Here is a 72,089-nt window from a genome sequence, read left to right as displayed (position 1 = left end):
ATCCCGAAGTAACACAACATGAATTAGAAAAGCTTTTAGAACAGTTACCGGAGCCATACTTGATAGTTGGCGATTTTAATGCACACTCCTGTTTCTTGGGTAGTGAGAAAACCGATAGCAGAGGTCAGGTTATTGAGAATTTTATACTATCCAACAATATTTGTTTATTGAACACCGGTAAGCCTACTTATTGCTGGCCTAGTTCAGGAAAATGAGCGTTTTAGATTTCTCTTATAGCTTTTCATCAGTTTTTAGCAATTTTAAATTGGATGTTTTAGACAACCCATTAGAAGCGATCGTCTCCCTGTTGAAATCTGCCTGTCATCCCCACCATCAGTCACCCCGACAAAACCACGGCGTTGGAAGCTCAATTTAGCAGACTGGCAGCTTTTTAGAACAGCAGTTGCGTTAGAAAATATTGCATTAGAAAATATTAATGTAGATGAAATAAATGAAAAGTTCACAAATTTTATTCTTGCTGCCACACACTTGGCTATCCCCCAATCTTCAGGAATAGTACAACGCAACCATAAAGTGTGGTATACATGAGATTGCAAAGAAGCAAAGAAACAACAAAATAAAGCTTGGGGTATAATTCGCCGATACCCAACACAGGAGAACCTTATAATTTTTTAAAAAGCAAGAGCAAAAGTGTGGTACATACGTCGAAATGCCGAAAAATCATCTTATCTTGGCAGTGTTTCATTTCCTCGATAAGAAGCCAAGTCTCATCGAAAAAAATGTGGGAGGCAGTACACAAAACCGGATGGTCGCTACTCTCCGTTCACAGTTCCTCTTCTGACAGCCCCTGGTGTACAGACAAATATCAAAAAGAAGCTGACATATTAGATGAACATTTTTCCGCGGTATCTAGTTCCTCTCACTATGCAGAATTTTTTTTTAAATATAAAAGCACAGCAGAAAAAGAAAGACTGCCGATAAAGGGCAGTGCTCACGAAGCATATAATAGCCCATTTACACTACAAGAAATTAACAGCGTACTTTCTTTCGGTAAACAGACTGCACCAGGACCAGATGAAGTTCATTACGAAATGCTCGCCCACCTGTCCGAACCCGCTGTAAAGTCGCTTCTGAAATTTTTTAGCAAAAATATGGTTATCAGGAGAGATACCGGAGGCTTGGAAAAAAGCCATTATTGTACCGTTGTTGAAGCCGGGAAAGGTACCTACCTCCCCTGACAATTACAGCCCTATAGCCCCAATAAGCGTACTTGCCAAGTCCTTTGAAAACCTCCTTACCATTAGAAATGTTTCTATTACAATCCCGGGATCTTCTTGACTTCAAACAGTGTGGGTTTAAAAAGGCGTGCTCTACAACCGACCATCTAGTCCGCCTAGAGAACATAGTCCGAGAAGCATTTACGCACAAGTAACACTGCCATGCGGTCTTCTTCGATTTAGTGAACGCCCATGACACCACAAAGAGGTTTGGCATACTGCGGGAACTTGGAGACCTCGGCATCCACGGTAGAATGTTGAAATGATTGAGTGCCTTTTTGACCAACTGTTCATATCAAGTAAGCCTGGGTGCCACTCTTTCTATGAATTCCATTCTAGAGAATGGCGTGCCTCCGGGGTGCATTTTAAGCACCACGCTTTTTATAGTAAAAATTAATTCTCTAGACAAATTAATTCCGAACTATATCATGTATTCAGTCTATGTCGACGATCTCCAGATTGCATGCACATCATCTAGCGTTACATCGTGTGAGAGGCAAATACAGCCGACAGTAAATAAACTAACCACCTGGGCAGAAAAAAATGGTTTCAATTTTTCTACGCAAACGTCAGTAGCTGTTCTGTTCTCGCTTAGAAGAGTACTGCACACTGATCTCTCCCTGTATCTAAATGAAGTCGCACTACCAATTAAAGCCGAGCACACATTTCCAGGAATAACGTTATGACAGCGATAACTTTATGACAGCGATAACCCCGCAAGTTGAAACATGCCTGCCTGGTACAGAAAGCGTGCTCCACTAAGCGTACACGATTTGCTGGGAAATTTGGGATTGCGCCGCATAATGTGAACAGAAAGATGTCCCCTTTCACCGTCTTCGGAAACTTGATCCCGTAGTTGTCTATGGGAGTCATCATTAGCATTACTTAGTTCTCGTCGTAAATCGAATGTCAGCGCCTGGTGAGGGCATGTGGCACTAATAGATTTTTTATTTGGCGAAAGATGGTTTAAAACTTTCCCACTGGATGATATTTGTAGTGTCATGGTTTTGTTCTTGTATATGCTTAACGTAAACTGCTTCTTAAAACAAATTTATGAAATAATGCTGAATTCGCATGGGCACATGGAAAGCATTGGCAGTGAAGGGTATATACCTTCATTAAAACAGAACCAGTTCGTTACTTGCACAACAAGAGGGAATATTTGGTGCACACGTCATTCCTTATTTGTCCTTTTACGAGTACTTCTGTACCAGGTAAGTGTGCGCTGCCTTTGCACATCATTAGAAGGTTCACAAGAAGCCGTACGAGTTCTGAGGAGCAACGCAATCAAGAAGGCAGGCGTAACTCTATAGGACATTCCCCTTCCGGGGTGCGAGTCCGCTGGCCCTCTTTGGAGCGAGGAGTACCTGTGCTGCTTTGTGCGGCACACTTCTCTGAGTGGCTGGGCCCCATGCTGCACGGCACCCATGGGAACGCACAAGGAAGCTGTGCTGGATGCACGGCTTAGGTGATGCCCGGCAGAGTCTGAGTGTTTTAAGTTACTGCTCCCTATTCCAGAGGATATCCCACACGTTGATGTCACTCGCGCAGATTGTAGCAAATAACGCTCTGTAATGCATTAAGCAACAATGAATTGTCTGCATAGTCTATCAAAATGCTGCGAGGATACACATGAACATAGGTCGTGCCAAGAGCTGTATAGTAGCGTAATAACTACCAGCACCGTACATCGTCATATTTGCAGGCTAATAAAAAGGCGTGGCCCATATCCCTCAAATTAACCAGGCCTTGTGCAAGCTGCGACCGCCTTATCCCAGCAAACTTCCTTATCTCATCTTGCAATGCCATTGGCCCAATATATCCGTAATTATAGAGAGCACGTAGATATTAATGAATGCATGGAGATATACGGGGCAATTTTTTCAACCTTTGGAGATTTTTATTTTAGGCACTGTGTGAGATGTTTTGGTGCGGCCTGTTGAGCTGGATTGTTTTCGAAGGCGGACATTATGCGTCTCATATATCTCAATAAATAGACAATTAATAAGCTTCAGTAATAAATGTTTTTAGTTTTGATTTTAGTGGGCTAGGTTATATGCCGATATTCAACGCCGTCGGTATCGCAGGTGGGCCCTGTTTTCAAATTTTCTTAATTGGCAATGTGGTTAGAAATATCGGGCGTCCAAAATAAGCATTTTAAAGGTTACATTGCTCAAATATGAAATTGCGTCTCTCGCAGTTCCAATGGTTCAAATACAGACGCAGTTGGTATATTTTATAATGTAGAAGTTAACATAGTTCCAGAGACGATACCACGCGCAGGGACGCCATTTTAGAAGTAGGTAGTGCGGCAAAGCCAACTCAAAGACGTTTCAAAGGCATTATATTTTGACACTACATTTCGAACCACATTAAAAATTAAGAAAATTTGAAAACAGGGCTCACGTTCGACATTGACGGCAAACAATTTAGCAACAAAAACTTGCTTCCTGAAATAAAAAATAATAATAAGGTATTTAGGTAACTTAATTAATCGTGTAATTTTTTATCCACGTGACGTACCTACCCCAGCTCAATAGAAGCCACCAACGCACTTTTCACAGCTTTTTGAAGAAAAATCGCTAAAGGATAAAAGAAATCACCCTTTGTATGCAGTACCACAAACTTTTCTTTTTTTCTTAAATCAAGCATATCTGACATTTTCCACGATCTATCGTTAACACACAGCTCCGTCAAATAATTTGCCAGCACTGACCGCTAGAATCTGTGCGAAACAGGGAAGTCTGAAATTTGGTGTAAAAACGTTAGAATTGAGCACCAGTCGGATAAGGCCCGTTTAACGTATTCCTGCTTGAAGCGTCATCTTCTCCGCGAAAAATACAAAACCAAAGGCAGAAAGGCTATGCATCGAACGCATTGAAAGAACTAAGTATTTTAATCCAAAATTCGAGTGCTTCTCCAAAACACGATAGTGCCACTGTGGTGATTGAGTGGCTATGACATTCGGCGGCTGATCCGATTGTCGAGGGTTAAATCCTGGCCGCGGCTGTCGCATTTCGATGAAGGCGAGTTTCGACGTGTACTGTGCGATGTCAGTGCACGTTTATGGACCCCAGGTGGTCGAAATTAACCGGAGCTCTCCACTACGGCGTCCCCATAGCCTGAGTCGCTTTGAGACGTTAAACCCCAATAAACCAAAACTAAACCACAACGCTATATCAGACAGGCGAAACAATATGATCCATATTTCACAGCGATAAGGATGTGGTCTAATTTTCATTCGCCCCCATTTTTATTTATTTATGATGCAGCCAGCGACTGCGCCGTGAAAATAAAATTGTTTGGAGTGAAACATCGACGCTATGCTTCTGAACTCGCTGTCGAGAAAAGTGGGTACTAGTGAAAAAAAAACACCCTTTGCGCGCCACGAGGCAAGCTAGCGGTGTTTGTTCAAAGTGCAAGGCTTATTTTATTGCGCCGTCACCTTTTGTTGCAAGTGTATGGTATTATAATGGCAATTTATATGTTGAAATGCAGATTATTTTCATGCTTGTCCAGAATGTCATGTCTATTCTGGCCGACTTAGAAGTCTGGGCACGCCGATCCAATTTATTATTTTTTGGCTTAAAGGACACTAACCCAGAAATTTGGGCCGAACTGAACACTTGATCAGAAAGGTATGCAAAGAAAAGCTGGGCGTGACAATCAACCCATCAGTCATTGAAAGAGCTCGCAGACTAGGAAAGTTTGATGCTAACAAAAACAGACCGATTATTGTTAAGTTTGCGAAAAATAAAACAGAAAAAATTCATACCTGTGCTAGCAAACTATAGGAGAGTGGCTACAGTGTTTCTGAAGACTACTCTAGTACTACTCTTTGTAAGGAAGCAGTTACTTGCATTTGGAAAATCGCAAACCAAAAAATACAAACTCCGCTATAATAAGCTCATCATCGCTATCAGCACGGACGCTTATGACTACGTTTCAAACAAAGTCGATCCTCGCACTCCATAGCTACTCCATGACCTGTCCGAAAATCCAAAGCTCCGCCCCTTGACCATTCTTTACACTAACATGCGCAGCCTTCCACTTAAGCTTCTCACCCTCGACTGTCTCGTACGCACGACGGAGAGCGACAGAATTGTACTAATCGCAACATGGCTAAATTCGTCCATAGGAGACCCCGAGATACTTTCCGTATTTCCAGATTTCCTGATTCCCGGTAATTATTAGGCGAGGAGGGGGCGTACTAATAGGTGGTCATCACTCTTGTCGTTGATCCGAGATTAAATTGCATCCCCTCTACAATTGCTTTTCATTCACTGCCATGCTTCGTTCCCTCCAGTTATCATCGGCGTTTGCTATCGACCACCTGATCTAACAGGTTCCTTTGCGGCTCACTTCCACGAAGCACTCCGACCCATAACTACGCCACATCAGCACATTCCCATTGTTCTTTATGGTAAAATTAGTTTCCCTTGTATTACCTGACCCGACCTCTCGGACATTACATCCAAAGACAACATCGAAGGTTACTTTGTTAACATGTGCCTAACCTTTGGCTTGTCTCAGCTCATATCTAACTCTATCAGGAAACGGACACTAATACAAGAAAAACATGCACTCAACGCGCGTACAACATACAGAATAAAAGGAGAGTTCCCCAGGTACTCAGCGTCCCAGGTGAAGCGGGGAAGCCTTGCAGACAGGGCGGAAGCGGGTGGTTGTAGTGTGACGCGTCGCTGGCGATGCGTCGAAGGAAGCGGCGGAAGGACGCCAGGCGGTGGTAGGAAGGGAGAGGAACACAGGGAGACGCCGCTGGTGTCCCGTCAGCAGCCCAAAGAATATGGCAGCAGCAGAAAGAACAAGCGTAGCCGAGAACCGTCAACGGCGGCCCGAAACGCCAGAGGATTAAAGCAGGCTATCCAAGGGTGCCTTTAGGCAGCACTGACCCTTAATCAATAGGCTTCCGCATCCATGCTTGCAAGGAAGGCAGGAGGCTTGCGTCGGTGATCCGAGGGTGGTCCACAACCGCTCGGACCCAACGACCGACGGCTGCCACCTCCACGCTTGAATGACCCGATCTCCACTGCACTGTCTCCCTTTACACCTCGGTCTTCTGACACGTCACCTTTGCTCCTCGTGCTCGCCACGCTCTTCGTCGCCGTCGACTCGCACCCACCCTTCGCACTCGCACACGCGCAACGCTGGGCTGGCACACGCAGCGCTCCGCTGTCCGACGCAGCACTGTCGATGCACCGCGTTCGAAAATAACCCGACGATTTTGTGTGCACATCACAGTATTCCTTCTATGCCACGTACTAATATTAAGAAGTTTAGAAAAAATATTAGCTGTATACGCCACAAACCTATAACATTACACAGCGGTGACATTCCCATACCGGAACATGAAGTCAGTAGCACTCTTATTTCCTTTTTTTGCTCAGTTTTTACTAGAGGTGCTGACGGCGATTTACTATACATCCCTATCTTTGATCACCCAGCTTTGCCAGACTTTTTGTTCGATCCTAGTGGGATTATGAAACAAATCTACTCACTGAAAGTGTGATCTTCATCTGGTATTGATGGCTTAAAGTCTAAAGTCCTAAGAATAACAAGAAAATTTTAGTGTCATCTTATGGCGCCTTTTTCAGAAGTCTTTATCATCAGGTGTGCTTCCCTCAAAACTGGAAATAGGTAAGATTGTCCCCGTCTAAAAAAAAAGGTTCATCTTTTGCATATAAAAACTACCGCCCTATTTCTCTCACTAGTGTTTGTTCAGAAGTAATGGATCATGTTATTTATTCTCACATCATTCAATTCCTAGTCTCAATCAACTTTAGTTACTCTAACCAGCATGGTTTCTTAAAAGGAGATTCCTGTGATTCCTGACTAGCTCTTTTCATCAACAACCTTAGTTCGCATCTTCACTTTAATATCCCTGTTGGCACACTCCTCCTTGACTTTCAAAAAGCCTTCGATAAACTCTCTCGTCTAAAACTTAATCATTTAGTGATGAATTGGCTTCAAAATGTTTTGATTAACATAGAGCAATTTATCTACGCTAACAAATCGTCCTGCCCTCGTTCTCCAGTTGCATCAGGAGTTCCTTAAGGAACAGTACTCGGACCCTTGCTTTTTCTCATTTGTATTAACGAACTTCCTTCCAACGTTACCTCTAGCATCCGACTACTTTACGATGGTTTCGTAATTTACCGGCCGATTTCTACAAGCACTGACGCCGAAACCCTTCAACAAGATCTAACCCGAAATGAAACCTGGTGCAAGCTTCGGTTAATGTCCCTTAAGGGCACAGGGTAAGGTAAAATTAGAAAACAATTGTTGTTTTTTTTGGAATTTTAGAAGTTCAATTCTTTCTACACATGTTCCAAGATCGCACTTTCCTCAGAAAGCCATATTTACGGCTGAAAAACGCTTTTTCCGAAACCAAGTAGTGAGCGGCCACGCCCCCTTTCAGGATTAACGTCAATTTTTTCAACCAAAAAGTCCACCACCTGATTTCAAAACTTGTCTAAAATCAGCTACATATAAAAAATTGTCTGGCAACTATTGTACAGCTCCTCTTTTTTAGCCAAGACAATCCTGAGACGCTTTGCACGTTTTTTCCACGTTTCTGCAACCTTCATGCAGCTGCGTCCGAGTGCTATCCCTTTCGATCAGTATTGTAAATTGTGCCGGTGTTGGTTGCTGCTGATAAGTTGAGATGCCCAGGGCAAAGAAGGCCTTCGTCAGGCGTGAATTTCACGGCAACCGCTACGCTCATCGTGAAAAAGCAAAAGGATATCCACGACCGAATGAGATCCCGAATGCCGAACGCGCCAGCTCCTCGACATCGAAGCTTTCAAGATTTTCTCAGTGCTTCCAGGAAGAGGATGTGCTACAGAGCAGCAGACAATATGCCTTAATGGACATGGGCGGCATTTGTGCCGCAATTACACAGATTTGTGTGTGCAGAGAGTGCGGTGGAAGTGTTGAGCTCATCGAAATTGTGACAAAACGAGTAGGTGTTGCAAGCGTTTACAGTTTGAACTGTGAAGTGCGTAGTGCCGCACAACGATTTGAGACGTCGAAGAAAACTACTTCTGGCCTCTATGAAGCCAACCTCAGGTTAGTGTATGCCTTGAGGTCCATTGGTAAGGGAATGGCTGCAGGAAATATACTCTGTGCTATGCTAAACGTTCCTAAGCCGCCGACAAAGTTTGCGAAATACAATCAAGAGCTTCTAGGTCACATCGAAGCTGCTGCTCAGGAGTCGATGAAAAGGGCAGCTGACGAAGCTGTGCAGCTGAATGAGGGGGATAAAGACATCGCAGTTGCTCTTGATGGAAGCTGGCAGAAGCGAGGCCATACTTCCAATAACGGCATAGTCTCTGCGACCAGTGTAGACTCTGGGAAAGTGCTGGATGTGGAGGTTTTGTCTAAACGTTGTCCAAAGTACAGCATCAAGGGTACAGACAGTGACCCCCTTCATAGAGAGGTGTGCCAAAGCAACTACCAAGGCACCAGCGGTGGAATGGAAGTCGCAGGAGCACTGAAAATTTTCGGCAGGAGTGAGGAGCTTCACGGCGTTCGATACGTCAAATACCTTGGGGATGGTGACAGCAAGGCTTTTATGGCTGCGAAGGCACAAATGCCATATGGTGATTCCGTTGAAATATCCAAGGTTGAGTGCATAGGGCACGTGCAAAAAAGGATGGGCACAAGGTTACGAAGGCTAAAAAAAGGAAACAAAGCAGGAAAACTCTCTGATGGAAAGAGCCTCTCGGGCCGAGGCCGACTGACTGATGCAGTAATTGACAAGCTCCAGACGTACTATGGTTTGGCCATCAGAAGAAATGTAGGAAACCTGGATGAAGTGCGAAAGGCCGTTTGGGCAACCTTCTTCCACTTATCGGCCACAGACGATGACCCATGTTATGAACTTTGCCCAAAGGGACCTGATACGTGGTGTGCCTTCAACAGAAGTCAGTCAGAGGGCAAGCCATTTTTCCACAAGGAGAGTTTGCCTGCATCTGTCTTGGAGGCTATCAAACCCATTTATAGGGAGCTATCGAAGGCTGAGCTCCTAGAGAAGTGCCTGCATGGGCGAACTCAAAATGCAAATGAGTCGTTCAACCATGTTGTTTGGGAACGCGCGCCAAAGAATGTGTTTGTTAGGCTTCGGACCCTACGGATGGCAACACTGGATGCTGTTCTTTCATTTAATGATGGTAGCATCGCACGGGCCAACGTTTTGAAGGCGTGTGGATTGAAACCAGGGAGCAACACCATCAAGTGGCTGAGGGAAGCTGACCATAAGCGCATGTACTTTGCGGACCGAGCAACACGACAGCTTACAAAAGAGGCCCGACAGTCAAAACGACAAGCCGAAAAGCGAAAAAATGACGGCGACAGTGACTACGAAGCAGGGGGCTATTAAACCAATTACTATGGAGGCGTTTCTGCGAATAAAAAATGGTTTTTCACATCTTTTTTCTCTTTACGCTCTATTATCTCAAAACAGTGTTTTTTCTTACAAAGGTACCATTATTTCCAATGCCTTTCAAGACAGACGGCTGATTTTTTTTTTGCAATCATCTACATAAGTGTTGCCAACTACTGAACTAGAATTAAGCAATTTCACTGAGCAGTTATTCTGTTATGAATTTTGAAATGCGCAAAGAAAGGTCAGATTTGTGTACTACCGGAAAAAATTTTATTAAAAATCGAATTTTCAACACATTTCAAATATTCTAATTCAGTAAAAAGAGCACAAAATTTGGCAAACAATGATATGTGTATTATTAGGCTACTGTTAGTGTTAGTGAGAAACATGTACCTCAACATGGCCTAAAATGCATGGGAAGTATAGGGCTTACCCTGTGCCCTTAATATTGCTAAAACATATATGATTTCTTTTTATAGCAGGCAATCCCACATTCCCTCTAAATATGTTTTTTTTGGTTCCGAAGTGTCTTCCGTTCTAAACTAAGTATTTGGCATTAGTTTAACTCATACCCTAACATGGTCTTCCCATATAACGAACATCGCTAATGACGCTTACCGCACCCTCGGCTTTCTACGTGGCAATCTTCGTTTTGCTACCCCTTCCATCAAATTATTAGCTTACCAAACTTTCGTCCGACCAAAATTAGAATTCGCTTCAGCAGTATGGGACACTAGGTGATCAGTTCAACCTCTCACTAACGCTTAAAAAAATAAGAAATCGCGCTATGCTCTTCATTTATTGTGGTTGCTCATATTATACTAGTGCGTCTTCTCTAAAATCCAGAGCTTCCTTGTCTGATCTTGCAATGAGAAGAAAAATATCTCGATTATTCCTGTTCCATACGTTTTACCATTCATATTTAGGAGCATCAATCATATCAGGAGCACATCGTCCCTCCAGCCGCATTCACCACAACAGGACCATGTACCCCCGCAAGAACAACATCTCATATACGATCTTTTTTTGTCAAATCATCTCGGGAAAGGAACGATCTGTCGCCAGAGGCCATACACCTTAACAACCTCATCAATTTAAAAAAAAGGTCGAAACCATCATCTTGTAGTCTGGCATGCCCATCCCTCATGTATTGTCCCATATACGGGGTCTTTGAGGTAATGAATAAATAAATAGCAGTAAATTCGCAAATTGTGTTCTCATCGCAATTCAGGAATATGACAATAACGGCATGCTTTCTGACTTAACCGATTGAAATGAACTTCACGAGTTAGATCTAATTCACAACGAAATAACTTTGGCCAGCGCAACGCCGGTAAGGCGATGGAGCGGGCGCACAGATGGAACTAATGATTCACTGATATATTCACGAATTGTTTTCCTTCCTAATTCCAACTCACATGCTTATCAACCATCAAGCAACTTCAGCACCAGTTACCTCTAACCTCTTCACACATGAAACGACAAGGAAAAACTTCATATGATTCACGCAAAGAAAGGTTCTCGCTCCACTATGAACTGATCTGTCTGCGACACCTAGCTTTCATTTTAATGTATCCGGCTTCCATCTTTTGTGGTGCTGCCATACAGCCACTTTTGCCCGCAATCCTTATTGCATTTATCCTCAGCACAAAGGCGCAAGCTTATATGTTTGTAAACTTCAGGGTGAAAAACGGCAGCGCTCGTGCGTGTGTTGTCTTGCTTTTAATACTCGTCTTTTCTCGCGCTGACTTTTCCAGCATACAGAGCATTGCACACGTGTGTTCAGTTTCATACACCAAGTGGCACGCATATGAGATTGCGGATTTGTTAACCCACGCACTACGCGATCACGAGCCGCTCAGTTTAACTGGTGGTAAAAAAAACGCGCACGTTTTACTTGATCACTTCCTATTTCAATGGCTGACACTGCTCATTGGAAATCTTCACCTACCTCCCGCCACCCCACCCCCAACTTGAGACTCTTTTTTTTTAAATTCATTTTCTTAACCATGGTCTCAGCCTCTGGATGGGCCACAGAGCAAGGATATGCAGCTGAGTGTTATCTCCCAATCTCAATTGTCAGACTTCTCTGGACTAAAGGAGTTTCGATGAACCCGGCAAAAGTGCATCGATTCGTTTTTGTGTGTGTGTGTGTGCTGAAATTTCTTCATCGCGCTCATCCACCTTGAAAAAGGGAGGATTGGGGGGGAGGCAGCGGTCACCATCTGACTTGGTCGGCAACGATTACGTAAACGCTGTCGAGTAAACGAGTTGAATAATCTAGAAGGGAGAGCAAAAAAAAAATGGCCTGTGTGTCAGGCCGTTGCGCCTGCGACGCAGCTCGTTGCGACCTTTGAAGGCGTGTCTGCGCTCTCACAGGGACCAGTGGACGAAACTGAGCCTAAGAAATCGCAGTAGTTTATCCTGTTTTCTTGAACATACTCTATAACCGGAAGATGGGTTCATTAAAACAGTTTTTTCGTCTTTCGCTTTGTGCAGGGTTCTGGGGGGCGTGAAGAACCTACGCGTTGTCGACGCTTCTTCTATGCCTTACCTTCCGTCTGGGAACCTGAACGTTCCACTTATGATGATGGGACACAGCAGCTGCCATGATCATTCCAGTCAAAAAAAACACCAAAACCACAATAAAAAACTAAATATTTCTCTAAATGAAGACAGTGACGGATTTCCTTTTCTTCATTTTCCCCTTATTTAATTGCAGTTGTTTTATTAGGTATGCAAACATGAAAAAAAATACCACACGAAAACGGAATAGGTCCAACTTTTAGCCAAAGTAGCGCACGATCTGCCTGTGTTGGTAGCCAAGAGCTCTGAAAAAAGCAAGTGAAGTGGAACGGAAGAAAGAAGGAATGCGTCCAAATTGAACGGTTTCGAAGCTTATGTAGGAGCTTGTTTTGTGCTCAGTGACTCTGCATACCCTTGATTTCAGCCATGTGACCACTGGTAACAGATTTCATTCATGAATAAATAATTTTGGCAACGTTGTTTATTGACTCACGGCATAAAGGGAGTAGGAAGGGTGGAAAGAAAAAAAAGAGGATGTGATAAATGAATGACGAAAGATAGGCCGATCTAATGAAGGCGAGCAGGTAGCGGCGATGTGGCTCCTGCGTACAAGCGATATACGAGGACGGGCTGTTCGGCGGGAGTGCCGCTGCTGCCAGGTGCCGAATTCTCGTTGGCTTCAGCGCCGGACAAACCACAACAAGTGGCGAATATCAGCCTCAGTATTTTGCGACTTGCAGACAGGACACCCTGGGCGGGGATATAAGTGGCGAAATTGACGCCACGTCCGAGTGACAGCAGGTGTGAGGCCAACCCCGACACTTATCCTTGGAAGCGCAACCTCCTCTGCAAGGGTAAGACCGCTGGAGAGGATTACCGCACACGGATGGACGAGAGCACGTGTGCGGCGCCGGAGGTGTTCCTTTCTTGTGAGGAGGAGGTTAGCATCATCCATACTTAGGAACCGAGGCATTGATGTGTGTAAGGTCGCAAAGCGGGTTGCAGAGTGTAAAGATGTTTGTTAATTCGGGAGGCCATTTGGGACCCACTCATTTAGAATGGCTTGGGGGAAGCGAGCCGCCAGAGGATGTATATTTTGGAAGATTTCTGGACTGTGGCTGACGCGTCGGAGTAGACGTGTTGCTTGAAGAGCGGCGGTGGGAATGGTAATGCGGGCTGTAGGAAGCAAGGTGACGGCGGCTGGAGAGCGAAGCGCGTCTTGGATAGCCACCAGCTCAGCACAGAATGAAAAATGAGGTTCCGCGAATTGAAACCTGGCCGTTTTATTATGTCCAGGCTTACAGGGACAGTAAACTGCACTTGTTGAATGACCCTGCAAGCTTGCACAGTACATATGTAATCTTAGTCGCGGGCCTCACGGGTGGGATTTCATCACATGACACCAGCCAGTGTTAAAAGGTGTGTGTAAGTATAGTTAGCCACTCCTTAAACGAAGTTAGGGTTTGATTTGGTTTAAGGGGGTTTAAGGTCCCAAAGCGACTCAGGCTGTGAGGAACGCCGTAGTGAAGGGCTCCAGGAGTATCAATCACCTGGTGTTCTTTAGCATGCACTGGCATTACACAGTACACGGGCCTCTAGAATTTCGCCTCCATTCCAATGTGACCGCCACGGCGGGAATCGAACCCGAGTCGTTCGGGTCACTTACAGGAAGTGACTGCAGAGAAAGCGAAGCGATATAATTACAAAATCACTTCAAAAATATTTCCTAGCTCACTGCGCCCACTAAAGCATTCGTAATTGAATGGGAAAGAGCGAAGTTGTATATTAAAAGAAAAGACTAGAAATAGGTACTTTACCGTTAGCTTAGATTTAGCAGTAATTGAGCATGGGATATGTTTTGTGAAATGTTCAAAAGATGTCCTTATCTTGCGTGAAGTAAAAATGGTGCGAAATCGCGCAGCCGTAGTGAATTTGGCGTTTCTGAATTTTTGCCGCCTTTTGCAGCAAAATTTATTCGTACCTATATAGGCTGGACTCCTCTAGTCCTGTTACATCAAACTTGGCAGCGGACAAAGCTGGCAGCGGTTTTCTGATAAATCCGCGGAGAGTATGCGAAACCTGAGGTTTCGCAACAACTACAGAACGGGCCGCGGCTGAAAAGATCCCAACCACCGGAGTTGCTACCGTCCGCGGAATGGCGGCCGCAACTACACTCAGTGTCTCCAGTTGCTTTGGCGGACCACGAGCAGGTGCCAGTCAGATTCTCTCTATCCCCCCACCTTCTCCACATCGAGTAACCGAACTCGGGGAAGTTAAAAAGCACTCCCTTATGGCTTGGCAATTATATTACCAATGGATGCTCATAAACTGGTATAGGTTAATGATACCTATGCACGCACCTCGTTACCGTTCACATATATTTTGTAACACGTATATGTTCCTGTGTCGCGCATTACGTGTGGGATTGAAGTATCTACTCTGTTCAATAAACCGCGAAAAAAAGAAAGGACAGGCGTAGATATTGGTACGAGCAGGGATTTATTCAGACCATAACGGGCGACTGAAGCCAGCTGGGTCCGCTTGACTAGCACGAGACCAACCTACAGCATTGTCTTATCTTCTGCGTAGCCGGTGATGTCGACCACGCAGAAGAAGCATCGCCTCGCCATGGGCTCACACTTCGACCTGTGCAGCCGAAGTCCGCAGGGCGAGTTAAAAAGCGCCGCGCGAATGTTAGGGCTTCAAACGGGCAACATGGGTCACTTCAGATAGCGCAGAACGAATGCCGCGTGCCGTGAGGCGCGCCATGCAGTAATTGACTTCCCCACCTTGCTCAATGATTACATTTCGTATATCGTAGAGGCCCAGCACAGGGGGACAATCCTCGCTTTCTGATAGGCCACGAAAAAAAAGACCAAATCACCAGGGCTAAGCGATATAGCGGTCGGCGGCGTAGCGCGCTTTAGATCGATCTTGAGAGACGAGAACACGAAGGCCGCCAATGCGCCAGGCTTTTACGGTGAGGCAGAGTGCCTCGGCTGCGAAGGGCTCTTCATGAGGCTCGGCAGAAAAGGGTATCATAATGCATAGGGTACAGCGTGCGGGGCGATCATAGAATAAGAAGGGGCTGAAACCAGTAATCTCATGGCGCGTGGCATTGATCGCGTAAGTGATGAACGGCAGGACGCTGTCCCAGTTCTTGTGCTTTGAATCAGCGTAAATTGACAACATATTGCGCACGTACAAACCCCTCCACTGACACTGAACCGCTGCAGAACTGTATTAGGGGCACTTGGCACGCCTTGGGAATTCTAGAAGCTAGAGGCTTGTCTGCTTCCTCTCTAGAGCTCCCTGCTATCTTGCACGCCCCAGCACGTTTAAGTAAACCTGCCCTGCGTACGTCAACTGTTTCTCGGTTACATGTTTCGTGGAGTAGCTGGGTAGCGTCACATATACGCTTACTACGAGGACACTCTTGACGCCTATGTTCAATGCGTGGGCTCAACACCCGTCCACAAGGCCAGCCGCTGTCTACGAGACATGCAACAGGAGTTCGGCCAACTGACAGCACCGGTAGGGGCCATGACGTCTACCACGGCTAGCCAGAAAACTCAGCATTCCGGGAATGCCTCGCCATTCGTCCTTCATGTACCTCGGTCGCCCCACCGTTCCACAGTGACAGGTTCGACGACATTGAAGACTGGTTGGCGAGCTTTGACCGAGTGGCGGCCTTCAATGAGTGGGACGGCGAGCCCAAGTTGCGCAACGTCTTCGCGCTGCAGGACTCGGCCAAGACGTGGTTTGAGAACCACGAAGCTTTCTTTCGCCGACAGGTGCTCGCGACATTTAGCACCAGCGAAAGAAAGGAGAAAGCTGAAATCGCCTTGCAATCGCGGTGGCAGCAGCCGAACAAGAACGTCGCCATGTTCATTGAGGACATGACGAGACTGTTCAATCGAGCCGACCCTGCTATTCCCAAGGCCAACAAGGTACGCCACTTATTACCCGGCATGAAACACGAATTTTTGTTGATCTATAACGTGACCCGCCAAGAACGCTGTCCGACTTTACCAAGGAAGCGACGGGTATCGAGCATTCACTGCAGGAACAGGGTGCGCACTACGGTCGCCAGGCTACTGTAGCAGCCGCTTCTCAATACACGCCTGCAATACAATACAATACAATACCCGCCGAGGAGCTTCGGAAGTTTGTGAGAAGCCTTGTGCGCGAGGAACTGGCGGAATTTTGCTTTGAAACTTCACAGGCCAGCGTACGCCACACAATCGGCCGCTCTGTTACCACTGCTGTGAGCCCGGCCACATCCTCCGCCACTGCCCCCACAGCAGAATGACTTTAAGGGGTTTTTTACCTGACACACCTCGACCGCGCTACGGTGAACGGCCACGGAATATCCAGCAGTACGTGGCCGTAAACGCGCAATCCTCAACCTCGCAGCGACGCCAGTCTCGATCGCCATCCCTAGAGCGGTTCTCTTCGCTCAGCCGCCCGTCGTCATCTAGCCAGTTCAGAGGTACGTCCCCACAAAGAAAAAACTAAATAAGGCATCCTCCGGGGGTAACGCTGCCGCTACTGGATCGAGTCAAGAGCCTCCAACCGATGATTCGCCGCGACGATCCGACCTAGGACGACCTGACCCGACGAACTCAACGACGCGCTGCGACCGACTGGTTTCCACCGAAATTCCGGTCCGCCGCTAATCACGACGTTAGCGCAATCGTGGCTACCGGCGCTGATTTTTGTACAATGAGCACTTGGATAGCTACGGCCCTCAGAAAGGTTCTGACCCCTTAATCTGGACCACAGATCCGCACCGCCGGTGGCCATGTGGTAACGCCGATTTGTCTGCACATCGCGAATCCAGATCCGCGTTGCTTGGTTGCTTTGCAGTATTACCCGAGTGCTTCAAGGACCTCACACTCAGTTTGAATATCCTTCGTAAGTACGGTGCCGTTTCAACCTTCCTGAGCTAATCGTGTCATTTTTCACCAAAGGCTCTGTCAACAGCGATATCTAGCCAAGCAGAGCTAAGTTATGCGCCTGTGACGGCCACATTGGTGACGACCACGTATTGGTGGCACCAAGAGTCGGCATGTTTGTTACTTTAGAGTGTGGTAACAGCCCCGGCACTTGTGGCATCGCTGAAGCTAACATGTCGCTGCTTCTGGGCCAACAAGGCTGAGCAGCTCACGGAATTGTTGAATTGAACAATGGGCGAATCGAACTTTTTATGGCCAATTTTGGCTGTGAACCGCAGTGTTTGCCTGGAAAAACAGCTATTACGTATTTCAAAGAACTTAGCGAATTCGCGTGACAGCCCGCGTTGTCCAAAACCCCGGCGTCTTTGGAGGCCCCGACCACTCCCATAAAGCCTACGTGAAACCGAACCTCCCGTCTAATTATAAACGCTGCCTGGAAATCATTATCGAATTTTTTCGCGACTGTTTTGCCTCGACCTCCAAGGTTGGGCAGAATTATAGTTTACGCAAACCAGCGACCGTTATGACAGCCACCTTATCGAATATCTTCAAAATAACGTGATATCATTCACCCACAAGTTCAAGAAATGCTCCAGGGCGACGTGCTACAGCCGTTGAGGAGCCCATGGGCGTCGCCTGTTGTTCTAGAGGCGAAGAAAGATGAAGCCTATAGTTCTTTGTTGATTATAGACGTCTAATCAAAGTCAACAAAATGACGTTTATGCTATGGCACGCACTGATGACTCCCCGGACGGGCTGCGCCAAGCCACGTACTTCTCGTCACTAGATTTACGCAGTGGCTGTTGGCAAACATCACTGGAGCAACGCGACCGGGAAAATAACTTCTTTATTACATCGGAAGGTCTGTACGAATTCCAGATGCTCCCTTTAGGCCTGTTTTAGGCTCCTGCAACCTTCCAGCGGATGATGGACACTGTCCTTGCCGATCTAAAATTAAAGTCCTGCCTCGTGTACCTGAGTGACGTTGTTATGATCTCCTCCACTTTCGAAGAGCACCTGAGGCGCAGGCGCTGTTTGCAGCAATTGTTTCGGCCGGTCTTTCCCTCATGCCCGAAAAGTGTCACTTCGCTTTCCCGGAGTTGAAGTTTCTGGGCCGCATCGTGAGCACTGAGAGAGTTAACCCTGATCCCGATAAGAAAGCGGCTGTCGTTGGCTTTCCCGTGCCAAACCGAGAATCGAAGTGCGCACCGCTTTCTGGGTCTGCGCCTATTGTCGATGTTTTGTGCAGAACTTCTCCCAGATCGATAAGCCCCTCACCCGCCTCACGAAATATGCCGGACCGTTCTTCCGGGGCCAGGACCAACGACAGGCCTTCGAAGACCTCCGCTCTCGTCTCCAAAGTACGGCCATCCTTGGGCACTTAATGAGTCAGCCGGCATTCAACTGCGCACAGACGCCAGCAACATCGCCCTTGGTGCGGTCCTTGCGCAGTGGTATGCTGGTCTCAAACGCGTAATCGCATATGCAAGCCGCACTTTGTCACGATCAGAGATTCTATTCCAGCAATGAAAAAGAATGCCTGGCAATTGTGCGGGCAGTGACCAAATTTTGCCCGTATTTATACTGCCCCCATTTTTTAGTCGTCAGTGATCACCATTCGCAGTGTTGGCTGGCTAACCTCAAAGATCCCTCGGGATGACTTGCACGCTGGAGCCTTCGCATTCAAGAATTAGATGTCACCATCGTCTATGATGACGAACGCAGTGATGACGACAGTCTGTCTTGTGTTCTTACCGAGGACAACCGAGCTGATCCCGACGACGATTCTGTTTTGCTCGGCGCATCTCCGCGTCCTTTCTCACTCAACGCGAAAGAGACGACCGTGAACAGGAAGCGCTCAGTCTCCCCCGCGAATCTTCTCGCACGTACTGTTGTAATTCTGTTTACGCTACGGCGTTCTGTGTAAGAAAAAAACTAGGGGGCACTCTTGCGGGCCTAGATTGCGCCTTACGAAAGCCTTCCTGATTACTGTGTGACCTCTACTGCCTGATGCAATACTGTTGCTAGACAAAACCGTGCGTGCTGCGCGTGCCACAGCTGCCACTGGGGCGAGCGGCGCGATTGACGCCACTGTTGTTATGCCCACATGCGCATGCGCCGCTTGCTGCCATGGGGGTGCGAGGAGGTAGCGCGCCGGTGAGGGAGAGGGTAGCATACGGCAATGCGCCAAGATAAGCTGGATGGACACTGTCACGGCGATTATGAGCGCTTAAAGGGTTTTGCCTTAAATCTACAGCCGGAAGGAAGATGCAAATCTTCTCGTCGTACCTGCGGCCTTTCGCGACGAAGTCTAGCAGGCGTGCCATGATGACCCATCTTCTGGTCACCTGGGTTTTTGCTGCACTTTGGCACGGATACGCAGAAAGTACTACTGGCCCAGGGTTGCTGCAGTTGTCTAGCGTTATGTCAGAACTTGCCGCGAGTGCCAACGTCGCAAGAAGCCACCCGCTAAGCCAGCCGGACTACTCCAGCCTATTTATCCGCCATAAGTCGCCTTCCACCAAGGTGGCATGGGCATACCCGGCGGCCCATTTACAGAGTCCGCGCTGGGTAACCGCTACACTTTGGTTGCCACCGACTACTTCGTCTGGTGCTCTGGAACTAGAGCTCTTCCCCGTGGCACCGCTGAAGAAAATGCTAACTTTTTCATCCAAAAAATTCTGCTTCGTGACGGTGCGCCCACCATCGTTCTAACAGAGGAACGGCAATCACCTCGGCCCATGCGCAGAAGGTTATGCGCCTTAGCGGCACAAGTCACCGGAAAACAACCGCTTACAACCCTTAAACGGCCGGACTCACGGTACGGATCAACAATACGATCGCCGACATGATTTCCATGTATGTTGATACAGACCACCGGAACTGGGACGCCAAATTCCCTTAAATCAGGTTTGCATATAATATTGCTATACAAGAAACGAAGCGCATCGCTCCATTTCGTTTAGTGCACGGCCGCAAAGTCGCAACCATGATGGACGCCATGCTACTTCCGACTAGTACAACCTCCTCTGTAATGGGTGCTGCCCAATTTGTTAGTCACGCCGAGGACGCCCGACAATGACGCTCGCCCCTATAGCCTCCGCAACAGAGACGTTAGTTACAAACCCGGCGAACAAGTGTGGGTTTGGAGCCTAATCTGCATACGAGAGCGCTCTGGAAAGCTTCTGCGCAAATATTTTGGGCCCTACGAAGTGCTCCGCAAGTCAGTGAGGTAAACTGCGAAGTTCTCACCCAAGGGACAGTTCGCTCCTCTAGACGGCCGACTTCCGAAGTCGTCCACGTCGCACGGAAGAATCCTGTACTACGCCCGCAATCGCTTCAGACGTGTCTACACCACACGCCAGACACATATCACGCCCCTTCTCTTACTGCTTCCCATTCCTGTGGCACCGAGTCGGTGCCCATCAGGGAGGGAGAGTAATGCCACAGCACAAACCCCTCCAGTAGCGCCGTACCGCGGCCGAACTGTATCACGTGGCACATAGCACGCCTTGAGGATTCCAGGGGCTAGAGGCTTGTCGTCAGAAATGGGCCCGGGAGGTCTACGCCCACTTGCTCGAATGGTGCTCCAATTGTCACAAGGTGAAGCTGGCCGGATGCAAGGCTAGTAGTTCACTTGTGTCGTTCATACTCAGTACAACTGGCGACATACCATTCAGTCGTGGCTCGCATTTTCGGGCAATTGAAGCATGCCTGGGAATGGTACAGCGCTCATGGCGACCCCAGACCTCTTAATGCTGGGCCGTCGTGCATGACCTGCAGGACGCAGGTGCACAGGTTCTTCGAAAAAACCAGGGGGAAACTGTGGCCCTTAAAGGAAGAGCTTTTCTTCCATAACAGTCAGACTCTGACAAAAAAGTGGTTTGCACATGAGGGATCTCCAGCCGCCGCAAGGAAATGCCGCTGGGTGGAATCTTTCTGTTCCCCGTTGAACATGGTGATACCTGGAAAAACCGGTGACACTGGCGCGACGCTAAGCTCGAAATTATCGATGCCAGAATCCGTCTCAGGAAAGAGAAGCCACGAAAGATAGTCCGCGTCAACGTGCCTGCGACCACTCTTGGAGGCGACTGTATAGTCATACCCTCTAAGCACGAATACGCCTATATGGGAGTAAAAAAGAGGAAACAGTCTTCTAGTGCACTCTCCCTTGCAGTGCGTTGACGGCAGCTTACTCCATTTTTACTCCTTTCTGTTTAGAGTGAACTCTTGTAGCCAGGGAGCCCACTAAATAAGGCACCCGCACGGGTCACGGAGGTTAACAAGCCAGAAGAGGGCATGATGGTCTGGGACGACTGTGGACTAGCGTCAGCATAGATATGGATTGAAACGCTGCATGGTGAAGACAGCGGCGAGGCATTCCTGCTCGATGGCCATATAACTGTGCCCCCCAGCTTAACGACAGAGCAACTCGCGTACGCAACAACATGCTTTCTCAGCGCTGCAGAGAGCATCTCCGGATACAACACCTCTTGCGTCGGTATTAATTCTGTGGGGTCGGATGGATGGATGCGATGAAGCAGAAGGCAAGGCGTGAGAAGGCATTTTAGTTGACGGAAGGCGGAGTAAAACTCAGAGGTCCACTCGAAAGCCACAACTTTCTGAAGGACGCTGGTCACGGTATGCAATGTCCGCAAAGCGATGGATAAAATGGGGAATGTACTAACATAATCCCAAGACACTCCGCTCCTCTTTGGTTTGAAAAACTGAGGTGGGGTGAACAAATCGACAGCTGCACCCTTGAGTGCATCAGGTCTGACGCCGTCTTTGTCAACGAGGTGCCCAAGCACAAACGCTTGACGTCCATCCTGGTGCCAGTTTTTAGAGTTAAGCATAAAGCCAGCTTTACGCATACAGTCGTCCAGGAAAATAACCAAACGGTCGTTGTGCTCACTTGACGCATGTCCGAAAATGACATCATCTGGGTAGCACATGCATACTTCTCATTTCAAAACGTGGAGCAAAGTCTTCATAAATCCCTCGAACGTTGCGGGCGCGTTGCAAAGGCCTAACGGCATCACATTAAATTCAAAGAGGCCGCCAGGTGTCATAAACTAAGTTTTTTCTTTGTCCGTGGGGTGCAAAGGGATTTGTCGAAACCCTGATCGAAGGTGTACAGACGACAAGTAGGAAGCCGAGAAAAGGCAGTCGATGGCATCGTAGATTCGAGGGAGGGGTGATTATCACACTGCACGGTGACAATCAGTATGGCCTTTGTCGGATCAAATGTGAGGAGCCAGCGTGTAAACCCTACGATGGGTCCGAGACGACGGAATCGAAAGTAGGCCGCCGGGTTGTGAAAAATCAAACACTGATGAGTGTCGCGGGAGGATTGCCAACAGAGCACGGCGCTGATGCTTGGAGAGTGAGTAGGCGATCACTGCGAAGTAACGTCGACTAGCCAAGAAACTAGCACATTCGCGTCCAAGGCGTCGGTAACTATAAGGCAACGGATACTTGCGAGTCCTGCCTGCATGACGCGAGCTTCAAGCCTTCAGACACAACTACAGACTCTGTCGAACAATTCACTGTTCATTGCTCAGTGCGACATTTGGTGGTAGCAACCATGACATCAGGAACCAAAACATTTTTCTTCATACGGGTCAAATGGTTCGGCCCACAGTCGCATCAGGCGCGTCGAGACTGGTATCGGAGCAAGAAACCGATGCACCTACAACCGAAGAAGGAGGCACAACGGTATCACGGGTAACACAGAACATACTCTCTCCACTGCACGAGCCTTCCACAAGGCCAGAGATATTTGCCGACGCTGAGTTCTCCGATGTGATATTTCACGTTAGCGCCACAGATCTGCAAAAGGACAAGACTAAGAATCGCATCGTGCGTCGATCGGGCGAGTACCGCCATTTCCGTGCGCAACACTGTACCATCCAATGAAGCCTTAACACTGCACACTCCAATCTTAGCCAACGGTTTTCCACCCACAACTAAAAAATTGGACATTTTTGTCCCACCGAAACCAAACTTTGCGTCCGAGGAAATTCATTACCAAAACAGTACCTCCGGTGTTGACTAAAGCAATCACAGGTACACCATCAACTAGCACATGCACTTTGTTCCGTAACATAACTGCAGGCTGGAGTGTATCTTCCGGCGGCAGACTTCCAGCGACATCACCCCATCGGTGACACCGACTAGTTTTCCGGCGCAGGAGTGTACGAGGGGCGTCGGGGTGATGGAGATAGACAAGCGCGGGATGCTGGAAGCGGTGTAACACTTCTATCTGATCCCGGTGAACGATTCCGCAATTGTGTAGACAAGGCGTCTCCGCAATCGGGCGGGTAGGATGGGCCTTGAGAAGCAACAGGTTGGTAATCCGGCAGCAGAGGATAGGTTGAGGAGGTGTAACGGGATGGTTGGCGACGAGGACAAAATCTCGAAATGTGACCGGGCTGACCCCAGTGGTGACACACAAGAGAGGCACAAGGAGCAGGCTGCATCGGCAAGTATAGTCACTGTACAATGTACAGGGCCGAAAGTTGTCGTATGGGGTAGGCGTTTGTTGTTAATAGCGGGGCCAGTGCTCCGGGGGCGATTGCGGTAAGTTGCTCGGCCGCAGCCTTCGGGGTACTCGGTGCTCTTCAAAGTCCGCTGCGTTAGCGACGGTTGGCGGAAGAGGGCACGTGGGATGGTCATGAGTTTCAAATCAGTCCGAAGGACCTGGTCAGTTCTTCGCGAAAAATCTGGCGGATTGTGAATGCCAGATCAAATAACGATGTTATGTCTACAGCAGCCACCTCCGTCATTCTGGCCAAATGTCCGAATTTGAGTGTAATGCCACGCATTTTAAATGTCTCAAATGTGCTGCACTGCTGGATGACGTTAGAAACGGACTCGAGGCTTGCTTTGCTGGTAAGAAAAACTGTGGATGCCTTCGGCGAATCCTTTAATAAGTTGCCAACTTTGTCCTCTTCTGTCACGCGAGGACAGACGACCTTGCATAATTTAAAGATTTCCTTGATGTAGTACTTCGTACATGTCTCACCGGGAAGGTCAGCCCTTTGCGCACGCACTTCCTCGGCCCGCTTCTTCTTCCCGACAGGGTCACTGAAACACTTCTTGAATTCTTCTGCAAAATGGTCATATGTCGTGAAAGAATTGTCGTGGTCGTCGTATCACGCCAGGGCCGTGTTGGTTAGGGAAAAGACGACGTGGAAAACTGGCTGGAGGAGTCCCCTTAATTGTAGAGGCTTACCTGTTCGTAGTGGGTAAGCCATTCATCTACGTCGTCTCTGGTTGAGCCCGAGAACGAACCTGGCCCCCGGTAATACTGCTACGAACTGCTGCGCACAGACTTTGGAGCGTCCCCGTCCAGGGGCCTCATGGGTACAGAAGACGGCAGACCAGCAAGGCGACAACTCCGGCGGAGTAGCAGCTTGGGATCCGGCTTCAGGGGACGTGTATACCCGGCACCTTCCATCAAGATGTTACGAGCAGGGGTTTATTCAGACAAGGTCGTGCGAATGCAGTCAGGAGGGTCTATTTGCCGAGCATGAGAAGCATGATTCGAAATGACCAGCGCGGAATCCTACTCTATTGCTAAGGCAGGGGACAGTTGCGTAAGCACGCCCTCAATTTCACTGAACGAGAAAGAAATGTGCTTCCTTGACCATGCCTTAATATTCCTGATTTTGCATGTTTGCCTCCCACTTCCCGTTTGCTCATGAAGTTTTCTTATGTTAGCCGGTGCGCATTCTTGTCCTCAGGCTTTTGGTGCGGCTCATAAGTTGTAATCGTCCAAATTGTGTTTTACATGCAGACTGTTTTTTACCTTTTACCTTCTTAGTGTTGACAAGTTTTTTCGCTCCATTTTAGGTTGTATTCGTTTGTTTTAGCTTTATGTGGTATCCGTCGGGTTGTATGACGTTTTATCTGATTTTAGATTTCTGACTCTGCTTTTGCTTCGCTTGTTTGGGCACCTTTAGGATCGCTCATTGTTGCTGTTAGTGTACTTAACGCCGCCCTTTGGCCAGGGTGTCGTTTGGCACGTGTGTTTTCTGTTTTTTTTTTGCTGGTTAAAGTGCTTTTTGATATGTTCAGTTCATAATGTGTCACGCTCTTTTTCATTTTCTGTGGGTTTTTTCCTTCTGGATCATACTTGTGTTGGCCGCCCTTTGATGACTGTGGATTAGGTTGTAATCTTTGGCCCCCTGACTGTCACGTGGTTTTTGGCATATATTGTGCGGGGTTTTCGTCGAAAGTAAAGTTTTTAGTATGCGCCCGTCCTGTAGTCAGTGTTATTTCTTCTCGTGACTCCGTCTGTTTCCGCGCTGGTCAATTCGAATCACGTCCCACCAACTGGCCCAATCGGCAATTTTGATTGAACGAGAAGCATCTGCCTCATTCTCGATATTTTCTGCTTTGTCGGCATCGCCGACCACGCAGGAGAGGCATCGTCTCCTTGTGGGGTGTAAATAAAGACATTTCAAATTAGCATAATAATGAATATTTCGAAAAGATTAAGCGGGGCACTCAGATCAGCTTGTTAGAGTACACTAAAAAACTATAATTTATGTTATGGACAAAATTTCCTCAGAAGGGTTTTTCCACACCTGAATGAGGCCAGGAAAGAATTAGTAATGCAAGACATTGATGTGGCGTGTAAAAAAATCAATTTTATGAACGTAATCCAGGCGACGTGATGTGTATGTGGGCTGGTGAAGCAAACATTCGTGAAGCGTCTCATGATAGCATATTTACAATTAAACAAAGCCCAATTATTCGATGTCTCAGCGACTGTAGTGGCTGCTGCAAGCTAGTTTTTAAATTTGTGGTGCTGGCCGTGCGATGATAGATTCTTACAATATAACAAGCTGCCTTATTATCAATGGCTGCGATGTATGGTATCAGTTATTGAAGGCCAAGGTGTCATATAGAAACTCCACACTCAAGTTTAGAAACAAATACGCTTAGGTATTCGAACGATCTTTTTAGTTCCAGCGAAGTATTCTGTAGTTTATGAGAATAGGCATGAGATTTAGTACGCGATACATGCAATATTTTCTTTCTTAGAATTACAGACCGCCATTCTTTACTATATTGCGGTTACTGAGATAGTTCCGACAGAAAGATGCTCATGTCCATCAATCTTGAACAAACATTTGCAATATTGGAAATTGTAAGGTACTGTTATTAAAAAATTTAAGGTCGATTCCTCTGAAGTGTAGCAAAAACTTTCTTTTAAATTTTTTCATTTCTCACATTGAGCACTAAAGACTGCCAAAAAGAAACGAATGAAGAACGCTTTTAATGATAGCAAAAACGTTCGTAGCAAAAAACGCAAGCCTGTAGGCGGGAGATTTGCGGATACATTGATTTTTGTAGTGAAATCTTATGATGTACGAAAAAATTGCGTTCCTCAGCTCTTTCCCGTTCAAAACTGCTTTTTTGCATAATTCTTGGATATGGTTATCAGTTTATTTCGCGTAAATTAAGCAACCGCCTGCGAAACGGACAACGCCAGACCGAACGTCTTGCTGGACAACTTTTAAAGTGTACATCTCTGGTTACAGGTGCGAAGACAGACACAGCACAAGGCAGAAAGACGGGGCGGAGCGCCACTCACTACTGATTTATTTGAAGGCAACGCGGACATATATATACCAGCTTACACGCAAGGAATACTGTCATCTTCAAAGTTGATATGATAACGAACGAGTGAAAACGTTGTTCTCATCCTTATACATATATATGGACGTGTCGCTGACGCACATGCTTCCTTTCTTTGCATTGAAAAAGGCATCTAATTCCCTGGCTTTTGTATCTTTGCTTTTTGAGAGAATTCGCGCACCAGAAAAACATGGCTCACTTGTGCGTGACGGGCAGGACCTATATATGCTTAGGCATATTTGGGCGTAGTTGATATGATAGATGCCTTACTTTGTAGTTTTTAACATGGTTTCAGAAAGCGCTATTAATTTTAAACGCAGTTGCCACTATTCGAATATTTCTTTGAAAGGGTTCTGGAACGTCAAGGCATTGTCGAGTGCGCATTTTGCACTTTTATACGCTGTTTGACAAAATAGTGGACAGATTAGTGCTATTTAAGTTAATAAAGCTTAACCTAGATCCCCGTGTTCTTGCATGGTTTGGCAATTTTCTTACTAATCGCTCCCAATAGGCAACATTTATCCCAAATGAATCCTTGAATGAAATGAACGTTCGCTCATTAACGCAGCGCCCAGTTTGCCTTATAAAGGAGCGGCCGCACGAGAGGGGAAATTCACAGACACCTTCGGCGCACTTCATGAACGGTCGCCCATGTTTGGTGCCACACACTTTGTCTTCTTTTCGGTTCTCTTTCAATACGAGAGCAAACGCTTCCGAGCTTTTCTGCGGCTGGAAAAACAAGCGCGCATCATACGTGCTCGCGGCTGTTGTCAAGTTGTGGGCTAAATTGTGCACGTAGGGCACCACCACAGGTCGCATCACCTCTTCCCGAGGGACATCTTCCCCAGCTCCACAGCCTTTTTCCTCAACTTCTGTAGCAGGCTTTCAGCGACCGCCGTTACGAGCGAACCAGGGAACCCAGCTGAAGACAGCCTGGCCAATTGGTTTTGAAAACTTAGTTGCATCTTGTGAGAGCATGATGTTCTGAGGGCGGATTCAGCTGGTGTCCCTGGTTCCCTCGTAACGGCGGTCGCTGAAAGCCTGCTACAGAAGATGAAGAGAAAGGCTTTGAGAGCTGGGGAAGATGTCCCTCGAGAAGAGGTGGTGCAACCTGTGGTGGTGCCCTGCGTGCACAAGTTAGCCCACAACATGAAAAAAGTAGGAAGCAGGCATGGTGTGCCGCTTGCTTTTTCAGCCCCAGAAAAACTCGGAAGCCTTTGCTCTCGTATTGAAAGAGAACGAAAAGAAGAGAAAGGGTGTTGCACCAAACATGGGCGACCATTCATGAAGTGCGCCGAAGGTGTTGTCTACGAAATTCCCTTCTCGTGCGGCCGCTCCTATATGGGGCAAACTGGGCGCTGCGTTAACGAGAGAATCAGGGAACACGAAAGAAACGTTGAGCAAGATAAAGAAGGCCCAAATAAGCCTAAGCATATAAAGTCCTGCCCGTCATGCACTTGTGAGCCATGTTTTTCCGGTGCGCGAATTATATTAAAAAGCAAAGATACAAAAGCCAGGGAATTAATAGAAGATTTTTTATTACAAAGAAAGGAAGCATGTGCATCAGCGACACGTCCATACCTTTGTATAAGGCAGAGAACAACTTTTTTACTCGTTCGCTATTATATCAACTTTAAAGATTATAGTATTGCTTGCGTGTAGGATAATATATATATATATATATATATATATATATATATATATATATATATATATATATATATATATCCGTGTCGCTTCAAATTAATCAGTTGTGAGTGGCGCTCCGTCCCGTCTTTCTGCCTTCTGTTGCGTCTGTTTTCGCGCCTGTAACTAAAGATGGCCCATGCCTGATCGGATTTTTGTGAGAAAGTCGTAGAAGTAGAGCATAGAAGTGGTTTTGAAGTAGTGGGCGGTACGAATCCTTCTTGGCTGCCGAAATAGAGAGTGGTAAGACAGGATTCCTTTTGGATAAATGTTGCCTATTGGGAGCGATTTGTAAGAAAACTGCCAAACCATGCAAGAACACGGGGATCTAGGTTAAACTTTATTAATTTAAATAGCACTTATATGTCCAATATTTTGTCAAAAAGCGTATAAAAGTACAAAATGCGCAGTAGACAATGCCTTGACGTTCCAGAACCCTGTGAAAGAAATAGGCGAATAGTGGCAACTGCGTTTAAAATTAATAGTGCTTTCTGAAACCATGTTAAAAACTACAAAGTAAGAGTTGGCAGGCGAGGTGGGCGCTGATTTTGAGCGATATCATACGGAGGTAAATTACAGACATCGACATGAAGTCAAGGCCATTTTGGAACTGGCTTAGTGACATCATCAAGGAATAGAATTAGGTAAATCATTCAAAAATATAAGGTTTAAGGTTGGTTTATTGGGTTTAACGTCCCAAAACGAGTTAGGATATGGGGACATTGTAGTAAAGGGCTACGGAAATTTTATTCCACGTGCTTTTTTTATCGTGCACTTACAACTCACGGCACAAGGGCCTCTAGCACTTAGCCTCCATTGAAACGTGACCGGCACGACAAGATCGAACCCGCATCTTTCAGATCAGTAGTCGACCATCCTAATCATCAATACTAGGAAAAGCAAGGGACGAAGCACGCTACCTTGTGTTACACTAGGATGTATCTGGCCGTAAAACGAATTGCGGTTGTTGACGGTTGCAAAGAGGTGCGCTATAAGAAGAATATCTTACCGCGAAGCGAGAAGCGGATGTATGTCTAGCTGGATTAATCTTGTTAATAACTTTATGTGAAGCCTCCTTTTGAATTCCTTCAGAAAAATAAAAAATATAGAGTCAACTCGAATACCAGCGTCAATATCCGAATATAGGTCACGAATAATTCCGGCAAGTCGATTTTCTCACGCGTAGTCCACCCAGAAGTTATGTATTTAAAGATAATGTTATATTATTTAAGTGGTTAATTACGCGCGAATTAGTCGCATGGTCAAGTTCGTGCTTGTTAATGAGATAGGTCGTGTACTGAGTGCTCATGAACGATAGTTCGACTATCCGCCATTCATGTGGGATCAAAACATAGTGACTGTGAGAAAAGAGCGTACTAGGTATGAGAAACATCTACAGATGAATTTGCAAGTGTATAATTGATATCAATACTATAAGATGTGGATGTATTTCTAGTGAACAAGCATAAGATACCGGCTTCAACGATCAATATTTGAGGTATAGAGGGGATACTGATAAATTAAAAAAAATCATTTTGCCGGGGATGTAAATCTCTATGTCTTGGTATAATGGGTCGACGTATGTGCGTTACTAAAGCATGAGTAATTACCCTTTTTCAGTCAGCATAAATAAGACGCCGTTTCGTTCGCAAATCATAATATCTTTGGAGTGCCCCGCAGTTACATGTTTTGAACCGTTATATTTCTTGTTATTTATTAACGAACTCCGAGTGCTACACTATTCTGCCGTTGCACACGGAATTAGTGTGGCGCTTACTTCTGGCAAAACTGCTGTCGCATTCAAGCCCAAACTCATCATCGACAGAGTCATACTCGCACTTGATGGAAAGATCGAACAAGTCTTGGGTCACTAACCAATTGTCAAAAAAACAGTTGGTTGACGTTTCAGAACCCCTACGAGTTCCTTGTTCGCAATCTAAGATATTAAAACTCAACCTACAGAAAATATTTATATTTGACCCGCTCCGAATCAGCATCTCTATATCTGTATGATTCTTGCAACACATCCTTCCGGTAATCTTGGAAAAACACCTCAATCCGCAATGTCTGCATCCGGTTTTCCGCTGATAGTCGTGGCGCCTTGCAAACACTATATAGGTTTAAACTACATATCCTACCGCTTTGTTATTGGTATAACCGCAGTCACATTTATTTCTCCCTCTGACCTTCACAAATCACCAGCGGTCCTCATTTCGAACAGCTTTCAAACCCCCTAAACTTGCACTATCATCTTTCCTGTTGGTGAAACTACCAGCAGTACATACTTATGGAAGTCAGGCGACTATGATTGCCCACGCGCGTTTATTTGAAAGACAGGTCGAGGCAACACTATGCATGGAATTTGAAGATACCGATAAGGGTCAGTAAACCCACTTGATACAAGTTGGCTGTGTAATGGTGAGAAGCACATTTAAAGGTCGACCACAAAAAAAAAAATCAAAAACAGCATGATAGACAGGGCAGTGTTTGACTAGACCTGTTATAATTGGCAATTATAAAATAAAATACTGTATACTCTCTACCTGTACACAGTTTATAAAGCAGAAGATATTATGTTTTACTCATGTATAGACCGCGAATTCTATTTGAGAAATTGTGGAAGTCGTATATTATTAGCTTTTCGTTTCTTACATTATGCAGGTTGCTGCCAACCACTGCAGCGTGTTGTGCATTAACACCGATGAGATCGTAATAAGAGATCTCTCCTATGGTTTCTAAGCTTAGGACCTCATGTGTAATAAGCGTTCTGTATCAAATTTTCAGTATGCAAAAAGTGTTCATATACTCAAAGAGATATTTGATATCGCACGAGCTGTTCTTGTATTTAAACTGTATATCAAAGCACCTACAAGAATGATCACCAATTATATGCAGTACCAATCTTTACTAAACAACTAAAAAATTGCCTCACACCAGAATTACAGCGTTCCTATCTCGACAAAAGTCTTCCGTATATTATCTGTGGGATTTCAAAGCACGGCGGCCAGCAGCAACTGGCCTCGTAGCCCAAAAAGCAATCACAGGGTTGGAGGTATTATGCTAACACACAACATAAATACTTATTAACGAACATAATGTGCTAGATTACTTCAATGGTTTTAAATACATACATTTGACCTGAGAGCGACACCGCCTTTCCCTCAAGGCTATATCGATATGGCGCTCGTCAAACAGAGCATGATAAACAGCGTGCCTCTTGGCTTATGATTTTAGGTATAAGAAAACCATTTTTAGAGAGTAAGACGAAGCTGTATAACAATAAAGTTTTTCATTCGAACGAAGCCATTTAACTGTGTCTGGACTTCCGCAGCGCGGTGAATCAGAAGAGGCTGGTGGGCGGGCGAGGGTGTAAACAGACAGTGTTTAGACGAGGCTGTTGTCGACTGGAGGATGGGCGTTTTGGGGATAATATTCTATCCCAGACTTTTTTATTTATTTCAAGATACCCCTAAAGGCCCTCCTCACAAGGGTACTACATAGGAGGGGGGGGGGGGGGGGAGTAAAAATCGAACATGAAGGTACAAGGAAGAACATCTACCTTGAGGAAATAGACCAAAAAAAAAAACAAGGAAAGCGCAATAACTGATAGCCAGCCAGTATCAGAATGTTGCGGAACAAAAAAAAAACGCAAAATGAACATTAAAAACAACGCAATAAACAGAACGAAAAAAACTCAACCGCTTTACGGTGACCACAACAAAAGAAAACTACACATCGCTTTTATTTTTTTTTAATTTCATGAAATGATGTCGTATTCGCTTCAGTTGCGATTGTGGAAGGCAGCCGGTTCCAATAAGTAATGGTTTTGGGTACGAATGATTTGTCAAAACTTGAAGTGTGACATGTGATGCGTTTTATCTTGAAAGGATGGTCACGGCGGGGAAACACTACTGAGGGTGAGTGAATGAAATCGTCGTGAAGCGACGGATGATGGTAAAATTTGTGGAAAAAAGTTAAGCGAGTCAGTTTGCGACGACGGGAAAGGTTGTCAAGCCCAGCACGAGCTTTTAATGCCGTGACGCTGGTAAAACGTGAGTAGTCAGAATAAATGAAACGAGCAGCATGAATTTGCAGCCATTCTATGTTATCTTTTATGTAGGCTTGATCAGGGTCCCGTATGGCTTAAACGCACTCAATTTTAGGTGAATTAATGAAATGTAAGCAAGTTTACGCACGTGCGCCGGAGCATGTCGAAGGTTACGTTTTAAAAGGTCAAGAAAACGGTTAGCAGCTGCTAGAATCAAGTTATTATGATAGTTCCAGGTTAAGTCTGATTGAAGGCAAACTCCTAGATACTTGTAAGTGGAAGTTGTCTCAACTGTTATGTCATTAAGAGAGTATGTGGTTAGGATGCGACAATAATTTCTAGTAATGGAGACGAGCTTTGTCTTAGAAGGATTTAGGGTCACAAGCCACAACTGGCACCAAGCGTTAATAGGATGGATATCAGTTTGTAAAGATTGTCGGTCAGAGTCATTTGTAATGGTTCGGTACACAACAAAGTCGTCAGCAAACAGTCTAATTTGTGAAGAAATGCAATTTTTCAAGTCATTATTAATTACTAGAAAGCGCAGGGGACTAATACCACTCCCCTGGGGTACACCAAATGTGACATGGCTCATTGTAGAGTTAGAACCATTAACAGAAGTGAACTGAACGCGTGATAAAAGGAAGTCTTTAATCAATGCTAGTACCTGAGGGTGAACAATAAGATGCGATAGTTTGAGAAGTAGTCGATGCTGGGGAACCCGATCAAATACCTTCGAAAAATCCCAAACCAAAGCATCGGCTTGATTTCCGGTATCCAAAGAACTAAATAAGTCGTTAGTAAATCCGACGACCTGAGGGTCGCAAGAACATCCTTTGCGAAAACCGTGCTGATATTTAAATATGATGTCATCGTCTTCAAGAGAATGAATGATCTGAGTGTTTATGACGTGTTCAAGGAGCTTGGAGAAAGTGCAAGTCAACGAAATCGGTTTATAGTTTAGAGGATCAGAGCGTATGACAGTTTTGAAAATAGGTATTACTTTGGCTACACGCCAGTCGTGAGGGATGGAGCCAGATGATAAGTACAGGGAAAAAAGAGCAGACAAGACGTGAAAAAATTGTCTGAGATACGTTTTTTGGCATTTTTTTGTTAAAGCCCAGCGGATCCGCGCTTGTAGTAGGTTTAAGAATGCTTAACAAAGAAAGAACACCATCTCCACTAATGACTATTGGGGGCGCAGAATAATCATGAAATGTGTTGAGAACTGGAGAAGTGGTGCTGACTTCTTGAGTGAAAACAGATGAGAAAGCGTTGTTAAAGAGCTGAGCAGAATGCGTATCGTCCAGGTGGTCACCATTAGAAATTGTCAAGAAAGAATCAGGATGCGAATGAGGGTTAATTGCGCTCCAAAATCTACGGGAGTTATTAGACAGCAAGGCGGGCAAAACGTCACTATAAAACTGGCTACGGGCAGCTTTCAGCATTTTCTGGTAACTTTTATCGCTTTGTTTGAAATTTTTCTATGTGTTTAATAGGTTGTTAACAACCGCCTGCCGATACAAACGGTTTTTTTTCTTATTATTAGCTCTTCGCAGCCGACCATTGAACCAGGGAGCACTTTTGTTGCACTTAATTTTGATAACCGTTACGTGTTACATAACGAGGTTAGTTAGGGTAGTTTTAAACACTATCCAGTTCTGTTCAATGAAACTGAGTGAAGATTCAGCCAAGAACTTCCCATAAAAATTGGTTTATTCATGATTCATTTGGTCAAACTTAGCTCTTATATAACACGTGATCAGCATGATGGTAGTTTTTCTGTCGATAATTGTGCGATTGATGCACCAGAAATAATGTCATGGTCAGAAAGACCATTAAAGTGAAATATTTGAGAACAAGCATCAGGATTATTGGTTAGAATCAAGTCGAGAATGTTTGCAGTGGTACCTGAGGATCGCGTTGGCTTTGTAATGAGCTGAGTTAGATGAAAATTAAGACAAGTTTGTAGGAAAGCGGGCGCATCCGTGTAACTAGGAGAGACAGATAGTCTTTCCCAGTTGATACCTGGAAAATTAAAGTCACCAAACATAATTAGGATAGGATTTGAAAAACGCGTCCACACATCGGTCATTAGGCGAGAAAATTCATCTGCAAAGCCACCATACAGGTCGGGTGGACGATACAACACACCGGCAATTCTGTTTGTTGAAGTGCATTTCAAAGTGACGAATACACACTCGAGAAAAGTAGAAGCAAGAATTGGTATAGAAATAAGCTCTTGCTTAATCGCAATAAGCACACCACCCCCTCTTCTGTTCTTTCTGTCGAACCGAAAGAAATTAAAACATAATTCGCATGAAAGGATGTCATGATGTAATATATAATCGGTTAGCCACTTTTCAATTAATGCTGTTAACGAGGTTCCAAAGGACTCGATAGGTGAAGAGAGGGCATAACTCTTCGCTGTAACGCTTCGGGTGTCAGTATACAGGAAGCAAACGTTATCTAAACATTTAGGTCCCGGCAAGGTTGGCGGTGCACGATCGGAAGCACCATGATGAATTGAATGTTGTCAATCGGCAGAAGGCTCAGTTAGACGCACAGCCCGATTGTCAGTAGTGTCCCAGAGATAAATTTCGTCGCTTATGTGAAGTTTATTAAAATACAGACGACTCTGATACCCCTCCTTCTTTATCGTCTTAAAAAACTGCCACAGTTTACGGCGCTTATCACGAACAGCCTCAGACTAGTTACGTGGTGTGTTAAAATGGGCGTTATTTAGTTTATCGCCCAGACTAATGACGGATGCGACTTCTTTCTCATTATAAAGTTTGGCAATAATGGTACGTTTCTTGCCAGTCGAAAGACGCCCTAAGCGGTGAGCTCTGGCAACGGAAGTGACAGTAATTCCAAGTTTCTCTGAAAAAAATTCTCTTACATACCACTCCGATCTTCCCAAGGCTCAGATGGATCAAAATCATCGATGCCAAAAAAAAACACGTTCGACCGTCTGGAGAGATTTTCCAGATCATCAACTTTGTCCTGAATTTTTGTACGAATATCAGCATTTGACACAGGTTGCCTGGAGGGAAGAGTTTCAATTTTGCATTCCAGTTCATTAAGTCTTTTAGTTGACTGTTCCATGTCGTTTCTAAGGGCGACGTGTAGGTTCAAGACTTGATTTATCGATTCAAGAAGGCTTGTGTTGCCCGCCTCAAGAGGCTGACCGGCTGTAGCTACAGCGTCAAGCGTGTCTTCTTGCGCTTTAGTCATAGGGCCTGGGTTTACCTCAACGTCACCGCCAAGAACCAGAAGGCGCCAAATGTACGACGCAGCAGCACGAACATACTTCACATAATCCACTACACCAGGTGGCCACGACACCGGAAAGAGACAAACATTATTGTCACGATACCACTAAACACGAGGATACAGTGTGGTCTTCTCGATGAAAGGTTAATAGAAAACCGCGCAAAGAAAGTGCCATGAACGCAATCCTTCTAAAGAAAGAGAATAAATTGAGGTTGTTTAGAATATTCTTGTCCCTGCATTTTTTTCGCGCCACCAATTTACTTGGAGCAAACGGGTACGTTATATTGAATGTAAATTTTAATTATATCTTCGCATCATACCTGGAATGAGATGTTTTCACACACCTAGAATCATAGGTTGCTTTGCATTATATTCATACACTGCCACACAACATGAAAAAGTTGGCCCAGCACTACGACGTGAAAGCCGCATTTACTGCACCTAACAAGCTGTCAAAGCTCTGCAGAATGGCTGATCCGGAGGCAACCCCACAGCGTGACTGTGGCAAGAAGCAGAAGCGGCCTTTCGCTGATTGCGCAGATGCCGTAGTTTATCAAATTCCCTTGAGCTGCGGAATAATGCATGTTGGTCTTGTCGGAAGATGCTTGAACGACGGGTTAAGAGAGCACACCATCAACGTAAAAAATGAACGTGAACAAAAATATTTTGATGGTCTTCTGGTAAGTCATTGTCAGAGATGCAATGATTGTTTACCTGGTCTTGAGAGCACTGTTGTTACTAAGAGAAGCAAAGATCGCATCACACGAGAGATTATAGAATCAGAACAGATCTGTAGTCTGAAGGAGGCCTGCGGAAACTCCGCCTCTATTGCCCTCGCCGAAAAAGAGCTCGCCTATTTGCGCACGCGTATGCGATGACCACGATTCGATCAGCATGCATATACGTGTTGATATGTTCCCATTAAAGAATTGTTGGATGTTCAGCGCTCGTCCTGGTACGTCTTCTCTGTTCCAGTCTTTTGCGCGCTGCTCTGCCTGCAAAGATAACAACATATGCGAATTTGGCCTCACCGGTCATTAGCGCCAGGCTAATGGGCATCCAACAACGAGACTTCTGAATAATTGTTACATAGCAATGAGGACACCGTGAAGCGTTCAAAGTGACGCGAGTTGACGCATTCAGAGAGTAGTTGGTAAATGACAAAGAAAATACAAGCTGAAGTAAAAATTCTTTGATGTATCGAAGTGTTGTGGTATAAGGCACGCCGTGTTATGAGGAGAGGAACACAGCAGCACCTAACATAAGCAACCTTCAGAGGTTTGAAGCTGCTCATCGTATTTTGCCAGACAAGTATCTCGGCATTTTTTACAGCAATCACGCGCATGCTTTAGTTCTATTCGTATTCATTAAGAACGCGGTCATTCTTCGGTGCACTCGATGAATTCGCACTGTGGCTGGGTTTTTGTGTTTAATGGAAATTTCCAGCATTTTGCCATCAATTAAGAAAGTGTCATTCGTGTCCATTTTTTTTAATCGTGCAAGCATTTTGGCAACTTTTCGTTAAAATGGTTTCATTAAAGGCGGGAAAAATTTGACTGCTGCAAGGAAATTCTTTTGAAAGGAAGCTAGCAGTTGCACACTTGGGGTTTCAAGTCAATTCTGTTTCAATTCAAATTATTTTTCCAGGGAAAAGGTTAGCACCTAGAGAAATTCAAGGGCTAAAAGCTGCTGGAACACCTTGACTAAGCCCAGAACTTCACGTGGCGTCATTCTATTTCTCTCCACGTGCTCTATGGCATGGAGCTTCCTGCCTCGTCCGATCACGTATTGCATGTACAAAGTTCTAAAGACAGATGGCTACATAAGCGTGCGCAAGTCTACTTAAGAGGTGGGGGTAAAGGCAAAGCTCATTCCATTGCGTTCTTTTGTGTTCCTGGTAGCAGGGAAAAAAGTATGTAACAAAATTTTTGACTGCCCTGCGCATAGCTCCGATAAGAGCATCGGAGCGAGCTGCCGCAGCGTCCACTGCGCGCAGTATGCTATGACTCTTTATAGAAGAGAGCGCGACAAAAGAAACAGCCATATACTCACGGCTTCTTATAGGGGCTGCCGCTCCCCCCCCCCCCCCCCCCCCCCTCCCGCATTGCGCACGACTGTGCATGGTTGCGCGGCATATTTTCTCTTCTCCGGATTTTCGCTTGCTGCGTCGCCTGCGTCGCGCCCGCAGCCTAAATTACAGCTACAATCCCGCACCTTGCTCTCCCCTGCCCACTTAGCCCTGGTTCACCCGGGACTGTTCACGCCAGTATGCACCCTCTGCGGCGCTCCGAAAGCGGATTTTTCACACATTCATTATTCTTGCTCTGAGCTCCTTCCACCAGCCGATTGGCAACTCACAGACCTCGAGCGATGGGAGGCTGTGGTGTCCAGTTCCGACCCGGCTGCCCAACGACAGCTAGTGGACTGGGCTTTGGAAGTCGCTGAGGAGCATCACCATTCGGCCACGACACGCAATCAAGAGCAATCCCATCACTAGGATTAACAATTAAGGCTTGTTCTACCTTATAAAGTTTTTCACCACCACCCGCAGCCTACGGAGGGGGCTGTTTTTGGACCGGTTTCCCGCCCAAATCGGCCGGCCGGTGCAGTACCACCTAGACTAGCTCAAGGCCTCCGCACGCGTTCGTGACGTCACACACAGCAGATGTGCCTGGAATTCAGCTTCACCCCACGCGGTGTTTCCGGTTGCACGTCACGCACCCATTTCTCAAAATACTGCGTGTTTTGTGCCAGCGTAATATTAGTATTTAACGGTTTCTGATTAGAATATGCATTCTTCAGGAACAGGCGGGAACGCGAAATAATCGACGCCTTCGCTATGCATGTTGCTCCAGATAAGCAATGCGTCAGCTCCGCTTCGGTGCTGTTAGGGAGAACTGAATTAAACTACCTCAAGATAAGTAATCTTCGGCTGTTGTAAAGGCACGTGTTGTTCGTTTCTATTCAATTTTATTTATTTCTTCATATCGCTCTTGTCAGTGCGGTGCGGTCTTCCCTCTTCTGCGCATGATTTGACGTTAACATTTGTATATATATTCATGTTTCTTCATAGAATAAACAGTTGCTAGAAAGCGCTTTGTCCTGTTTGTTCGTCCCTTCTCGTATTTTGACAGCGCTTATCATCCCCTTCAAGAATGCATTTCCAACTAGCCCCAGTTGTAGCTCCTTTGACTTTTTTTTTAAGTCTTCCTAGTCAGTTGTCTTGCATTCATAAAATGATTACACTATTCACTTCCCACTCATAACCACTTCAGTAAAAATCGAACATTCCCCTATGCTTCCCTTGGTTGCATTGAGTGTCAGCTTCCTTCATATGTTATTCTATACTACTTCACGTTGCACGGATGTTTCACAACAAACCAGCAAGATTTCTAAAAAAGTTGCAACGAATACAGTGAATAAAGAGTTTATTTAAGCACTTCACACTCACACACACATACACAAAGAATATAGATGTCACCAAGTTGTGTGATTTGGTGAGATGCGCACATAAGAATCCAGTACAATTTGTTCAGTGCCATACTGTATGAAACAGGAACAAACATACCCATTTGCATTTAGATGTCCATCATACAGAAGGTAAAAAAATTTGGTACACAAGTTACCACTCACTACAGTTCAATCAAATGTTCTATAGCTGCAGTTGCTAAGTATGAAAAGAACATGTACAGATTATAAAATGCCTTAATACAAAGCTATCTTAATAAGGTAATCAGGTGTGCAAGAATGGTCCGCTATCTCAGAAACACTTGCCATTAAACGATACAGTCATCAATCCTCAACTCTTTAGAGTTTGCATTTTTCGCTGCCCCTTCGACACTGTTGTGTTGTTTTTCGTTTTGCACAGATTATTTAACAGCGTGTTGGCAGTAGCACTCAAAATATGGTGCATGACTTTTTCTGGCGAATGACTAGAATCACACGTATCAAGGTCTCCAGAATCGTGGAGAATGGTTGACACAAGAGAAACAAGGGTCTCCTTCTGATTTGGAAGAGCCAGAAATTTGGATGCATACTGCTCACTCCTCAATTTGTCAAGGACTATTTCTGTATAAAGTACAGCGTTCACTACGACATCTCGTGGAAACTTTAATCCTCCTCTTGTCATGCCTGAAATGAGCAGTGTGTCATCATGGTCCAAACTGGTGTTATCCAGGACGAGATTGTCCTTGCACGACATACACATGAGCTTTTTGAGTGTTGCATGGGCACAGTATCCCGCAACATACGTAACAGCGGGAATCATCGACGATTTTTTTGCTACATCAGCATTGGTCACTGCTATACTGAACTGTGCACAAAGTGATTCAACACTTATGCCGAAGATCGGTTCTGCAATAATGTCAAGATCAGGCATGTCCAGTACTTTTTGAAGCCTTAGCTTGTTCTCAGATTCATAAATCTGCCTGATCGCGACATGGTATTGGGCTCCGGATAGCTGGCGATACTTCCCGAATCTATCCTCAAGGCAATCTGTTTGAAGTTTTCCAAGGAGCACATACCGAAATCCCAGCTCTTCCAGGCAGTATAAAGCGATCTCATGCAGAGCGTGGCTCATGTGGCCAAAAGCCATGTGAGTTTCTTTCGTCAGGTGGCCAGCATCGTGTCTGAGGCTAGCCCAGTAGTCTAGCCACTCTGGTATTTTCCTCAAAAATTCAAGCTGTGGACATGTTGTTGACACAATCGGAGACTGCATTTCATCACGCAGGCGTTCACCTTTTCTTGGCGTCTTTACATTCACTATTCGCCACCATGTCAAAATGGTGTTTATGAAATCTGCTGTTCCTTTAGCATGTTGTACAGCGGAACATTGCAGTGCAGCTGCTGTCGATTCATTAAAAATCCTGAGAGCAAGCTTAACGTTCTGGCGCTCCATTGTTGATGGGTTCAGTGCTTTCAGTGAGAGTGTTGGTGCCAGCTTTAACAGGTTATTTTGCTCAGCCTCATGCAGATCACACAAAGATTTAAATGATGCCGTAAGAATAGGTGGCTTTGGGTCATTGCTGCTTGGATCAGGGTAATATATACACTTTCCACTGTTTCTCTGGTTTAGCCAATTGTTCCTAATTGACTTCAAAAGGTGCACAGGGTCCAAAATGAAAAACAGTGGACGAGAGGAATCAGCTGGGTGTGTGTAAACTATACTGGCTTTGGGGGGGGGGGGGGGGGGGGGGCTAGCAAAAAATGTCATGGCTTTCCGATTGATAGCATTGTTGTCTGAAACAGCAGCTAGTACCTTAAATGCAAGTGACTCAAGGTCAGTAATGAGCTTGTGCAAAAATAGATGCAGTGCTTTTGCATCTATCTGTGCGACTGGCAAGATGTGAACAACATCCTTGTTGCTTGACAAAAGGCTTTGTAGCATGAACACATATGCTGTTTTAGCCGGATCGGAACTATTGGCTGCTGCACCTGTAACGAAGCCTGCTTTGTACTCAAAATAGGTTTGAAGATGGATCTCATCCATCATTAATGTCACAGTGCGCTCATGCTCGGCCATTGCTTGCAATACAGTTTTAGCATAGTTCAAGAAACAAGGATCTTGCTGTTCAAGTGCTGGATTCATGTGATATGACGAACACAGTCGTCGAATAGTGTCTGGGTGCGGCAGCTTAATTTTAAGCGAGCTTCTGATGAACCTGTATGCATGTGGAGAAATGGTATACAGCAGACCTGAAAACACGAGTACATCTGGTGGATATCGAGGCACATTTTTCAAAACAAGCTCTACTTGGCTTCGCACAAATTTCAGTACCTGTAAGTTCCATCCATGATGTTCTTGGAGCTCATAATCCTTGTTCACCTCATCCAGGAGCATTAGCACAGTTGCGAGAAGCTGGTGTTCCTTTTCGCTGCCACTAGCACAACTCTGCAGCTTTTCAACAGACTGCAGCACTTTATCAAGCTCCCTTAAATCCTTCATTTGTGACTGCACACATTCGTCCCCAAGATTGTGGAGACGGGACCCTCCGAGAAACACCTGAACAGACAGGTCGTCTAAAACCACCACTTATGAACGCACTGCGGGAGCTTGGTCGAGGGAGAGCTCCAGGAACAAAACCTTTGCCTGCGTAGTGACCACAGTCCAGAAGTCAGAAGTCTTAAGCTTCGGAAGGGCAGAACACAGCTCCCCAAAACTGCAAATTTTGTTCCTGCGATCTTCTTCCTCTTGAGCAGCAACAGAAAGCTCTATCGCTTTTCGCAGTGACGCTGCCTCGAGTCGGGGCTTCTTTTCTGCAGGAGCTTCTCGCGAAGATGGTGGCTGAGAGAGATATTTCGGGCAGCCGGGAAACACACTCGGGACAGCAGCTGGCTTCAGGCGGACACGCTGCAGCGGAATTTCGATAACGTTTTCAGTGTTCTCGTACGTGTACGTTGCAAACCTGACGAACTCACTCGTTTGAAAGTGTTTTTCACACAGGTAAAAACAAAGTAAAACCACAAGGCCATTAGGTTTGGGCGACAGCCTTACAAAATTCGGCAAGCGAAATAACTGGGAAATAAAACTCCGCAAGCGAAGTAATAAGAAAGTGAACAAAAAGTCCCCTCTCCGAAGCAAGCCATAAAAAAAAAATGTCGTGTGAAGCACAAAACAAAGGAAAAGGAGCAGCGCAAAAGCATGCAACCACAAGAGAAGAAAGGACAAGACACGGCACAAAACGCGAAAACAGCGCTCGTGTCTTGTCCTTTCTTGCGTGGTTGCATGCTTTTGCGCTGCTCCTTTTCCTTGGTTCAAAATGCATTAACTAGGCTAAAAAAAAGTTTTACTGAAGCAAAAAGTTTAAGGCAAGCATCCTGAAAAACAGCACCAAAAGCGACGCTTACCACAGTGTGCTTGGTTGGCACAAAATCTTCGCGAGAAATGGCCTTTGTCCATGCTGCCCTTTGCGTCTCGTCGGCAGGAAACTTGTAGACGCGAACACTCGGACCCCCATCATAATTTTATCTGCAGCCTGGGGCGCAGCAGCAGCCAGGCATTTCAGAACTGAGGCTACGCAGGTTCAAACACGCAAACGAAGCCTCTGCAGATGAAAAAGCTTGCACAGTTCTTGAGCTCTTCCGTAAAAACGCGACACATTCACGTCAGCTAGCACCATGACCATGTGCCTACTGGTTGTCTCAGTGTTCCCAACCAACTTAGGATGCGGACTGGCATTAGCTTTCAAGCGCAAGTAGAGTTTGATATTAAACATTGTTAAAGCCGCAGTTGACAGCAAGGATGCAAGGCTTAACACGACATTTATTTTTGCAATATTTCGAACTATAAACTCGTTAATATAAGCGTGGCAAAAATAAGAAAAGAGCTTTCTTGAGTTTTAATTGAAGCGACAAGAAAATAGCCAAGTTCGAGCCAAGCCAGGATAATTCCAATTCCGATCGAGGGAACAGAATTTTTCCGCTTAGTCAGTTTTCTCCCAGATGGCGCCACGTCAACCTGCTGCGCGCTGCAGTGAGTGAGTGAGTAAGAACTTTATTTTCCACCGATGTAGGAGACCCCCTACTCCCCATCCCCGGCACGCAGGCCTGGAGAACGGGGGCCGGGGTCTCCGCGACTAAAGACAGGCGAAGCGACAGTGTTTCTTCGCGGCTTTAGCCGCCAGGCGGATGGCTTGCTGCTGGTGGGCGAGGGACTCGCTTCGCAGCATCAGTTCCCAGGCTTCTCTACTTCTTATGTTTTCCATGGCGCCCGGGGAACCAGGGCATTGCCAGATTATGTGTTCTAAAGTTCCCCTCTCTCCACATGTCGCGCATTTATCGTCGGCTCTTTCCTCCACTTGCGTGTGGTAGAGCCAGACGGGGTTCGGGAAGTTCCCAGCTTGCAGGCGCCGCCATGCGACTGCCTCCCTGTTTTTAGCGCTCGGTCCGGTGGTGGCAGGGACCGTCTACCAAGTCTATAGTGCTCTATGATCTCTTTGTATGTCTGCAGCCTCTCGTCCATCCCTTCGCAACCAGGCGGCTCTGCGGCTGCCCGGAAGTAGAGTGCTCGGGCTAGCTCGTGCGCCGCCTAGTTGCCGGGGACGGATTCGTGCGCGGGGGTCCAAATTATTCGAACCCGTCTATCGAGTTTTCCCTTTTCCAAGATTTTGACTGCCTCCTTCGAGACCCTCCCTTTTCCAAAGTTCCAGACAGCTGTTTTGCTGTCGCTAATGATCGTACTGGCTTCCGTGCCAACGCAAGCGAGCGCTATTGCAACTTCTTCGGCCGTGTCTATGTTTCGACTTCTAACGGAAGCGGCGGCGACGGGTACGCCGCGGCCGTCAACGACCGCAGCCACCGCCGCCCCCAACTTTCCTCTCTTAGCAGTGACGTAGACGCTTGGCGAGGAGGTCATGCGGGGGCCTTGTAAAGTTATCTAGGTGGTATTGGCCGGTGCCGCTGGGCCCTGCTCAACGTTTCCGTCCAACGGCGGCGACGGAGCCCCGCCCCACAAAAAACGTGCCACTCACAGCGCGAGCTCGCCTCACGTGACCCACGGCATGCTTGCTGCGAGCGAGAGATGGCGCTGGCGAGCGTCGCGGCTTCGGCGGCGATGCGCTGGTGCTTGGGTGCGCGGAATTTTTTTTTTTTCTTCGTGATATGCACATATGTCTTGCGCTCCGCAAAGCGCCCGCTGCCAAGGGACAGAGAGCGGATGACGGTTTCAATAAATTTGACAATATACAAGGTGTTCCATCTGTGTTTTGTGTTTGCACTGGGCGCGGGATATACGATAAGCGAATTTTCATCTTGTGCGCTCTAATAGCACCATAGTTATGCCGTGTATTTTGAATTCCGCGCATTTTCTTTCACACTTTTTAAAGAAGGCAGCTCAGGTGGTACCTTGTTAAAAACACTTTAGCCGGATGTTTTCCAAGGTGAGCTACCACATTTCGAATAAACTTTTTCCCGAAGCCAATATTTAAATAGCTAGCTATTTAATTTAAACTAATTAGCCAGCTATCCGCTAAGGAAAAAAAACTGCACAATATTCCACGCAACCTATAGGTGTAAGATAAGTGTCAAAAAGAGAATAATCAAAAAGTACATCAAAGGCGAAACATAAGAAGAAAGGCGCAGCGTACCGGCCAAGCAGACCATTTTCTGTCGTTTTCTGCTATGAAAGCTGCGATGAAACCGAGTTAAACCGTTGCTAGCTTTTAAGGGTGCATTGTTTCCAGTAGCCGATACTAGTGAAATATTGATTGAATTGCTTTGCTGGCTTAATTCTTGACTGGTTGCATGAAGATCAATTTCGCAAATTCCGGAGAACCATTCCTATATTGATAACAAAGTTCATTTTCTCCCTAGATATCTTCGATTTCGCTGACTGCAATAATAATTTGCGTGCAAAGCGCATTTTTGCACCGCTTTAATAATAGCTTGCTATATTCGTATCCATTAGATTTAGCGCTGTACGCGCGGTGCTTTGCAGCAAACTGTGGAGTTGCGCATAGTTTTTGGTATAGCTCGCAAGACCGCGTCGTTTCTATGACAAGGGGCCAACAAAGAAACCCGCAAAGCAGACGACGACTTTCACCAGAATGTTCTTCGGAACCCGCCGCTCAACGCGCATCTCCGCTTTTTTTTTTTTTTTTGTCACGCAGGAGAGCAAAAAAAAAAAGCACTGACATTGAGTCCCGTGGGAGCAGCGAGCGCCCACCCCAACTGGTTTGCTTGTGTCCGGCGCCTCTTTCGATTAGAACACCGCGCCCCTCCGTTGCTGCCGCGGTTTTCGTCTCCGTCGCGCCCGCGCTGTAGAGTGACCGGCTGTGAGAATACGGCCATACGAAACAGAAGGAAACGGAGGAGCCGCACCGCAATAAGACCGGTTTTTTGGGCGCGTCGATTGCAACGGGCCGGCAATACGACGAGCCCAAAATGATTAAGATGGCGAGGGGGGTGAAAGCGACGCACATTAGCGCGCCTTACGTGTTTTCATCGCGGGCACGTGGAGTGAGGGCAACGGCGAATAAAAGCAAGCGTGTTGTGTACTCTTGAAGCATCATCATATGGCACCCAGGAACGACGCACGCACGTCGGTTTCGGTGCAGCTGCTTGGTCTGCTATACGATCGGAGAACTGTAGTGAGTATAATGATCACTAAGCTATGTATCATGTGTCACTGAGCTCTCTGTACAATGTGTTGTGTGGTACCTGCCTCTAGAAGCTTGAACGCTGATGAGATAATGTGAGAAGAAATTTTGTTGCTCTAAAACTCAACCTCTGAAGCTATGGTTCACGAATGCAATATTTAGCCATCAACATGGGTAAAGACAAAACGTTAACAAGGACGTCGTTTGCTTCAGTCGTACATTTAGCGATGTCAGGAACGCCGGTTGGGTGTACGGAAATGCCTGACGCAGCTTGCTTGTAGTACAATTTGGTGCACTTTCTTGTACACCAAACGGATGAAAGTGGTGGAACGAAATCGATGCTGAGCAGTGCGAAAAAAAAGCAGAAACACACGGGAAGTGCCAAGCATATTGATCGAGCCCATTGAACTGAAAAGGCAAAGATGAACCCTATTCTGGTTACAGGCTGCTGTAGAGTCGAGGACAAGTGTTTAGGAGGTGGTAGCTCGCGAATATATATATATATATATATATATATATATATATATATATATATATATATATATATATATATATATATATATATATATATATATATATATAAGGACAGGCTCTGTCCGAAACGTCGACTCAAAATAAATCTATGGCTAAATGAAGCGTTTTCAACTTGAATTTTTGCCTCTAGCAACCAAATACGTTTATCTTTCTATACTATATATATATATATATATATATATATATATATATATATATATATATATATATATATATATATATATATATATATATATATATATATATATATATATAGTCACCATAAATTGAAAAACATAACAGGATTTAATTCACGACGTTTCGGCTGGAGGACCAGCCTTTTTCGAGTGTAGTACAGCGTTTGAAACACGCAGCTTTTATAGAGCGTGCGCGACGTACAAAGTTACAGCAAAGCACGAGCTCAAAAAAACTAGAGGGGGGGGGGGGAGACCAGGAAGAAAAAAATTTTTCTTCCTGGTCTCTTCCCCCCCTAAAATTTTTTTTAACTCGTGCTTTGCTGTAACTTTGTACCTCGCGCACGCTCTATAAAAGCTGCGTGTTTCAAACGCTGTACTACACTCGAAAAAGGCTGGTCCTCCAGTCAGAACGTCGTGAATTAAATTCTGTTGTTTTTCAATTTTTAGTAATTTTATATTATATTGACCAAATCAGCTGCCAGAATTCACTTTGAATATATATATATATATATATATATATATATATATATGTGTGTGTGTGTGTGTGTGTGTGTGTGTGTGTGTGTGTGTGTGTGTGTGTGTGTGTGTGTGTGTGTGTGTGTGTGTGTGTGTGTGTGTGTGTGTGTGTGTGTGTGTGTGTGTGTGTGTGTGTGTGTGTGTGTGTGTGTGTGTGTGTGTGTGTGTGTGTGTGTGTGTGTGTGTGTGTGTGTGTGTGTGTGTGTGTGTGTGTGTGTGTGTGTGTGTGTGGCAAACAAGGCAATTTGGTTTATTAAAAATGTATCATACGCGCAGGACTATGCTTGTTCCATCCAAGATGACTGGGTAGGGAAGAACGCATAAATATTTTTTTTACGTTAAACCTTACCCAGTAAATCATGTTCAGGACCCTAAGTTACAGCCATTGTTCATAAGTCATGTCTTCATTCCAAGAGCAGTCTTGAAAGCTGACACGTGCAGAGCTCGCCGCTTGTCTTTCCGCAGCATTTAGAGGCTCCACAGCGAGAATGTGTACCACCGTGTCATCACATCTGCAGAGCTCTTTGTCAGACATCGCAATGACGAATGAGTGTTCGTTCCAAAATAGGACACTGAGGAAAAAAACGTCCCAGCCACGTTGCTATGGCACTAGCTACAGCTAATTGGTCTAGGTAATGCCCGCGTACCGTGTGCGCGGCGATAAAAATGTGAAGATCTGGCTGTTATTGATGAAAAATACATAAACTTCGCAGTATTGCAGAAACTAAATACCCCTGCACTGTGCACTGCTAGAGATGCACGAGATCTGCTGGAATGTGCCGCTGCAAGTGCTAATACGGATTTCTTTACACTTTCCTGCTAAAAGATGCAGGAGGCATTAAAAATGCTCACTACAGGCTCTTGATTTTCCCAAACAATATACTAGACGCGCTTGCGTATTGGGATAAAGACTTGTCGTTCATCCAAGCAGAAAAATTATCCTAATTTTACACTTTTCATTGCGTTGTAAGCATATTTATCGCAAAGCTACCAGCTTTTCTTTTTTCATTTCTGCATTGAAGGTTGAGGTAAATAAGAGTACTGGATGTTTATACATTTTATCAATGCAACCTACAGAAACCAATTAGTTAGGTCTTCTGAATAAATAAAGAAGTAAATAACTATAAATAAATATAAACTAAAAATAAATAGAAAGCGGTAATTTCCCGTCATTATAGGAGTGATGACTACACAGGCATACCACAAGCCTTTTTACTGTGATGAGTGTGGCCCATTTTTGTGCGTGACTGTCTCCGCGGGAAATAGTGGCGTTTACGGTTAGAGTAAACCAATGTACTATCCGCGTCAACTTGAACACGCAACGACTGACAAGTGTGGAAGAATAAACCTGAAAAAATATTAGGTCCTCAAGAATAAATGCAGCGAGGGTCGGTTAACAATTCCAAGCAGTGGTGTTCATTCTATCGAAGTGAAGATCAATGGCGCTAATGATCAGTCTCCGTAAAATAAAATGTCGTTTTTCTTCTCACATTTAATATGTCTACATTCTTTTCCTAACTTGGCTGCACACTAAAATAAGTCTTTGGACAAACGTACCTGACAAGTATTCTTTTAAGCTGGTCAACAATCCGTTTTGCGAGTTTAGACAGAGTGGATGTGACCGCAAAGGAGGCTGTGCAAGTACCGCACCTATTTTCAGTCAGCCCGATTATGGCTTCCTAGAAGCGTGACGTCCACGGTACTGCGATTGCGAGCCTGGGGCATGTGATTTCAAAATCGTTCTCATGCGAGCAAGCAGTCGGACCAGCAGTGAGCTGATCTTGCCTAGTCCTCATTCACAGCCGTCTCTGGGAAATTTTCTGCAGAGAGCTCCTTCTGTTTTCTAAAGTGTTCACATAATTTCCCTGTGTCCGGGATTTTTATTTAACCTTGCTGTAAACATTCAAAAACCACAAGAACACTTTGCTTTGCCAATCCCATTTTATATAAATGGGTGACGAGTCATCTTATATTGATTTATTCTTAACGGCACAGATCCAAGCGTTGAAGCAAAACTGAAAAAAATTTAGTGTTTTTAACATAGTCAAAACTCATTCCGCTATACGCCGGTGTTTTTGAAAACACATTTCCGCCGTAAGCTTAAAAAGACTGCAGGCGCCTTAACATTTAAAATACCTACCTTAAACACAGAGTGTTAAACATATCAACGGTTTTTTTAAATGCTTCTATGATTATTCAGGCTCGAAAGCATAATTTATTATCATTTGTTGCATTTCTCTGTCTACTGGGGAAGGTTCTATACGAAGATATCAACAAATTTTCGAAGAACACACGAAAAGTACAGTCCTCTTTTGGTGGCACTGTGTACATATGCTTGTTGGTAGCAGTGCTATGAGCGTTATTAACTGCTAAAATCTTGCTGCAAGGCAACAGGGTCTGCGATTCTGTTGTCTAGTGCATTCTCCATGTTTTCCACAACCAGGTTTGAGTCGGTGATAAAACGGGGTATTTAAACAAGTTCGGATGAAAAGTGCACAGTGAAAACAGTTTTGTGGATTGCATTTCGTACCTATCCAGCTAATGTAGTCGTTGCAAGGACGTTTGTTTATTGCAGCGCGTTAGAGCAACTTTTTTACGTGCCATGGGGAGGCGGGCATGTGTCAAAGAGGAAGAAAAAAGAAAAGCAGGAAACCACGACGAGAATACTCGAGGTTACGCTCGAATCAGCTCTGTCGCCATTACCGCTTAAGCAAGAAAGTGCTCAAGGGCGTTTTATTTACCGCTTCTTGGGCCGTGTTTCAAGGTACTCTCCTTGATAGAACTATTTTTGCCATCTTTAGGTTTTTTTTAGTGATATACCAAAGCCGAGCCCTTTACTGCTGCAGTAAGACCATAGTCTGCACAACTGAAAGGCCCTATTTCGAGTTGTAGACTTCAGGCGAGGCTACACGGCTGGAAACCGTAAAAGATAAAATAATGCCTCATATGCTGAACGAAACCGGATGCAGTGCCCTTCACACACACCAACCTCTGGACTCCTCTTACGCTAGCTACCTATAAGTATACCAGCTGCTAAATTCTGAAAGAAAACGTCTCTACAAATCAAATATTACATCGTCGCAAAACCAGAAAAATGTCTAAGCAGTTTTAATTACGACGATTTCGATTTGAATGCCATATGTACCCAAAGAGGAAGAGCGTTTTGAATTCGCATGCTAACCTGCGGTTAGTCTTTCAAAGTTTGCGCTGTACATTTATTCGTGATCATCATCGCACTAAACGCAGTGCAAAGGAAAGACCTCACCTGGGCACCTTCAGTCGCCTCCTCGTGCTCCAGCTGCGAGGACCGTATGTATGCCCCTCTCTCATATAATGTACCTTTCTAATTTTGTGATGGCCCCTACTAAGCCTACCGTTTCTTGTACTTCACTCCGTTACCTTAAGGAACCACGGATTTCCCTTTGTATGATTTTCCTACCTCGCGGCCCTTTACTTGATTTAGTTACAAGCCTATTCCTTAGCTTCTACTTTTTCCCCATAGGTGAGTACTGGCAAGATGCAACTATTATACTGGTCGTTTCAACAAATCCACAAAGCATTTCTAAAAGCGGTGTTTTCAAGTACTACAAAGGCGCCCTCTGCAGCATTATAATACCAGTGGTGGTGGGCGCATGATAGAATGGAGGAATGGGGAATCATGTGAACTTTAAACGTGATGAACTAAATCCCTTTAAAAAGCTGTTTCAGTTAGTCGCATCATTGCAATCGCATTTTTTTGTAGTTTGCTTATTGTTATATCCGATTTTATATATAAACTTAAAAAACGCAATAGAGGCTATTTATGCCATGATTGTGTACGGAGTCCCCAGTAGTCCTCTTTCGATACTCTATAGATTTCCGTAGAACTCTTGGGCTACTTTAATTACATAGGAAATTTGATAGAGGCATTGGACTCTTAACGCATACGTCTGATTTTAGCTTATTCCTATAATCGGCTACTATTCAATAACGCAGCGGCTTTTCCCCGTCAAAGGACAACCTTCCAGCAACGGCGTCAGCCGAATCTAATGATCATGCATGCTAGCGTGACGATGCAGGGAGCGGCGCAACATTGGACAGACAGGTCTATCCCCAACCATACATGGAAGGAATTATCACTTTCATCTACCCCACCCTGTTTTGCCGCACTAGCAAGGTCATGAGAATCGCTGACGTCACTGTCTTAAATGGGATCATTTCACGTAGAAGAGCCGCTGCGCTCTTAACTGTCCTCACCGCTTTTAGGCTACCTCCATTCTTTAGAACATGCTCGATTCTCTCTATAATAAACGTCTTTATGTTGGCTACCTTACGCTTATTGATTAGTTTTCATTGCTCTGCCTGTTCTATTCTGTCTGGGGCGTTTTAGGCCTTCGTGCTTTGGCGTTTCTTAATCAGAACTTTTCTCTCCTGAGATAGCTAGCCAGTATATTGTCGAATAGTTCTACCGCCTACTTCTACTGCGCACTCCGTAATGATAGATGTAAGGTTATTGTTCATTGTATGAACATTTAGATAGTCTTACTCAGTTAAAGCTGAATATCTATTCTGCAGCGATATCTGGAATTCCTCTTTTTTCCCTTTTACCACTAGCTCATTAATAGACCTCCTCGTCACTACCTTCTTCCGTTATCAACTGTAAGCTAATTCGAGACCTTACCATTCTTTGATCGTTACAGCACCCTTTCCGACGATCTCCACATCCTAAACAATGCTAGGGTGACCGCATGGCAGAGGCATATTTAATTTTTAGACTTACTATTGCAGCTCCTCCAGGTCCCGTTCCTGTTCTCTTGTTTGCGGAAGAATATAATCATGACCCGTAAATTATTTCTATCGGCGAACTAAACTAATAACTCTCCCCTGCTATTCCTAGAACCTATCCCATAGTCGCCTACCGCCTGGTCGACAGCCTGCTTCTTGCCTATAGCATGGCATTGAAATCGCCCATTAGTAGCGTACATTCTTTTTACGTTGCTCATAGCCTATTTATTGCCTTCGTTGAATATTTCGACGATCTGCGCTTCATGGCTTTACGTAGGCGTGTAGGCCATTACAACGTGCGTTTGTACCTCTCATTAAGCTTAATTACAATAACTGCCACTTTCTCTTAAATACCATAGAATTACATCTATAATGTCAGGTATATCCCGATTGATGACGAAACCGACACTTAGTTCTCGTCTGTCTGCTAACAGGTTTGCCAGATTGGCAACTTTTTGTCCGAGTTGGCGTAAAAAATTTTCTTTTGGCTATGAGGGTATTTTTGTACTCCTACTGCTTTTGGCCTACAGCCTTACTCGCCTTTGTGCCCGCAATCGATGCATCTGCGGAGAGGCTATTTTCACTCTTGAAGCACTGTTAGCTCATAGCAACTTTAACTTGAAATATTTTGTGGGCCTTGGAACAGACGGGGCAAGTGTCTGTGTTGGAGCCCGACAGACTTTACACAAAAATTATAGGAGAACATGCATGCTTCTAATGTTTGTGTGCCATTCCCGAGAGCAAGCTTGTAATCTGGGGATCGATGTGCTACCCACATTGGCTGTGTTGTATATAATGTACCAGAATTCTTGTACGCGAAACTTTCAAATCGATCACATATTCTCCAAAATTCAGCCAGAGTATACAGGACAACACACGCCACGATCACCTCGGGCGATGTTACTAATAATTATTCGGGACATAGCCCGAGGTTTTGACAGCAGTGCTGCACATCTTGTTATGACCACCTTATTGTCGCAAAGACGTCCAGCAGCTTTTGTGTGACAAGCTGACACAGCATTCTAGATGCCTTGCGATGAATCATGAATCAGTGGGCTGCACTGGAAGCCTACTTAGAAGCAATGAAAAGTATAGAGCGCTGCTACGCAGCAAGAGTACATGTTAAGCGAAATTTACACTGAAGAGCAAAATTTTCTTTCTGAGGAATTTTGAAGCGACTTATCAGTGAATTTGAGCGAATGGAACCTTCCGTTCGAGGACTCGGCCCCCGTCGGGCTAGATGAGAGATTTATTTATTTTGTGATAGCGTTAATGGCCGGAGTTGTAATATCTGCACCTACGTAGAATGACAACGCTGAATTGGAGCAGCACATATTACATTTTAGGGCATGCGGTATGGGAGTTTTTTTTTTTGCGCTGAAGAGGCTTCCTGCAAACCTGAAGCTTGTGGGAGACTATAGAGCCTTCCCGAACCAAATATTGGGAAAAACTCTTTAGATTTTGGCTGTCGCTCGCTCGGTGCTTTTATAACGACAAATTAAATTTATGCAGTAGAATCTGAGTATCGCCAGCTCCAAACGAAAGACTATCTGGCCGAGGATAACAGGTTCAAAAATAATTCTGGGTAAGCGCGGGAAATGCAAAAAATCTTGCCAACAAGCCGACGTCCACTGATGTCTGAGCTGGCGCTCTTTTTTTGTCACTAACCTTATCAAGCGCCCTTGTCGATGAGTGTTCAGCCAGGTCTCGCTCACTAAAACCGAGCTGCGAAATAGAATCTCTAACTAGACCTTGCCAGCGCTCCCCCACTCCATGTGAAGTTTGGCCTGATTTTAATGATTTTAATTCGGCCAAGAATTTTTGCCCCGTTTCAGCTTTAACATTTTGTATAGACCAAGCAGCTACACTTTCAAATCAGCTCATGATGCCTGAGACTTCTCCCTACTTACTTTCTTCCGTCTGTTGTGCTAGATTTCGTGCTAGTCGCCTCGTGCGCTAGATTTTGTCTTGCAATATATCGTTGTGTTTCCTTTATTTTATTGTGTTCAGTGAAATTGTCGTGAGGTGTAGCTATACATGCATGGCTGAATGCATACCATTTCTCAGCGAGTTTATTGTATGAGGCTATTTGTTATTCTATTAGTGATTTTTATTCTTTAAAAAAACGGCGTTTGTGATGAAGGCGCATTTGCTTAATCATGAATTAACTTTGATGCCAGCTTTGCTTCACTCCGAATAATAATGCATAGATGTACTTGCGTAAAATATTTAACATGTCCAAGAAACAAAACTTTTGGCTGATTTTGGGCTGCCTAAATCTTACGCTCTTTTCTACAGTTGTGCTACTATATGGGACAGCTTGTGCACCTGTGGTTGGAGTTATCTGGTAACCCTGATATTCTCCGTTCCGCGGCACTGCCCACTAATCGTCGACTTCTTCGCAGCAAAAGGGCGCGCTATCGCAGTGATTCGAGTGTGTAACTATTCTGTGTTGATTGTATTCCTGTGAATAGGCATGCAAAATTTTACTCGAGTTTCTTAATGCTGACGGTAGGGTGACGTGGATTAGACTTCAATAATGTGGTGTTTTCATTTGACAAGAAAACTTCGCCTGCATACTTGAAGTAATACTCGGACCTTCACTTCTGAACAGCGTACGAGTACGATGGCAGTCGAGCTTCATTCCTAGCTTTGGAGCGCGTACGATAGTCATGTCTATCTGCTGAAAACAAAAACGGCACAACACAGAAAAACGCAAAGGGTTGTAGACGTTGGCGCACAGGAAAAATGGCGTATATCAAACTTCTTACTTTCTATTTCCACTACCTGGTTCCAGATTTACAAGATGCCGTCCCGTTTCCTCAGTTGTGTTGTGCTTTTCTCTCTCCTGGCCATCGGCTGCGCCAAAGAGGAAGGTCAGTCACCCCTTCTTGTGACTAACATAGATTCATAGCTTACATTCATCGGTCCTACACCAAGGTAGCTTGGTATCATGTGGGGCCAGGTACCCCGTTAATCGAAAGAGCCGATTATGGCATGCAAGATAACAAAAGCGCATTTATGCGCTGCCCTTTGTTGTGTACATGATGGCACGAAAGCTGCATCCGTGAGCACCCTGTGTGTTTATTCTCAATTAATCCAACCATCACGAATTCTTTCGTCCACTATATAGCATAGAGTTTCACAAGACAGGTGGAGTCGAGATATACGTGCACAGTGCCTTCGAAGCAGACAGAGAGGGTGTGTTGACTGGAATCAATGTTACCAAATGGACCCGCCAGGCCTGACAGATGTCACTCCTGCAAAGAAACCCAATCATCGCGTTCTTCACCTCCAAAATGTGTGATTGGATCTCTCATTTATAGCCTGTATCTTTGATGTCATGACTAAAAGAAAAGGATGTTACCGCAAGTCGTTTCACGAGCTTAGAAATTGCTATTTTTTCTATGAGAACATAAAGAACCAAACTATGGACGCAATACAAGACACGTGATAAAGAAGTCAGTGTAGGCTCCGAGTGCCATTCCAGCGCAGCCAGTTCTGAATGATTATTTTGAGAAATCAATTAAATGGGCTGCAGATCAAATGCTACACGGTGGCGATACTCACTGCCGCAGTAATGCTTGCTCTGTTCCACTCAGAGTGTAAGAAGTGCTACCGTCAGTTCGCCGAGTCACGAAAAACGCGCGCCCACTTCCTAAACGATCGAATACCCCCACCTGGCTAAAAGCGTTCCTTTCTTTGGCGCTTTGGGCGGCACCCATTTAGCTGAAGAACAGCACTTTTGGCTTGGATTAGAGTTTCTAAACATTGCCTAGAAGGAAAGTTGGCCCAAACGTGAAGCTGTTTAGGGGAGCTCCTTAAAGATCACTTTGTCCAGAGAGGAGATGCTGGGAAGACGAAGTTTCGTGTTTGGATTGCTTAGTATTCGGCTCAAAGCTTAGATTTTACCTCGAAATTCGTAGTTGCGCTGCGGTGCTCAGGTTAAGTTCTTTCGATACTGAGTTTTCCAATTCAATGCATTTCAATGCCCAACAGTAGCCACGTCATGTAAGAAATTTCGTCTCCCCCACCATTCATCCAGCTCTCCATAGTGGATAAGGTGTATCGCGCAGCGATCTTTCCTTCTAGATATATTGAGAAACTCTAGAGCTTCGACAGGGCGCCGAATCTCATGCCGTTGTAAGGCGAATGCACCACGGGCCGGCCTTGAAAATGTTTCTTCGCGCTAGGTCATCTGCTCGGACTTGCTTTCAATTCGGCAGACTTCATTGCAGGTAGCCTAAACATACTTGTGCAGTCCAACCATACTTCGTCAATTTTTTTTTCTGTTTGTGCGCTTTATTCAGCAAGACACATATACCAGCATGTCCAATTTCCCACATTAGTAACAACGTCATTGCTCAGAACGTTGCCAAAATTTTCTAGTGCCCTTGTTCGACGCAGTAAAATGTCCGCATTTTCTTGGTGCCTCCAGACGATTCTCCAACTAAGCGCTGCAGCAACCGCGAGGTATACAAGGAGTGTGGCACCGCCTGCGAACCCATCTGCGGACGACCGCTGGTGCAGAACTGCACGCTGCCATGCGTGAGCGGATGCTTCTGCCGTCGGGGCTCTATCCGCAGACGACGGGGCCATGGCTGCCTCTTCGAGAGATCGTGCGCCTTGAGGGAAAGAGGACGTGCTGTACTGATGGAGCGATTTGCCCAGCGATCCGTCTCTAACACCACGACAGAGAAGCCACCAGAATGACAAAATGTTGGACGAGTTGGAGTGCGTTCTGGATGTAAGGGCGCTATGACGACTATACAAGAAAGTCGACACAGGGGCCAGAGGGTTTTTCTCGCATTGCCGTAGCTTACTTAAATCGCTAGCACAAGCCCTCTAAATTAAAAAAAATGATGGGGTTTTTACGTCATTAAACCAAGTACGACGTGGGAATGCGCCTGGTTTCAAACTAGCGTGAGTATTGCATAAAGATTGCCTTAACCTCTTCGAATTCGCTTGACTCTTGATTATACATTGCATTGCATTGTCCTCTTAAACAATTTCCTTTAGACTTTCGTACTACTTCGCCTTCTCCTAGCCACACCGTATACAAGTAATTTGATCTCAAAGATCATACCCATCGGTTTTTTTCAGGATTGTTAGGGAAATAAAGCTTTCGCACTTAATTCGCTGATGACTGCACTATATTTGTATGCGGCGATATAACATTAGGACGTTTAGTTTATTCAGAAGTAAATGGTAGCGAAGAGACTTTTTCTTCTGCTGCCGATTGTCCTGGGTGGCATGAATTTTCGTGAGCACAACATATGTGCAGCTCACGGCTCTCCTATGACTCTATGGACAGCAGTGAGTCGTGCACGCGCGCTGCAGCTCCCAGTTTTGGCCTTAGGTGAGCGATGCCGGGACTAAACTTTTTGACAACGACTGACCCGCTTTCCAATGTGGCGTGAGCGACCATGCGCCTGATCTCGGCATCGAGACCAAAAACGGGATAAAGGAGCACCCAACGTGGGTAGTACAGCACTTAATGTGCGGCGCGGTCAGGTTATCAGAGAACATGGCCACTACGGAGGCCCGGTCAGCGATCGAGTTTTTGCTGAACCGTCCTTAACGGGACGGCGATACTTTCGCCTCTACAGCAATGTCCTAACAGCGGTGAGCATGGATGTGGAAGGACTCGGAGTACTTGGCGTGAATGGGCCCATAGCCCGCAGCTTAGTCAATTGTATCGCTCTCAGGTTGGGTTCGTTGCGAGTGGTTTTGTAAACACTGCCCTCCGGCTTCTCACATGATAGCTCATGTGCATGAGCACATTCCTTGCCTGGAGCCGAGTAGCTTGTACTTCCTTCGAGCGGGAACTAATACAGTCCGGCTGCGTTCTAAATCCCCCTTATTCGTTCCTGTTCTGATTCCAACCCGTTCAGCTTCGAGCAGAACAGGGGCGCAAGCGACTGAGCGGCACTGTGTTAATGCGTCGTGGCGCAGCTGTGTTGCACATGCACCAATGTACTATCGTGTTGGTTAGGTCGGTCTGGAATAAGCAGATCTTTTGATACGCTTGCGCGCGTGAGTTGTGATTGCATGTGCGTGTTTGTGTGTGCGCGTGTTGTGAGTGTCACTTGTAGGACGCGCCAATCGTCATTTGTAGGACACCCTTAACTAGCCAGCAAGGGACTCGCTTTAAAGACTATTCGACTCATCTTTTATTTCATTCGATTTAGCCGAGTTCAGCGCAAAATAAAAGAGCTTTCAATTAAGCTTTTATTATGCTTACTGCTGCGAACGCCATCGGTGGCAGCATCTATGACTTCACTGTGAAAGCGTACTTAGGGCGACGGCGCGACAAATTGTAATATAGGCGGTGACACATGAGCGAAAACGAGTGCGAGTCACTGGGACGCGCCGTTGTGAACGACATTGCGACGACCGATCGCAGCTTGCCGCCTGCGTCCAACCGGGTAGATATCAACGACGGGTCGCACGCGCCTCGTCGCACCGACAAGCGGCAACAGCCAATGTGGCCGCGGAGAGCGCCAGCGTCATGAGGTCATGACGACGTAGGGGCGCGCTACTTTGGGCCTGCCTGCCAGCCTGTATGCCGACCACTGTCGTCAGAAAAATGAGCTAGCACTGTTTGTTCACCTCCGTAACAAGCCCTGGGAAAGATTAATGCCAAAAATGAATCATTTCTGAAGATCTTTGGCAAATACCGACTTGCCGGCAAGAGTTAAAACTTCTCTACACGCAAACTTCATTCCATAGCCGCTCGGATTCTGCTTCTTCTGCTGGTGGTACTGCTGCCTGGCGGTGTTCGCCTGGTGTCTGCTAGCTCTGCTGCTGAAAGTGTCGAAGAAGTCGAGCATATTTTTATTTCATTATGGCACGGGTTCACAGTCAAGGGTTGAGTAGAGTAGTACTTTTATTACAGATGCAGCATCGATGCGAAAGCAGCTGGGCTTAGCGACTACCTGGATAGCCAGGAAGCAGCACAGTACGCCATCCGGCGCGCCCCCAGGCGGCATCGTTGCGGTTAGCTCGGCTCATGCGCAGGTATGCGGTTGCTGCTCGAATATAGGCCGGCCAGCTGGTCATCCGGCGTCATAAAAATAAGCTAAGGATTGTTCATAACGTAAATAATAAGCGCTGGGGTAGACAAATCGGAAAAAAATGTTTTATGTTGAGGATCGTTGCCCAGTACCGAGTTGCTGGTAGAAGTAAAAACTGTTATACGAGCAAATTTCTTGCAATAATTATCGTTCAGTTGCCGCTGGCCCGCAGTTGCGGTCCGGCTCGCCTGGCGTCAGCTCGCTCCGCTGACGAAGGCACCGCGGCAGTTTACCATGTTCTACATTATTGTGAGATGATACTATTCGTGGTAGAGCGGTGTCATGAGCAGGCCTTTTGGTATACCGCAGGCGACGTCGGGAGCGCCGTCCTTGGCGGCTTCGATGAGAAACAGACTATAGGCCTAGCGACGACTAGGGCAGCCAGGCAGCAGAGCAGTTCGTCGCCCGGCTGTCCCGCTGGAGGCGCTGTTGCCTTAAGGCCTCTGTACGATGGCTTCTTCCGCATGCGCACGCGTCGTTGCGACTCTGCGCAAGGGCCGCGCAAGGGCCGAACAATTGGGCGCATGAATGCATTCGCCTGTGCGCTCGAGGTTGGTCAACTTCAACTTTTTGCCGCACGAGCGGATGGTCGCATCACGCAATTGGCTGTTGTCCCATGACGTATCAGCGCAGCGGTGCCAGGCCGCACCTCCTCGGCAAGATGGCCACCCGCGAAGCGAAGTGAAAAACCAGGCCTAGTAGGTGATAGCTGTGCCTAGAAACACTAAATATTGGCCGGCTTATAGAATATTGGAAGATCGGCTTATTCCAGACCGACGTAACCAACGCAATAGTACTTTGGTGCATGTGCAACGCAGCAGCGGCACGACGCATTAACACAGTGCCGCTCATTCGATTGCGCCCCTGTTCTGCTCCAAAATGAACGGGTTGGAATCAGAACAGGAACGAATAAGGGGGAATTAGAACGCGCCTGATCCCATATTTGCTTTCTCTAGACTTCTGTCGCCGAGTTGCTCAACAGCTTGGCTTTATTTGTGTCGAACAGTTGTTAACTAGAGCTTCCTATGTATGTTGTAAGAGCTTGTGTAAGATGTTCTCGATGCCTTTGGAAATATATGTATCATTAATGCACATGCATGTGCTGCGTTCCTTTACTTGCGACTTCGAGCTTCACTGTGTGCAACGGCGGCAAGCGGCAGTTTCCCCCAAGTTGTTTCGTCGCCGTCTACGCCGAGTTGACCGAGCGCCCTTCAAACCTACGCTGTCTACGCAAAACGTAACAGTGCCGGTGTCGGAAGTGTTTATTTGGAACCGTTTTTAATAGTTTCAAGTGTTCTTTATTCGCGCCAGGCTCTTCACGAACATCAGCGAGAAGCAGCTCCCCAGGGCGAATTTCCTGCGCATACAGCAAGCTTCACAGCGCAGTGGCAAGTGTCAGTGTAGTGAAAGTTATTGCAGTGGGAACGGGTGCTTTTGCGTCAGTCAGTGTTATCGACTGCAAGTATAATTACGTTTGAGAAGCTTATTAAACACACCTCGTTTTCCAAATGCTGAAATTAACTTCGAGCTGTACAGCAGATCCTGGTTTGGGTTCACGCTTGTGTACTGAATTTGATAACCGCCGTGAGTGCGACGTGACGAAATGAACTTTGAGCTCTGCAGCGAGTCGCATTCGTTGCCGCAGGTGCAGTTATCGCGAGCACAAGTCGTTGTGCTGCGGTGTAGCCATCACCGATATCGATCGTAGTTCGTGTGCACTGTGTTAGAAAACCGCCGTGTGTGCGACGAGACCTTCTGAAACTTGTGCTTTGCGTATGCGAAACGACCTTGGCTGCATGGCCTTTGAGCTGTTTTCTGCCGGGACTACTGAAGCGCCGCCAGCATTATGGGGCATTATGCTCCATAAAATGCAATTTGCGACTATGAGTGGCCGGATTACGACGGTATGCCGGCGGCACTGTGAAATCTGTGTGAAAACATATGTGTGCATGGAAGCTCTCACATGTGGAGCGTCTTCTTTTATTTTCTGCCGCGCTATGGGTGCCTACATCTGCAATAAAATTTGCACGACAATTTGAATGAATGCAATTTCCCTTGCATGTGATCATGGTCTGAGCCAAAGCAGTAGTGTTAAGTTTGGGTTTTAACACGTTATGACCAGACCACGAAGACTTATGTACGAACAAAAAACATTGTCGCAACTCATTCACCGGTGTTTCACAATGCACAAGTCTGTAAGATGTGCCGACTAGTGCAGCTCTTTTTCATGAGCATTCCATTTTATCTGATACAAAAATAAAGAAAAAGACCACAGCAGGCGCTTACGCTTCTCAAATCAAGCTACCCATATACAATTGTGCCGTGTTAATATGAACACTTTGGTTCCGGATCAGAACTGTACATACAGAGTTTTCCATAATAGCGAGTCATGATTAAAAATGAAAATCATTTTCCCTAGACTGCTGTGATTACAATGCATATCTTGCTGAGCAGCGTGGGGTTAAGCTGGATTTTCGACAAATGCTTGCAATATTAAGTGCATCATCGTGGCTGCCATGGCCATTGCTAAATGCAGCGATCTTGAAGTGCTTCGCGAGCCATGACAGTCGGCATAGAAACTGTATTCTTTGAATCAGCACCTGATCCCATATTTGCTTTTTCTACACTTCTGTCGGCGAGTTGCTCAACAACTTGGCTTTATTGGTGTCGAACAGTTCTTAACTAGAGCTTGTTAAGTATGCTGTACCAGCTTGTGTAAGATGTTCTCGAAGCCTTTAGAAATACCTGCCAACAATGCACATGCACACATGCATCTGCTGCGTTCTTTTACCTCTGACTACTCAATGAACATTATTTGCCTGCTGGATGAAGGTGATTGTGGGACTATGAGAATGTGTTTGTCATAAATGTAGAATGCTTCCTAGGTTTCCTTAGACTTCTTTGCATTTGCTGCATTCCTTAATGCGTTTGAATGAAGATGCGTGTTTGCACCTTCCACAATGCTCATCTATAGGTTTATTGGGACACATCTGTTCACATTCGTCGTATCGTCGCGACGGGGCCTTAAGTGTGCATATTGCCAAACCACGTTAACAAGGTTTACTTGGATTTTTCAAAATGTGCTAAGCGCTATTGCACTGTGGTTGGCTCTGCAATGCTGACGTTGAGCCATTTCTGAAAGTCCTACAGTGCCGGTGCAGCCATCGACCTATCGAGGCTGAGATCACATTTAAATTCAACCCATTTCCTTACTGCTTGGATTGTGTTTGCAGATTCCCTTCTTTGCACCTGTGCTGAGTTCTCCTCATGCCTGACTTGCTTTGACTCGAGTAGTTTTTTTCCTTTCTGCCTTGTGCTCTATTTCAAAAAATTGAAAGTAGTGTTGCAAGAAAACGATTATAACAAAAGGTTGTACTGTCAGCGAGCGGCTTAATTATTTTGTGCTGTGAACAAAGTGCGCGAGGAAATGAGTCGCCGAGCCTTTCAGTTCCAATGATTTTGACAGCAGAAAGAGAAGTGCTTTGTCAGTCAGTAAGTGCAAGCGGAGAGCGTCGGTACGCCTGGCAATTCAAGGTTTAACAAACGCTGCACTTTATGCTGCAAGTAGTATGAGGGAAATTCTGGGGTGCAACAGCCATATGATTCAGTCTATAATTGTCGCCAAACATTTCTAACGGTCCTTGCGCAGTGTTTTAGTATCTGGTTACCACAGTTCAGGCGTTCGCATTGCTGTCCATATTACACGACAGAAATATCCGGGCCCCAATGGGCTTTGTGCAATTAAACCCTGTCACTTGCCCAAAAAACAAGTTTACATTCTAAGAAGGCATGCATGCATTGATAATGTTTCGTCCCCAGAAAAACTATCTATATTTGAAGTAATCATACTCCAGAATGGATATTAACGAGGCATGGCTGCATACAGCAATATGCGGTGAATTTTCGCTTCCGATAATACCACAAGCGCCAAACCATCACCATTTCTATGACTCCATATGTTCCTAATCGTGAAAAACAGTACTTACTCTCACACTGCAATATTGTTGTGGCCAATTAAATTGTTCCTTCTAAATCGGTACGCTTTTTGAAAAGGATTCCTGTGATAGCCAAATTTTCATTCATCCTGACATATACTTGTAGCTTAGTCTCTTTGAGAAACCATGTGATAAAATCCTTCACAGAATAATGGGTTGCGTCGTACTGTTCTGAGCGGCATTTAAGTGATCCTAGCCTGCTAGCAGTGGGTGGCACATGCCAACTCTTGCTCATCCTGTCTTTCATTTTTTGGAATCTCGGGCAACCACAAAGGTATCGTACTTGGCCCTTCCCTTTTTCTTACATTGATTAATGACCTTCCTCTCAATGTTTCACTTAATTAGTCTTCATTGATTGTTATATGGTCTGCCATCCCACTATCAATATCAGCATTCCTACCCTCCAGAACAATCGCCTGAGTGCTCGAGAATGGCCTATTTGCCAATGTTAACAGGACTGCATGAATAGCATTTACTGTCAGCCATATCCGTCTTCATTACGAGTTGATGAGTGAAAGTATTTCCTTTGTGCTTGTATCTTAACTTGTTTCAAGCAAAGCAACGCAGAGACTTCCATTATGTGATTTGGTTAAAATGCAAGGTGCGTATGTTTAGGCACGTGACTTTTGTGTGCATGTGTTATTTGATACTTATCCTCATCTGAAATATCCAGTCAGGTATGTCATGGGGCCAGCATTTACAGTATTTAAAAAAGTTGCCTCCTCCTCTCCTCTAAAATAAAGCTAAATTTCACATCCAGTTCTGTCATCATCAATGAATTCAGACTACAGCTGCTGTGAATTTTGTGTGTGAACGGCATTTTCTTGCATTGACGGAAAATAAACGCATGCAAAGGCACAAACCTGTACTCAATATTAATTTATTCATACAGTTGCTATTTTCCTTACATTAGTAACACGAGTTTACATACATGACCCTGAGGAGGATTATCATTTTCTTGCATTATTATGAAAAAGGAGGCCAGAAAACAAGACATTTGTTTTCCTAATACACGCAGCCCTTCTAGGATTGTTTAAATTTACTAATACTCCCTGTATGAAGCCGAAAAGTAAGCATAGCCTAGGCAAAGACCTTCAAGCAGTTAGGTTAACAAAGAAGTCATTTTAACATAAGGTATGCCTAAAGGGAACTTTGGTAATTTGAAAACCAAACTGGCAATGACATAAGCTTTACTTTGCTGAAGATGTGGGTAATAACAACAGCTAGCACTTTCCAAAGTTTTATACATGACAAGTGGTGCAGAGAATGCTCACTTTTATCTGCTGTTTTTGGAACCAGGATCAATGTTACGATCCGTCATTTTTTTGCGGCAGACAAATTTTTTTAAATATTACTCTAAAGCTATATGAGAGGATATATGCATGTATACCCTAAACAAATTTAAATGCTTATTTTTTATTTCATTGTGTTTTGCAACAACACAACGTTCACCTTGTAAATATATTTCCACAAATTATGCTTGAGATAACCACTATGCATGGCCAGTACATCCTGTTTCCCTGAATATATGAAGTATTCTTTCCCAACCTCAACCTGGAGCTGTTCAGATGCAAGCCAGTTTACCAACTCCCACATCATGTTATGTTTACACTGATGGTAAAATTCATGTATGGTCTTTTAGTAAGTACTAAGCAACCACTTTGTTTTCATTCACATGGGCACTTTCAGAATTTTTGGGAGTTGTACAGACGACATGCCAGCTTGTTTCTATATATGTAACCATTGACTGGCTCTGGGTACAACTCTCTAGGCTTGTTTGCACTGCTGCATTTCAGATTGTGCAATTTTCATTGCAATATGAGCTAAGGAATGACTGCTAAAATAAAACTGGCCGCCCGCTGTCACTGTGCAAAAAACAAATCCATGCGTTTCAGCGCAGTGATAGATGGCTTGACACCTTTAATTGTCATCACACTGTGCTATTTCTATTTGGGCTTTTCTAACGGACCGAATGACATTACAGAGAGAAATCAGTACTGTTGCACGGTCACTCTTCTGTGAAATGCACAACTACTGCAGTTAGAGCTGATTTTACATGTTACAAATTACTGAGAATGTCATTATTTTCTCGTGCATTTTGGTTCGTATTCGACAGCAGTGTAAATATAGAATTTTTAATACATGCACAATTCAAACACACACTTCTCATATTGATGAATAGATAAGTGTCTTTTGCAATAACAGTCAGGTGGGCAGACAGCAAGAAGGCCTGTTTATTTGACAGTGACAGCCAACGTTTATAGATGAGAACTAAAGTGTGAATGGATTAATGAAAAAGCTACAAAATAACGGCAATTGTAATGCATGTAAAAAGACTGCAGTGTGCTATTTTGAATAAGTTATGATTTAACCTCTGCCTGCTCTCAGCTATGTGAATTTTCCTGTTATAATTACAAACGATCGAATAGGTACTGCTAACCTATAGCTTGTTCTAGTCCCGTATTCTTGGCTACGAGAATTCGCGATACGAATCGCGTCGTCGGTCTGAAATCGTTATTGCATGTTAGGGTATAGTGTAACTTTCAATGGGGTAACTCTTAAAATATTAGGAGGAAAAAATCTTGGATCGTAGTTAGAACGGTCGCATATATGGGTGGTAGTCAGCGGAGTCTAGCCGACTAGCAGTCGAACGGGTTGTGTCAAGATTGCGGTGTACTGCCTCTTTAAGAGCGTTAGCTTTACTCATCACGTTTCAAGATTTCGTGGGGTCTGCTACCACCCTTGATCCCAGCGCCATCTGTGGCAGCAACTACTCATCATGATTCGAGATTTCGGGAGGTATATTACCACCTTGAGGTCAAAGCGCCATCTGTGGCTACAACCAGAAAACAGCGCATCTCGCATTGAGACTTGTAGCGCCATCTACAATATCATTGTAGAAACAATCACCTGCCGCGTGCCAGTAATGACGTCACGGTCCATTATGATGGATAGAGGTGGAACTATGTGAGTATGACGTCAGGGGACGAAATGGCGGCATATTTTCGGTTTCTCGAATCAAAGATAGCGGCCATTAAAATTGGTTGTGCCCTCTCAACCCTTTCCCCCTCACCAAAAAATATCCTAAAACAGGTTGGAAAACTGTCCCACTACGGGACCGCTATATATGTATACATTCGTTCCGCTATATATACTCAGACAACAACGGACACCCATCCGGAGACAGTTGTCTACCGAATTTGGTAGGTAAATAAAATCATATGGGTTGTGGTATATAAAAAACAATCAAATAATCGGTAAACATTGTATACTTGCAATTACTAATTGAAGCGTTACCATATCGCACCGCAAGCCAAATTATAGGCCCACCATGACCCCCCAAACGAAGCAAATTTTGTTTGGGACGTGGCTTGAGGGATTGTAACTCGACAATGCGTCGACGTGCATCGTAATTTCTCTGATAGATGGCGCTAGGCGGCGATCGTTCCGCTAGGCGTCGTGCGTGCACGCGTAGCCGAGCATGGTGGCAATCCAACCCGTTTCAAAGGTTATTACATTCCGTTTCTCGACACGAGGGGCGCGTTCTTCTTCGCTTTCTTCATCTAGTAAACCAAACAGCTAACGCTCGTTACTTCAACGTCTTCAATACGGTAGGGGCCTCTTTCACTTTCTGATGTAGAAAAAGCGCAAACGTTAATCGTTTCCCGCGACGATGTTTTAGAACCTCGCCTGTGGTGTTGCAAAGTTTGTTGCGACTTCGTTCGCGGACGTCAAAATAAGCCGCGCCGAGATCCATGGCTATCACAACCGATCGCGGTTTTACCTGCTACGAAAAATATCACAGCTAGACATGTCTCGGATGAGCCGCAACATCAATGTGTGTGTATTAGTACGACAAGATATCTTCGTGTTTTGATACGGCACATGCCTGTGCTGCCGCACGGGCGCCACTAACGTGCGAACCAATCACAACACCGGAGTCTTCCGCTCAGTCGCATGCATCAAACTTGATTGTATAGCACCTTATCCGCAACGCGCCCTTACGCGCCCTTGCGCATGGTCTGAAGGACGCGTGCGCATGCGAAAAAAAAAAAGGATCGTACAGCAGCCATTAAGCTCGCTACGTGCGCAGGCATGCTTTGTCGCTGACGAGTACAGCAGGCAGTCTTTCTGATAACATGGCTATTTTCTCTTTTCTGAAATTGGCATACATAATATTAATTCGCCCAAAACTAGACTATGCGTCATCCATTTGGCACCCGTCACAAGCGCACCTCGCCGCTGACCTTGAAGCTGTACAGAATCGCGCCCTCGGATTAATAAGATCTTGATTTTATTTATTTATTTATTTATTTACTTATTGGATGGGCAACAGATTGTACTGCCCACGGAGGTATTAGTCTCCTGACGAGGCCCTGGCCCCACTGGGCGCAACAGCAGCAGTTATAAAATACATGTAGACGGTACATATACAATTGGACATAACAATCATCACCGTACCAAAATGCGCATGAAGCATATGAAAAGTTCAAGAAAAAAGAGAAACACATGTTGTTGTTAACACTTTGTGCACAAATATAGAAATCAGAACAGAATAACATTGCAATTTGAAATCATTATTCGTAAGTGTTTGGCCTTCTATTTGAAGTGAGCAGAAGTTGTATTCTGCGTGTGAAAGTTCTCAGGCTTCTATATGTTTTTGCGATCTCGACAATGTGCGGATAAATATTACATAATTTTATAATTTGATGATCAATTGTCTGTTTAGCATAATTTGTCCTTGGCTTTTCTAAGACAATGAAAGTCCTACGCAAATTGTGACCAGTATATCTATTTAGATAATGATTAACAAATCGACTGTAATTGCTCGATACTTCAGAAAATATGTACGCAGATAATTTCTGTATGCATAATTCGTGAAAAGGTCGAATATTTTGTGTTCTCATTAGGGTTACAGGGTGTACGTTTTCTTTATATAGTGTTCTAATCGCCCTTCGCTGCAGTGCAGATAGTCTATCATAAAAAAAGGATAATTTTCTCATGGATCAATACCGACTCGCCCAACATTCCACCTAGTCTATCATTATCAGTCTTAATTCCGATTCCCAATATTAAGGCACAGTAATTAAAGTGTGAGAGCACAAGTGAAAAATAAAGCTGTTTTTGAGCCTGGGAGGGACAAGATTACAAAGGCGGCATAACATTCCAATACAACTCGCTACTTTCATTCTTATATTTTCTACATGATAAGACCACGTTAGGTTCGACTGAAAAGTAACACTTAAAAATGAATGACGATCTACGGGCTCAAGTAATGCATCATTAAAGTTCACTTTTATATTGAAGTCATTGGGCTCATTTTTTGAAGAGAATATGAGGTATTTTGATTCTCTTGTATTTATCTGAAGCTTGTTTGTTGATACCCATAAACTGACCTCATGCAGCCATGCGTTTGACGTGGCCTCAAGTTCCTCAAGGCTCTCCCCGGAAAAAAAATACACTTGTATCATCAGCATACAGCCGCACTTCTCCCGCTGACGAAATGTTAACGATGTCATTTATATAGAGAAAGAATAACAACAGGCCGGGTATAGAGCCCTGAGAACGCCGTATTTAATGTTACCTTTCCCCGATGCAATGCCGTGTATGGTTGTGAACTGGGACCTCGAATGTAGATAACTTCGTATAAGACTTTGTGTGATACCTCTAAAGCCGTATGCTTCGATCTTGTTGAACAAAATATGGTGCTGTTTAGAATCAAATGCCTTCCGAAAGTCTAAGTAAATTTCAATTGTAAATAACTTACCTTCAATATTACAAATTATTTTGTCTTTAATGCGCAGTAGGGCCGTTTCAGTTGACTTTCCTTTTTGAAATCCGTGCTGCGGTTCGACGATAACTTTCTTTGACAATAAAAAGGTACTAAATCGTTTATATAGGATACGCTCTGCAAATTTGGAGAAGAGTGATAAGACTGAGATTGGTATGTAATTGTTCAACTCATTGTATTTACCTCCTTTGTGTATTAAAATAACACAAGCAATTTTTAATCTTTGTGGAAAAACACCAAGGGATAGCATTTGATTGTAAATATGGGTTAAGGGCTTTGCGATAACACCGGCAACTGCTTTCAAGGAAAACCAGTATCACCGCGCTGAAACACTTCCTTGCAATTCCATCACTCGAGTCACGCCGCATTATATCTTGCCTCTGCCTTCTTCATCATTTCTATTATCACCCACGCACGAGATACGAAAAGCTAGAACCCACGCACAGGACGACTAGCCGCCTAAGCCTTGACCGTAGCATTGCACGCATCAACTGTCCCACCTTTGCACTAAAGTCATCATTTTTCTGGACGCGATAGGATTATGGAATGGCCTGCCAAATACCATCGCATCATGCACTAACCGCAAATCTTTCCGGGATAATCTAATCGACCATTTTTCATGAGGGCAAAAAGTTCCTGCCATATTCACCTCGGCACTTTGAACAGCTCTTTATTGTTTCTTTTCTTTTTTATGTCATGCCTTGTGCACTGTATTTTTCTCTATAATTGATTGAGTGTTCCATGTATAACTTTTTTCCTGTGCATTCCACTTTGCATTGGATACACGTCACAAAATCATCTAAGTGTGCACTTTTTCTTGTTATTGTTCTCTTTTATCAATTTATTCTTTCTCTGTTTTGACCGTAATTTTGCTCCCCCCTCTTATTTAATGCCTTCGTGCCTTTAAGGAAAAAATAATTGAAACGAAATGAATGTGCACCAAGCCAAGCAGCGCTCAGGCACTGCTGCGCGGTAGCAAAGTGTGCCATCGGTTGTGGCCGGACCTTGAGCCGAGCGGCGCGTCGATGCTTGACGATCAGGGTGCCCTTGCTTGCAGTGGGGTGGAAGATCGCAAGAGTCGAGAGGTGCGGAACGCCGGCCATATTTTGTACATGTGTCCCCTGCTTAAGGCATAAAGGCACAGATACACAGCGCTGACTGTGCGTGGTGGAACAAAGGAAAAAAAAAACTCAGGAAAGATTGATGTGCCATGCGTCCGACTTCCACAAGCGAAGATGTCTTGAAGCTGTTGTCGTTCCTATTTTTGTCCTAGCCGTGGACAGTCAAATGAGACTCGGGTTGTGGAGTGGAGACCGAATTTCTTGAGTTTCCGAAACAGCAACGTGGAGGCTCTCTCCTCGATTTTCCCCCACGTGAGATTGTGTGTCCTTTCGACTGTTGATCACTGCGTAGCGCGAGAGTTACTACATAATATTTTGTATCTGTCAGGATATTATGGGAGGCTTGATGGTTGGTTGCGCCGAAGTTATAATTAACCGGGACAGCCTGCCCATCACTGCACACTCCGTAATCTTTGTGGTGGAGGAGCGACAAACTTCTCTAACCCGCGTGAAAAAGATGAGGTTCGACTGCTGACATGCGATAGCGGCCACGCCTGATTAGCCGTTGACCAGAGGCATGAGACGTACATTAGTTCGAAGCAATTCATTTTAATTGGGCAAGAAACAACAACAAAACGTTACACAACCATGCCCAACTAAGTAGCGCCGTGCACAGACGCAACGCAATTAACACAAGCACAAAATGAATACGCGAACACTACAATTAACACAAGGAAGAAAACAACAATGCTATGAGAAGGAAATACCATAGAAAAGATTAGAACGAGAACACAGCAACCAAAAATTCAGAAAAAGAAAAGAGTTCAAGATAATGGGGAGAAACGGCGGCTTAGCTGCCGAGTGGCAAGGTCCGGTCGCAGGGAGCGTCGGGCTGAGTTTGCTCGTCGCGGGGATGATGGAGGCTTGCGGATACGGGCGGACTTGGGCGTTGCGTCTTCGGGGCCGCCGTCGCCGTGCTCTACGCGTCAGACCACCGCCTAGGCTCGCTTGCCGACCACCTCCCTGGCTGACGTCACTCACGACCGCACGCACCGAAATCTCAATACCAACTGCCCAGCGCACGGCGTTCCCGCCGCCGCGTTCGCGTGAGAAATAAAAAAAACTAAAAAAAAACTCTTACAGAGCAATGCAGATCTTGAAAGGGAAGAAAAAAAAACACGAAGGAATGTCGAAAGAATTCGGCATAAAACCCTAATCCCAACGAGGGGGAAGGAGTGTGAGAGCCAAAGGGATGCCGGGGCATTCAACCCGCTTCTGTGGTTTCCCCAACTCGTAAGCGCTCTCCACCTGCAAGGCGACAATACTAGGAGGGGGCAGAGAGGCTTTGAGTTACCCCTCTAGCGTCGCGATGAGTCAGCCGTTCCCACGCGCCGTGGCTACCCCTGCCGCAAACGTAAAAGAAGCACCAGGCAGGCACGAATTTTGTGACAGTATCAGATATACCTCTTACTCGGTTTGTATTGTATAAACATGTGCGTTTACTCTAAACTATTGCTCTATGCCATGTGAACAAGGGGCTCAAAGCTCGTCAAGAGGGAACTACTTTTACTTGAGCCACCCTCTTCCTCCTGTCCTTATTGTTTGGCGGAAGAAATAGAAGCGCACTGATTGCTTAGCAGTTATCTCAACTTTATTTTTTCAACTTTCCATTGGGAAACCTCTCAGGGCCGGAACTTAGATTGTTCTTTCGTTCATAGAAGCTGTCTTTTATGCGTGATTGTGTCATGCTGATGCAGCTTACAGCATGGTCAACTGGTAGAACCAGGAGGCCTCCACCACGGCGTCAAGATAATGCGCTATTAAACCATATGCAGGCCCGTAGCCAAATTAGTCTGTGAATAAATATCTCATGACGGTTAAAAGGGTGTTAAGCTAGATTTATCTAAAGCTTAAAGCTTTTGATGAATTTTCATTTCGCGATATTTTTAGGCAAAGAATTTGAGGGCGACATGATAAAGGAAAGGTGTAGAACAGCCTCATCCGGTGGTGGAGAGCATACGAAATATACAGGCGTAAGAGCAGAGCTTCATTTTAAGCTGCCGTACATGTGGGGACCGTGACAGTGAACTGTGAAATGTCACCCCTGTGAATTTATGGCTTATGACGTATGGTATTGGGGCGCCAGCAACTTTCAGCACGTAGCGCGAAAGGTCGCGCCTCGAAGATGCACTTGCTAATCTTTTACCTGGCAAAATCACGAGACCGCGCTTACTTAAAAATGATTCGATGTAGCCTATTGTCCGCTGTAGTCGGACATGCACAATACGCCTG

General features: G+C 45.3%; 1 protein-coding gene across 1 annotated transcript; it reads left to right on the top strand.

Annotated features, from left to right (window-relative positions):
• The first annotated feature begins 45,807 nt into the window (after positions 1–45,807).
• Positions 45,808–60,039, top strand: LOC144124687 (uncharacterized). Its single transcript, XM_077657522.1, has 4 exons — positions 45,808–45,875; positions 50,357–50,419; positions 54,672–54,750; positions 56,313–60,039. The coding sequence occupies exons 3-4, from the start codon at positions 54,681–54,683 to the stop codon at positions 56,585–56,587; spliced, it is 345 nt and encodes a 114-aa protein (XP_077513648.1). The 5' UTR covers positions 45,808–45,875; positions 50,357–50,419; positions 54,672–54,680; the 3' UTR covers positions 56,588–60,039.
• Positions 60,040–72,089: the final 12,050 nt, after the last annotated feature.

This window comes from Amblyomma americanum, chromosome 3 (assembly GCF_052857255.1).
Source record: "Amblyomma americanum isolate KBUSLIRL-KWMA chromosome 3, ASM5285725v1, whole genome shotgun sequence".
Lineage (NCBI taxonomy): Eukaryota > Metazoa > Arthropoda > Arachnida > Ixodida > Ixodidae > Amblyomma > Amblyomma americanum.
The sequence above is the reverse complement of the archived record's forward strand: the minus strand, read 5'-3'. Positions and strand labels throughout refer to the sequence as shown.

Excerpts from the sequence above, each read along its gene's own strand:
- LOC144124687 (XM_077657522.1), top strand. The coding sequence starts at position 54,681 with ATGCCGTCCCGTTTCCTCAGTTGTGTTGTGCTTTTCTCTCTCCTGGCC. Across the intron at positions 54,751-56,312 it reads CGGCTGCGCCAAAGAGGAAG|ACGATTCTCCAACTAAGCGC; the intron begins GTCAGTCACCCC and ends TGGTGCCTCCAG.